A 53,470-nucleotide genomic window follows, 5' to 3' on the forward strand; every position below is an offset into this window, starting at 1 on the left:
CCTCTGCAATCCGCCCTGGCATGCTGTCAATTAACTTCTGGGCCACATCCTGACTGATGTCAGCCCATTCTTGCATAATCAATGCTTGGAGTTTGTCAGAATTTGTGGGTTTTTGTTTGTCCACCCGCCTCTTGAGGATTGACCACAAGTTCTCAATGGGATTAAGGTCTGGGGAGTTTCCTGGCCATGGACACAAAATATCGATGTTTTGTTCCCCGAGCCACTTAGTTATCACTTTTGCCTTATGGCAAGGTGCTCCATCATGCTGGAAAAGGCATTGTTCGTCACCAAACTGTTCCTGGATGGTTGGGAGAAGTTGCTCTCGGAGGATGTGTTGGTACCATTCTTTATTCATGGCTGTGTTCTTAGGCCAAAATGTGAGTGAGCCCACTCCCTTGGCTGAGAAGCAACCCCACACATGAATGGTCTCAGTATGCTTTACTGTTGGCATGACACAGGACTGATGGTAGCGCTCACCTTGTCTTCTCCGGACAAGCTTTTTTCCAGATGTCCCAAACAATTGGAAAGGGGATTCATCAGAGAAAATGACTTTACCCCAGTTCTCAGCAGTCCAATCTCTTTACCTTTTGCAGAATATCAGTCTGTCCCTGATGTTTTTCCTGGAGAGAAGTGGCTTCTTTGCTGCCCTTCTTGACACCAGGCCATCCTCCAAAAGTCTTCACCTCACTGTGTGTGCAGATGCCCTAACACCTGCCTGCTGCCATTCCTGAGCAATCTCTGTACTGGTGTTGCCCTGATCCCGCAGCTGAATCAACTTTAGGAGACGGTCCTGGCGCTTGCTGGACTTTCTTGTGCGCCCTTCTTCACAACAATTGAACCGCTCTCCTTGATCCGATAAATGGTTGATTTAGGTGCAATCTTACTGGCAGCAATATCCTTGCCTGTGAAGCCCTTTTTGTGCAAAGCAATGATGATGGCACGTGTTTCCTTGCAGGTAACCATGGCTGACAGAGGAAGAACAATGATTCCAAGCACCACCCTCCTTTTGAATCTTCCAGTCTGTTATTCGAACTCAATCAGCATGACAGAGTGATCTCCAGCCTTGTCCTCGTCAACACTCACATCTGTGTTAACGAGAGAATCACTGACATGATGTCAGCTGGTCCTTTTGTGGCAGGGCTGAAATGCAGTGGAAATGTTTTTTGGGGATTCAGTTCATTTGCATGGCAAAGAGGGACTTGGGAATTCATTGCAATTCATCTGATCACTCTTCATAACATTCTGGAGTATATGCAAATTGCCATCATACAAACTGAGGCAGCAGACTTTGTGAAAATTATTATTTGTGTCATTCTCAAAACTTTTGGCCACGACTGTACATGTAGGTAGAGTTATTAAAGTGACTATGCATAGATGATAACAACAGAGTAGCAGCGGTGTAAAAGAGAGGAGGGGGGTAACAATGCAAAAGTCTGGGTAGCCATTTGACTAGATGTTCAGAAGTCCTTATGGCTTGGGGGTAGAAGCTGTTTAGAAGCCTCTTGAACCTAGACTTGGTGCTCCCGTACCGCTTGCCGTGCAGTAGCAGAGAAAAGAGTCTATGACTAGGGTGGCTGGAGTCTTTTACAATTTTTAGGGTTTTCCTCTGACACCGCCTGGTATAGAAGTTCTGGATAGCAGGAAGCTTGGCCCCAGTGATGTACTGGGCCGTTCGCACTACCCTCTGTAGTGCCTTGCTGTCGGAGGCCGAGCAGTTGCCATACCAGGCAGTGATGCAACCAGTCAGGATTCTCTCGATGGTGCAGCTGTAGAAACTTTTGAGGATCTGAGGTCCCATGCCAAATCTTTTCAGTCTCCTCAGGGGGAATAGGTTTTGTCGTGCCCTCTTCACGACTGTCTTGGTGTGCTTCGACCATGTTAGCTTGTTGGTGATGTGGACACTAAGGAGCTTGACGCTCTCAACCTGCTCCACTGCAGCCCCGTTGATGAGAATGGGGGCGTGCTCGGTCCTCTTTTTCCTGTAGTCCACAATCATCTCTTTGGTCTTGATCACGTTGAGGGAGAGGCTGTTGTCCTGGCACCACACGGCCAGGTCTCTGACCTCCTCCCTATAGGTTGTTTCATTGTTGTCGGCGAGACAGCCTATAGGTCAGGCCTACCACTGTTGTGTCATTGGCAAACTTAATGATGGTGTTGGAGTCGTGCCTGGCTGTGCAGTCATGAGTGAACAGGGAGTACAGCAGGGGGCTGAGCAAGCACCCCTGAGGGGATCCTGTGTTAAGGATCAGCATGGCGGATGTGTTGTTACCTACCCTTACCACCTGGGGGCGGCCCGTCAGGAAATCCAGAATCTAGTTGCAGAGGGAGGTGTTTAGTCCCATAGTCCTTAGCTTATTGATTAGCTTTGAGGGCACTATGGTGTTGAACGCTGTCTGTAGTCAATTAATAGCATTCTCACATACAGTGGGGAGAACAAGTATTTAATACACTGCCGATTTTGCAGGTTTTCCTACTTACAAAGCATGTAGAGGTCTGTAATTTTTTATCATAGGTACACTTCAACTGTGCGAGATGGAATCTAAAACAAAAATCCAGAAAATCACATTGTATGATTTTTAAGTAATTAATTTGCATTTTATTGCATGACATAAGTATTTGATCACCTACCAACCAGTAAGAATTCCGGCTCTCACAGACCTGTTAGTTTTTCTTTAAGAAGCCCTCCTGTTCTCCACTCATTACCTGTATTAACTGCACCTGTTTGAACTCGTTACCTGTATAAAAGACACCTGTCCACACACTCAATCAAACAGACTCCAACCTCTCCACAATGGCCAAGACCAGAGAGCTGTGTAAGGACATCAGGGATAAAATTGTAGACCTGCCCAAGGCTGGGATGGGCTACAGGACAATAGGCAAGCAGCTTGGTGAGAAGGCAACAACTGTTGGCGCAATTATTAGAAATTGGAAGAAGTTCAAGATGACGGTCAATCACCCTCGGTCTGGGGCTCCATGCAAGATCTCACCTCGTGGGGCATCAATGATCATGAGGAAGGTGAGGGATCAGCCCAGAACTACACGGCAGGACCTGATCAATGACCTGAAGTGAGCTGGGACCACAGTCTCAAAGAAAACCATTAGTAACACACTACGCCGTCATGGATTCAAATCCTGCAGTGCACGCAAGGTCCCCCTGCTCAAGCCAGCGCATGTCCAGGCCCGTCTGAAGTTTGCCAATGACCATCTGGAAATCCAGAGGAGGAATGGGAGAAGGTCATGTGGTCTGATGAGACAAAAATAGAGCTTTTTGGTCTAAACTCCACTCGCCGTGTTTGGAGGAAGAAGAAGGATGAGTACAACTCCATGAACACCATCCCAACCGTGAAGCATGGAGGTGGAATTATCATTCTTTGGGGATGCTTTTCTGCAAAGGGGACAGGACGACTGCACCGTAAGGGGAGGATGGATGGGGCCATGTATCGCGAGATCTTGGCCAACAACCTCCTTCCCTCAGTAAGAGCATTGAAGATGGGTCGTGGCTGTGTCTTCCAGCATGACAACGACCCGAAACACACAGCCAGGGCAACTAAGGAGTGGCTCCGTAAGAAGCATCTCAAGGTCCTGGAGTGGCCTAGCCAGTCTCCAGACCTGAACCCAATAGAAAATCTTTGGAGGGAGCTGAAAGTCCGTATTGCCCAGCGACAGCCCCGAAACCTGAAGGATCTGGAGAAGGTCTGTATGGAGGAGTGGGCCAAAATCCCTGCTGCAGTGTGTGCAACCCTGGTCAAGAACTACAGGAAACATATGATCTCTGTAATTGCAAACAAAGGTTTCTGTACCAAAGTTAAGTTAAGTTCTGCTTTTCTGATGTATCAAATACTTATGTCATGCAATAAAATGCAAATTAATTATTTAAAAATCATACAATGTGATTTTCTGGATTTTTGTTTTAGATTCCGTCTCTCACAGTTGAAGTGTACCTATGATAAAAATTACAGACCTCTACATGCTTTGTAAGTAGGAAAACCTGCAAAATCGGCAGTGTATCAAATACTTGTTCTCCCCACTGTAGGTGCTCCTTTTGTCCAGGTGGGAAAGGGCAGTGTGGAGTGCAATAGAAATTGCATCATCTGTGGATCTGTTAGGGCGGTATGCAAATTCTAGTGGGTCTAGGATTTCTGGTATTATGGTGTTGATGTGAGCCATGACCTGCCTTTCAAAGCACTACGGGTCGGTAGTCATTTAGGCAGGTTACCTTAGTGTTCTTGGGCACAGGCACTATGGTGTTCTGCTTAAAACATGTTGGTGTTACAGACTCAGACAGGGAGAGGTTGAAAATGTCAGTGAAGACACTTGCCAGTTGGTCAGCGCATGCTCGCAGTACAGGTCCTGGTAATCCATCTGGCCCTTGTGAATGTTGACCTGTTTAGAGGTCTTTCTCACATCGGCTGCAGAGAGTGTGATCACACAGTCTTCTGGAACAGCTGGTGCTATCATGCATGTTTCAGTGTTATTTGCCTCGAAGTGAGCTTAGAAGTAGTTTAGCTCGTCTGGTAGACTCGTGTCACTGGGCAGCTCTCGGCTGTGCTTCCCTTTGTAGTCTGTAATGGTTTCCAAGCACTGCCACATCCGACGAGCGTCAGAGCCGGTGTAGTACGATTCTATCTTAGTCCTGTATTGACGCTTTGCTTGTTTGATGGTTCGTCAGAGGGCATAGCGGGATTTCTTATAAGCTTCCTGGTTAGAGTCCCGCTCCTTGAAAGCGGCAGCTCTAGCCTTTAGCTCAGTGCGGATGTTGCCTGTAATCCATGGCTTTATGTTAGTATTGTGGAGTACTGCAACGTTGTTGATACATCCTCATTTATCTCCTATCACAGCCATTAAACACTGTTTTAAAATCACCATTGGCCTCCTGGTGAAATCCCTGAGCGGTTTCCTTCCTCTCCGGCAACTGAGTTAGTAAGGGCGCCTGTATCTTTGTAGTGACTGGGTGTATTGATACACCATCCAAAATGTAATTATTAACTGCAACATGCTCAAGCTGTCATCACGAGTCACATATCCCTGGGAATTTTTTTTTTTAATCTACTGACTGGTCTTTGTGGTTGGATCTGTGCTTGAAATTCACAACTCGACTGAGGGGCCTTACAGATAGTTGTATGTGTGGGGTACAGAGATGGGGCAGTCTTTTAAAAATCATGTGAGTCCATGCAACTTATTATGTGACATGTTAAGCACATTTTTACTCCTGATCTTGCCATAACAAAAGGGTTGAATACTGATTGACTCAAGTCGTTTCAGATTTTCATTTTTTATTAACTTTTAAACATCTATAAAAACATAATTCCACTTTGACATTATGGGGTACCGTGTGTAGATCAGTGACACAAAATCTAAATGTAATACATTTTTAATTCAGGCTGTAACGTAACAAAATGTGTAAATAGTTGAGGGGTGTGAATGCTTTTTGAAGGCACTGTATACAGTGCATTTGTAAAGCATTCAGACCCCTTGACTTTTTCCACATTTTGTTATCTTACAGCCTTATTCTAACATCGATTTAAATCGTTTTTCCCCTCATCAATCTACACACACTACCCCATAATGACAACGCAAAAACAGTTTTTTATAACCTTTTGCAAATGTATACAAAATTAACTGAATAAGGCTGTAACAAAATGTGGAAAAGTGGAAGGGGTCTGAATACTTTCCGAATGCACTGTATGTATGCTTTTGTAATTATTCAGAACCCTTCCCTTTTTCCACATTTTGTTACAATGCAGCCTTATTCTAAAATGGATTAAGTAAATAAAAATTATCAGCAATCTACACAATACCCCATAATGGCAAAGCCAAAAACAGGTTTGTAGAAATTTTAGCAAATTTATAAATAAAAATGAAATACCTTATTTACATAACTATTCAGACCGTTTGCTATGAGTCTCAATTGAGCTCGGGTGCATTCTCTTTCCATTGATCATCCTTGATGTTTCTACAACGTGATTGGAGTCGACCTGTGGTAAAAAAAATTATTGATTGGACATGATTTGGAAAGGCACACACCTGTCTGTGTCAGGTGCCACAGTTGACAGTGCATGTCAGAGCAAAAACCAAGCCATGAGGTCGAAGGAATTGTACGTAGTGCTCTGAGACAGGATTGTGTCGAGGCACAGATCTGGGGAAGGGTACCAAAAACATTCTGCAGCATTGAAGGTCCCCAAGAACACAGTGGCCTCCATCATTCTGAAATGGAAGAAGTTTGGAACCACCAAGACTCATCCTAGAGCTGGCCGAACTGAGCAATCGAGGGAGACAGGCCTTGGTCAGGGAAGTAACCAAGAACCCGATGGTCACTCTGACAGAGCTCTGGAGTTCTTCTGTGGAGATGGGAGAACCTTCCAGAAGGACAACCATCTCTGCAGCGCTCCATCAATTAGTCCTTTATGGTAGAGTGGTCAGACGGAAGCCACTCCTCAGTAAAAGGCACATGGCAGCCTGCTTGGAGTTTGCCAAAAGGCACCTGAAGACTCACAGACCATGAGAAATATGATTCTCTGGTCTGATAAAACCAAGATTGAACTCTTTGACCTGAACGCCAAGCATCACATCTAGAGGAAACCTGGCACCATTCCTACGATGAAGCATGGTGGTGGCAGCAGCATGCTGTGGGGATGTTTTTCAGCGGCAGGGACTTAGAGAATAGTCAGTATCAAGGGAAAGATGAACGGAGCAAAGTACAGAGCGATCCTGAGTGAAAACCTGCTTCAGGACCTCAGACTGGGGCGAAGATTCACCTTCCAACAGGACAATGACCATAGGCACACAGCCCAGACAATGCAGGAGGGGTTGCGGGACAAGTCTCTGAATGTCCTTGAGTGGCCCAGCCAGAGCCCGGACTTGAACCCGATCGAACATCTCTGGAGAGACCTGAAAATAGCTGTGCAGCATCGCTCCTCATCCAACCTGACAGAGCTTGAGAGGATCTGCAGAGAAGAATGGGAGAAACTCCCCAAATATATGTGTGCAAAGCTTGTAGCGTCATACACAAGAAGACACATGCTGTAATTACTGCCAAAGGTGTTTCAACAAAGTACTGAGTAAAGAGTCTGAATAGTTATGTAATTGTGTTTTAAATGTTTTAAATAAATTAGCAGAAATGTCTAAACCTGTTTTTGCTTTGTCATTATGGGGTGTTGTGCGTGTGTGTAGATTTATATATATTTTTTAATATGAATACTTTCCGAAGAGACTTGTGTGTGTGTGTGTGTGTGTGTGTGTGTGTGTGTGTGTGTGTGTGTGTGTGTGTACACCAACACACAGAGACAGTACCAGTCAAAAGTTTGGACTCACCTCCTCATTCAAGTTTTGTTTTAGCATTTTTACTATTTTCTACATTCTAGAATAATAGTGAAGACATCAAAACTATGAAATAACACATGGAATCATGTAAACTCAGCAAAAAAAGAAACTTCCTCTCACTGTCAACTGTGTTTATTTTCAGCAAACTTAACATGTGTAAATATTTGTATGAACATAACAAGATTCAACAACTGAGACATAAACTGAACAAGTTCCACAGACATGTGACTAACAGAAATTGAATAATGTGTCCCTAAACAAAGGGGGGTGGGTCAAAATCAAAAGTAACAGTCAGTATCTGGTGTGGCCACCAGCTGCATTAAGTACTGCAGTGCATCTCCTCCTCATGGACTGCACCAGATTTGCCAGTTCTTGCTGTGAGATGTTACCCCACTCTTCCACCAAGGCACCTGCAAATTCCCAGACATTTCTGGGGGGAATGGCCCTAGCCCTCACCCTCCGATCCAACAGGTCCCAGACGTGCTCAATGGGATTGAGATATGGACTCTTCGCTGGCCATGGCAAAACACTGACATTCCTGTCTTGCAAAAAAAAAAAAAAACACGACTCGTCAGTGAAGAGCACTTTTTGCCAGTCCTGTCTGGTCCAGCGACGGTGGGTTTGTGTCCATAGGCGACGTTGTTGCCGGTGAGGTTTAGTGAGGACCTGCCTTACAACAGGCCTACAAGCCCTCAGTCCAGCCTCTCTCAGTCTATTGCGGACAGTCTGAGCACTGATGGAGGGATTGTGCGTTCCTGGTGTAACTCGGGCAGTCGTTGTTGCCATCCTGTATCTGTCCTGCAGGTGTGATGTTCGGATGTACCGATCCTGTGCAGGTGTTGTTACACGTGGTCTGCCTCTGTGAGGACAATCAGCTGTCCGTCCTGTCTCCCTGTAGCGCTGTCTTAGGCATCTCACAGTACAGACATTGCAATTTATTGCCCTGGCCACATCTGCAGTCCTCATGCCTCCTTGTGGCATGCCTAAGGCACGTTCACGCAGATGAGCAGGGACCCTGGGCATCTTTTTTTTTGTGTTTTTCAGAGTCAGTAGAAAGGCCTCTTTAGTGTCCTAAGTTTTCATAACTGTGACCTTAATTGCCTACCGTCTGTCTTAACGACCGTTCCATAGGTGCATGTTCATGAATTGTTTATGGTTCATTGAACAAGCATGGGAAACAGTGTGTAAACCCTTTACAATGAAGATATGTGAAGTTATTTTGATTTTTACGAATTATCTTTGAAAGACCGGGTCCTGAAAAAGGGACTTTTCCTTTTTTGCTGAGTTTAGTAACCAAAAAAGTGTTCAACAACTCAAAATATATTTTAGATTATTCAAAGTAGCCACCCTTTACCATGACAGCTTTTCACACCCTTGACATTCTCTCAACCAGCTTCACCTGGAATGCTTTTCCAACAGTCTTGAAGGAGTTCCCACATATGCTGAACACTTGTTTGCTGCTTTTCCTTCACTCTGCAGTCCAACTCATCCCAAACCATCTCAATTGGGTTGAGGTTGGGTGATTGTGGAGGCCAGGTCATCTGATGCAGCACTCCATTACTATCCTTATTGGTCAAATAGCCCTTTCACAGTCTGAAGGTGTGTTGGGTCATTGTCCTGTTGAAAACAAATGATCGTCCCACTAAGCACAAACCAAATGGGATGGCGTATCGCTGCAGAATGCTGTGGTAGCCATGCTGGTTAAGTGTGCCTTGAAATCTAAATAAATCACTGACAGTGTCACCAGCAAAGCACCATCACACCTTCTCCATGCTTCACGGTGGGAACCACACATGCGGAGTTCATCCGTTCACCTACTCTGCGTCTGACAAATTTGGACAGATTTCCACCGGTCTAATGTCCATTGCTCGTGTTTCTTGTCCCAAGCAAGTCTCTTCTTCTTATTGGTGTCCTTTAGTAGTGGTTTCTTTGCAGCAATTCGACCATGAAGGCCTGATTTATACAGTCTCTTCTGAACAGTTGCTGTTGATGTGTCTGCTACTTGAACTCTGTGAAACATTTATTTGGGCTGCAATTTCGGAGGCTGGTAACTCTAATGAACTTATCCTCTGTAGCAGAGGTAACTCTGGGTCTTCCTTTCCTGTGGCGGTCCTCATGAGCCAGTTTCATCACTAATAGCCTACTAACCAAGACTTCGGACCAAACCTTTTTCAATACCTTATTTGCATACCCATTTTCCATTTTATTTATTGGTAGATAAGTTTAACCTTCTTTCCTACCAACACTACCGGCTACCGATGTCATTCTTCTGTGAACTGCTCCATGCCACAACCAGTTGAGAGCTGCTCCATGCCACAACCAGTTGAGAGCTGCTCCATGCCACAACCAGTTGAGAGCTGCTCCATGCCACAACCAGTTGAGAGCTGCTCCATGCCACAACCAGTTGAGAGCTGCTCCATGCCACAACCAGTTGAGAGCTGCTCCATGCCACAACCAGTTGAGAGCTGCGTGCTTTTGCTGCCTGCAGATGATATTCTGCTGAAACTAGACTCTGAGTAGCGTGCATTTGAATATATTCCACATGCTTTGTGATTTGTGTCGGCTACTTTACATGATTTTTTTATTATACTGCTTAATTGTTAAGTCGTACACCTCCACTACATTGCTTTGATACGTATAAGTGGGGATTAAGAAGTGAGGATCGACAATGCCCACTGAAAGAAAAGTGGGTATAGGGTTTATACCTGCGTACAGCCTCCACTACACTACTCGCCCTTTTGTGTTTTACAAAAAGTGCACATGTGCCGGTATTACAGTTGCTGTCCTTTCAGCATCAAAAGCCTGTAACACACTGAAGGTCCAATAGGTTCCCCACTGTGCAAACATGTCTACAATATATATATATATATATATATATATAAAGGCTTTTACAATTTCCCATGGTCTCCCCATACTAATAGTGAGCGTGCAACTTTCCAAACATTTCCCCCACTCTTCCCTAGCAGGCAGTCAAGGAAATTCTGACAAATATTTTTCAACGCAAGTAAAAGTTAGTAATGTTACGAGTAAAGTACGAAGCCCAGGTTTCAATAGGCGATGAGATATTAATGTTTCAAGAAAAAAGGAATGTGTATATATTTGGCCTGGCCAAACTGTTTTATATGCTGACTAAATGGAACTGATAATTATGCGTTTTTTTTACTCCACTGGCCAATTGAGACATGGATTTTCTATGTGTGCCATTGAGGTTGAATAGGCGAGACGACAAAAGATTTAAGTGCCTTTACAACGGGGTAGGTCCCAGGCGCACCGGTTTGTGTCAAGAACTGCAACGCTGCTGAGTTTGTTACGCTCAACAGTATCCCCTGTGTATCAAGAATGGTCCACCACCCAAAGGGCATCCAACCAACTTGACACAACTGTGGGAAGCATTGGATTCAACATGGGCCTGCATCCCATTGGAACCATTTCGACAACTTGTAGAGTCCATGCCCCGACGAATTGAGGCTGTTCTGAGGGCAAAAGGGGTGCAACTCAATATTAATGTTTTGTACACTCTGTATATTGACTACCAGACAATGTTCATATGTCATGACTGTCAGTCAGAGGTGGAACCAAGTCATTATTATTCGTGTTGCAAGTCTCAAGTCACAAGGTCCGATTCTCAAGTTGAGTCCCATGTAGAACGGGTTGGGTCCAGTCCAAGTCGTGCGTTCTAAGAGCTAGTCGAGTCGCACGTCAAGATAAAAAAAATCTATGCATGCAATGACTTGTTCAACTACAAGTCTTTGTCTATTTCTTGAGGCTACCAGACAGCCCTGTTCATTATTTTGTCTCTAACATATTTTGATTATGTAATTATTAATTTGAACAACAAATTCCAAATGCAAGTAAATTATTAATTTCAAGCAATTTTGACATACCAAGAGACCAGTAGGCCTATGTTAGTTGCTTGAAGCCCCATTGCTGGTGAGCTTGCAAAGTAAACAGTTAATATTCTTGATCACCAAACATTTTTGGAGCTGCATGTTTGCTCTGCATCCGATCCTATAGCTAGCTGTACAGCATGTGACTCCAGTCCACACCTCTGCATCCGATCCTATAGCTAGCTGTACAGCATGTGACTCCAGTCCACACCTCTGCATCCGATCCTATAGCTAGCTGTACAGCATGTGACTCCAGTCCACACCTCTGCATCCGATCCTATATCTAGCTGTACAGCATGTGACTCCAGTCCACACCTCTGCTATCAATGTCAAGAAGCTTGTATTAATCTTCCATTTGGCATGTCTCTTGATGTAATGACATGACAACTGCGTCTGAGTTCTTTGCAACCCTTCCCCCGTTCTTTGTTTCATGCTGGCTGAAGACCTAGCTAGCCAGCTACTAGCTAACACAAGACACAGAAGAAAGCAGAAACCTCTAAGTATCTTTGCCTTAGATGAATAGGGGAAACCTCTAATTGCACTGTCAGCAAATACAGTATAGTCAAATTTTGGCACCAGTAGAGTAGTTACCTAGCTATGTAAACCACGCCCCTCTGCGAACACCCTTCTGCAATTGTTGGTTACAAGGCGGTACTTATTTAAACGAGGTAAGAGAATATGACAATACCATTGGTGTATTCAAATTTTTGATTTTGTGATGTCACAAATGCCCTTAATATTCCCACCTCTTGAATCCTGGTGTTTGACATTGGGGAGGGGACCAGTAATTTTATGATCAAACTTTTATCAATGAAGAAGCAACAGTCATTCTTAATACTTTAGGTATCCTAGTTTGATCTGGTTTCATCCAAATATCATACATTTCCTGAAAACGTTTTGACTGTGCTGGACCTTTAACCTCCTTCCCCCTCTGCCTTTCAGAAGCAGAGCCTGGAGGTTCAGGCGAACACCGCTGTAGCGTCTGTGACCTCGTCCTTTCCTCCAGCTTCCAGCTCCAGGAGCACATGAACCTGCACACAGGGGCACGCCCCTACTGCTGTGCCGAGTGTGGCAAGCGCTTCTGTCAGCTGGCCAATTACCGCTCCCACCTGCGGACGCACGCCCAGCCCCAGACCTCAGTCCCACCCGTACAGCTCCGCTGCCGTGTTTGCCTGAAGGGCTTCGATTCTGAGCAGGGTTTGAAGGACCATCTAGCCAAGTCCCACTTTGAGAAGGAGTTCTATGAGTGTGACGCATGCAAGCGCATCTTCACCTGCCTGACCAAGTGTGAGGAGCACCTGGAGGAGCACAAGCGCGAGCTGGCGGACCACGTGTGTCTGCAGTGCTGCCGCCGCTTCCGCCTGCGCCGCTCTCTCCGCCGCCACAAGGAGCGGGGCTGTGTCCGCAGCTATCGCTGCACCGACTGCCCCATGAACTTCAGCCGCAAGAATGCCCTCCTCAAGCACAGCTTCTCCCACCTGGGCCTGCTGCCTTACACCTGCATCCAGTGCCGCGCACATTTCCGCCTGGCCAGGCTCTATCGTAAGCACGAGTGTGAGCCGGAGCGGCTCCACTGCGTGGCATGCCTGGGCGTCTTCCAGAGCCACAACGACTTCCAGAGGCACAAGAGGGAGACGGGCTGCTGGGGCCAGCAGGGGACCAAGGGGGATGAGATCCGCTGTATGGAGTGTGGCCAGGCCTTCTCCACGGCTGACGAGCTGAAGAATCACGCCGGGGCCCACCAGAGGGTGATGACCTGCTCCGAGTGCGGCAAGGGCTTCCGCTCGGCCTTGATGCTGATGTCACACATGGGGGGCCACGCAGGGTCGAGGCCCTGTCTGTGTAAGAACTGTGGCCTGGGCTTCCCTCACCAGCAGGGTTACGAGAGCCACCTCAAGGACTGTGGACGCAAACCCCCTCCTGTGGTGAGTATGGGTTACCTCCCTAAGGACTGTTGCAATACACTGATATATGTTTGTCACTATATATGGCTCTTTGGAATAAAAGTATTTTCATATTATTTTAGTTTAAGTTGGATTGGATAGAGAAGGGTACAAGTAGCTCTCTGTTCACTGTTGTAACTCTCTCTTTGTGCAGATGGCTCCAAAGAAACCACGGAAGGACCCCCCTGCTGCTCCTTCCAAACCCCTACCCCACCTCGCTCCAAGGCATCTCCCTGCTCCTGTGAAGAAACCAGAGAGACAAGTGTCAGCACCACTTCCTACTTTGATGAGAATGCCAGGCTCTGCCCCTGCCAGAGTCACTATGGGAGTCCATAACACCACTACTGTCCGCGTGGTGAGCCCTGACCAACCCACCAAGGGCCTGTGGAAGCTCAGCCTGGACAAACAGCCTCCTCCTGGGGTGTCCTTGGTCATGTTTGTCCCTGCCAACACCCCTCTGGCCTCTGGCCTCTCTGGCCCATCCTCCACCCCCCAGCTTCCAGCCCTCTCAGGCACCCAGCCCCAGTGGAAGGTACTCAACCCAGCACCAAATCCAGGGGCCCCTCCTCCGGTGCTGTGCCAGTCCAGGTTCACCTCTGAGCCGGGTCTGAGCCTCATTGCAGGCGCAAACCGGCGCTACTCCTCTGATGCCCCGCTGGATCTGGCTTTAAAGACAGTTGACTACGAACAGGAGCCTGCTAATATACTACCTCTTGATCTGTCTAACAAGTCGACTTGCTCCACTCCTCCTGCTAACCTTGTAGTCAAGACTGAACCGAGAGACCCTGGGTTTGCAGAGGAGACTGAGGAAGAAGTATTCACAAGTTTAACAGGTGATAAAAAGGGGATAGTCTTTCAGAGTAAGAGGGAGCCAGGGGAGGATTCTAAAATGGAGGCTATGGCTCAGAATGGGGGAAATGGAGAAGGGAGTGGAGATGAAGACAGGCAAAATGACAGCAGAGATGATGGAACAGCTCAGTCTCAAATGAAGAAGGCAACAAAGCCGGGAGTCCCGTCAACACCACAGCTCCTGACCGTCAAACAGAAGAACACTGCCAAAGTGGATCCAGTGAATCAGCTGAAAATCGAGTCAGTCAGCTCTTTGCACTCCAAAATGCTTCGGGGCTTAGTCCAGATAAAGCAGGAACCACTGTTTCTAGAGGCTGACAGTGGAACACAGAGCTCAGACTTCTGTTCGTACAGCCCGCTGACAGCATTGAAGAGGAAGATTGAGCCAGATGTGGGGCTGGACTTGAGATGGGATGGGGGCACCCCAGGCTGTGTGCTCGACTTGAGGTTGAATGGAGGGAACCCAGCCAGTTGTGATTTGGCGGAGAAAGCAGATGAGAGGAACATGGAAGGAGACTGTGTAGAGGAGGAGCTAGAGGGTGGCGAGAAGGATGGAGCAACAGAGGAAAGGAAAGCAGATGAGGGTGGATCGGAGGAGAGGAAAGAGCAGAAGGATGGATCGGAGGAGAAGGATGGATCGGAGGAGAAGGATGGAACGGAGGAGAGGAAAGAGGAGAAGGATGGAACGGAGGAGAGGAAAGGGGAGGAGGAGAGGAAGGAGGAGAAGGATGGAATGGAGGAGAGGAAAAAGGAGAAGGCTGGATCGGAGGAGAAGGATGGAACGGAGGAGAGGAAAGAGAAGGATGGAATGGAGGAGAAGGATGGAACGGAGGAGAGGAAAGGGGAGGAGGATGGAACGGAGGAGACGAAAGAGAAGGATGGAACGGAGGAGAGGAAAGGGGAGGAGGATGGAACGGAGGAGACGAAAGAGAAGGATGGAACGGAGGAGAGGAAAGGGGAGGAGGATGGAACGGAGGAGAGGGAAGAGAAGGATGGAACGGAGGAGAGGAAAGGGGAGGAGGATGGAACGGAGAAGTCTGACACACCTGTTGATGAACCCACAGCCCATAACCCAGAGACACAGCTCCCCTCCTCTCCCATCCCCTCTCCTCCCACCTCACCACCATGTAAAAGACGAAGGTCACTAAGGACAAGGGAAAAGCCTAGAGCCCTACACGACTGTTTATTATAAGGGCAGTACTTTACAGAGTGAAAAGTAAGATTGCTGACAACAATGTTAATTAGGCTGCTTTTTAATGGCCCGAGGAACAGAGGACAATATAACCAAGCCTAATGTAAAACAATTCATACTAGGCTTGTTATTAAATCATAATAGCAACACATTTAGTGAATTAGTGGTGATTTTGATAAACCATGCCTCTACATTAATTTGCCCTTGGGATTTGGTTGTTTTCCTGTATTTCAATGATTTTTTTTGTTAGCTATTGAAGACTTGCAATGTCTATGTTTAATGTACCTGCTAGTGCTTACTGAGCGAGCTAACAATCCTTGTTGTTAGCTGCTTACTGTGTGGCAAGAGATTGAGATTAGGGTAAATAGTGGCTATTGTTTTCTATATTACAGTAGTTGCGTATGCTGGCAATAGGATCATGCACTTCTTCCAGTGTTACCGCACACATTTCCAAACACTCCATATCTATTTGACTATACCAATATAACTTATTTGTTTTTTTTGTTATAGGTTGTCTAGTTAGTCTTCAATTGAATGTCCTTGTAATTTTTGTAGTTTCTATTTTATATAAGCTGCTGTATGGGACTTCAGTCGCCAAGGTTTCTTATTCAGGTACTGATGGAGAATGTTTGGGAGCCAGGATTTAATGTACTGTCAACTTTCTGAGAAATGTTTCTCAACAGCTCGGTTTTTGTTTGATTTTAGTTCCATAATGGGTAAAATATGCAAGATGTATGTGCTGTCCAATTTATAATGTTAAATTGACTTGTATATCTTTTTCTATCACGTTGAATGTCTTACCCCAACTTCAACTGAATGGTTACAGTGTTTTGTAGAGTTTCAAACATTCTGTTCTGAAATTATGATCTTAAAGGATACAAATAAAGATCAACGTATCGGAATGGTATGGAGGGGTTTTCTTGGAAAGCCTTCCTTCATTGACCTATACAGAACACTCTTACTTGAGTGCTGGAGAGGAAGTGGGGAAGGCACTATGGTAAGTGTATCTAATTGTAAACACTGATATAAATCTTAATATAACATAACCTAACATTTAACCAAAGCGTTGTAATTCCAGTGTTGCATTTTGAAATGTTAATAAATTATTAACTCTGCTAGGTAGGTCTATAATTATATAGGCCTACCTCCTCGAGACAGTTGGATAGTGCTAATGCGCGCAGTACAGAGCTCGGTTGAAGAAAAGACTACAAATATTGTCACATGGTAAGAAAGCCCGGAAATAATTTGTCAAATCCGGCGCAGATAACACAAGTAGGGAAATGTGGCGGGCGTAAGAACACACAACAGCTTGCAATAGATATCCCTTTCAGTGTCGATCGGAAGACGGTTGGGTTACGTAGCTCAAATTCCTTTCTCTTGCTTCGAGGAATGTAGGCTGATGAAACGGAACAGACGGCAAAAACTTCGTATAACTACACATTATTCTACATGGACAAAGACAAGTTCGCTGTGAGCGTAAGTATATAGGCCTGTCAATAAAATGCACATTTTGAAGAAGTGAGAATATGATTGTGTAGCCTATTTGTATCCATAATAAAAAAAATACCAAAAAGCAGTCTTGGATTTAAAAAAAAAAAATATATATATAATACAGTTTAAATATTTGTAAAACTGATAATTGTTGCTAATGTATATGTAAGTCACAAATTAAATATGTTGTAGTATAAGCAATCTCATTGCTATTTACAATTGACACCTATCCTCCCTCTTCATTTCCCCCCACCCAGCATGACCCAGGCTCCTGGTTGGAGATGCACCAGTTCATTGGAGACCTGATGGTCTCTGGGGGGGCTCTGGGGCTAAAAGACGCCCCACCAGCAGCCCCAGGCTCAGCCCAGCCCAGACAGGCCCAGGCAGAGAGCATTAGAGAGGCCAGAGACGGAGACGTCAGTGGACAAGGTCAGTGGAGAACATAATAAGAAAGGACAGGGAATACTAAGGAAACGTAGGTAACGGCTTGTCTGGCATTATAATACATGTATTTTCTTGCTTTTGTCTTTTCCCCCACTTGTACACAGCTCAGCACCATACCTGCACTTGCCCTGGCTGCCCCTACTCTTCCTCCTTCCAGACCATAAAGCCCAGAGGCACTGTGTCCTCACAGCCCGAGCCCAGCAGCACCTACAGCCCAGAGCTCAGTCAGCCCCAGAGTCAGGACAAGGAGACCAGCACCCAGAGCCCCAGCCCAGCCCCTACCACTCCCACTAACCAGGGTACTTCTTCACCAAGCCCCCTGCCCCAAATCCCCACCTTCCCTTGTTTCTGCTGCCGCCGGGGCTTCCAGACCTGCACCCAGCTACTGCACCACCATCAGGGGGCAGCAGACTTTCCATTCTCCCAGACGCACACCCACTACCACCACCACTGCCCACTTACCACCTGCCTGCCCCTCCACCACTCCCACCCTGGCCTGGCCCCTGGCACCTTCCCCTGCCTGTCCTGCCAGCATTCCTTCCCCTCCTGCTCCCATCTCCTCCGCCACCAGCAGGTACACAAACCCCCCCAGAACCATGTTGGAGGGGTGACCACAGTGTCCCCCACCCTACACCCATGCATGCACTGTACAGCCTCCTTCCCCCGACCCTCTCAGCTGCTACAGCACCAGCGCACCCAGCATGCTCACAAGGCTGGTGGCTTCCTGTGCACTGAGTGCGGGCGCGCCTTCAACTCCCACTCCAACCTCCGCATCCACCTCAATGTACACACCGGCGCCCGGCCCTACTCATGCCCTGACTGCGGCAAGAGCTTCAGCCAGTCAGGAGCGTTAAAGATCCACCGGCGCATTCACACTGGGGAGAGACCCTATGCCTGCGCCTACTGTGGGAGGGGCTTCCCCCACCTGGCCGGGGTCCGGGCCCACCAAAGGACCCACACAGGTGAGAAGCCCTACCGCTGCACCCAGTGTGGGAAGTGCTTCACTCAGTCGGGGGCACTGAAGATCCACACAAGGATCCACACCGGGGAACGGCCGTTTGTGTGCAGCCTCTGTGGGAAGGGCTTCTCCAATCGCTCCGGCATCCGCTTCCACCAGCGCACTGTCCATGGGATGGTGTCAGATATGGGAGGGGGTGGAGGAGCCGGTGGGTCCCATAGGGGGAGACAGAGTCTAGACAGCTCAGCTGCTGTGGGACGCCCCAGTGCCAATCCAAACAGGTTACGCAACAACCCCCATACTGACGTGAGCTCCAGCATTACTCCTGCCCCGACCAAAATCCTTTCCCCTGGGTCTCTCCGTGCTCCTCCAGGGTCAGGTCTGACTGTAACCTCAGACAAAGAGTTCCAGTCTAGCGGTGTGAAGATCCCCTCCGGAAGAGCAGAACCAGACAGTAGCAGGGAAGGGAGGGCTCAGCTGTACACCTGTGAGGACTGTGGGCTGCGTTTTGGGGACGCTCCCTGCAGAAACAGACACCAAACTCTGGTGCACTACTCTACAGAAGGGGTAGAGGAGGATGACCTGTGGGACACTGAGGGGGAGGGGTGAGAGGGAGAGATGGAAGCTTGATGCAGTAGATTGTTGGATCAAAGGCTAAGGGAGAGGTGGGAACATGGAGAGGTGAGAAGAGGCTGAAAGCTTGAGACTCATCGAGGAGGAAAATGTGTAAAGGCATGTTGGTGAAGGGAGGTGAGAAGACAAAGTGAAAAATTAAGTGTCTATCAATGGGATCTATGACATATTTCAGATTGAATTTCCACTTTAAAAGATGCACTCCAGGCCTAAGGAAGTCTTTTGCGATAGTGTTCACATTTTGCGAGTCCAATTTTCTCTTTGTCAAAAGCCAAATACCATGATTAGACTACTAAAGATGATATTTGAGAGCTTTGGATTATTTTTTATTTATTTTACTGGTTTGGCAAAATCCACAGATAACATCATCTCAAATGTATGACACTGTAAGACATTGTCCCATAGAGCGGCGCACAATTGGCCCAGCGTCGTCCGGGTTAGGGGAGGGTTTGGGCGGGGTAGGCCGTAAATTAGAATTTGTTCTTAATTGACTTGCCTAGTTAAATAAAGGTTAAATAATACATAAAAAGTAAGTTCAGAAGTGAGGATATGTTGTATTTAGCATCATTATGTAATATATATTTTGTAATGATAGAAACTGATATTGTATGTCTATAGGCCCGTATATACTTGTGTATATCAGTTTATCTATTTTGCTCATTGTGCCTTTGATCTCAGATTAGATCATTCTAGTACATAAAAAAATTATATTTTTGCATAAACCACACTGTACTAAACTTCATGACAACTGATATGTTAGTGGTTTAGTGATTTTATTGAGGATCAATATCTTCACTGTTGGAAGATGAGCTCTTATACAAAGTATTTTTTAATCAGGATCATTTCTCAGAGACACATGGTTTGTTGACCTGTTTTCTATTGCTTCAGATCTCCACCTAGTGGTCATTTAGAAGCATAGCAGCAGAAACACAGGCTCTGAAACTAGTCTGTCTCGGCTACAGGTGTCAATCATTCCATGGGGGTCCGAGTGTCTTCAGGTTTTAGCTGCTCCCTTGTCCTTGATTTATGAATTGCTGTCACTAATTATTAAGGAACTCCCCACACATGGTTGTCTTGGGCTTAATTGAAAGGAAAAAACAAAAACCTGTAGACACTAGGCCCTCCATGGAATGAGTTTGACACCCCTTCTCTAGATCAGTGGTTCCCAACCAGTGGTACTAGGACCCCTGGGGGTACTTGAGAAGACTCATGAGACCATAGGCCTACTGGTAAAATGCACATGAGGGGGGTACTTCAGCCGTGGAGGCTGCTGAGGGGAGGACGGCTCATAATAATGGCCGGAATGGAGTAAATGGAATGGAATCAAACGCATGAAAACCATTTGTTTGATGTATTTGATACCATTCCACCGATTCCACTCCAGCCATTATGAGCGTATCCTACCAAATGAAGGTACCACCAACCTCCTGTGCTTCAGGAGTAGTCCGGACCGAGCACAATTCAGTTGGTGGTCCAGTTACTGAAAAAGGTTAAGAACCATTGATCTAGATATCTGTGTTGCCTCCCACTATTTTCAAATGCTACTGTTGCCTAGGGTCTTTTTTTTCAGACACTGAAACTATTGAAACTTCTGTTTGGCCAACTTCCCTTCTTTGGTATTCTGTAGCCTCTAGGGCAGTTCAAAAGGCCGATTGAGGAGCTTTTTGCCGAAGATTGTGTTGGTTTTCTATGATTGTGTGTTGATGTGAATATTTGTGTATATTGATGTATATAGTGTGTAGGTATACAGACATGGCTCATCTGTAAAAGAGATGTCTCCCTGTCAAAATACATTTTATATATCCATCTGTTTTTCCACATAGACCAGTTTTCAGTAAATGATTGCCCTCAGTCATTCAGGGTTGTTTAAAAACATCATCTATAGGGCCTTTTGTAATGATCATTTCACTCCAGCCTCTTTGACCCAAGATGTGCTTCTAAGTGTCTCAGATGTTTACTAACTGGTATAAAATGATACTAAAACCACGGTCAGCTGGGATTCCCAACAACAGGCAAGGCTTGTACAATTATCTGGGAGATCTTATATCAGACATATAGCATGACAAGCCACTAGTGATGACACTACAGAAATTGAAGAATTGGTTTGCCAGAAACAGAAAAAATGAAAAACGTATGAGACGGGCGTTCTTGGGACTTTGACTAATCAAAATGTGTCCATGAAAAGGCTCTGTTTCAAGTGTGTTAACGGTTCCTCGAAACTCAACAGCATTTCACAGTACCTTTTGGAAAGAGATGATTTTGTTATAGGTTTTGCAAGTGTTTATTTGGTCGCGCTAAAACGATCTCAAGTGCTGCGTAAAATCAGGCGACGCAGAACAGTCCACATGGGTAAAAAACGGCACCCCATGCGTAAAGAGCGTCCTTCCACTTGTCATGATATGTAATTAAGTGTAAACGGAACCATTTTCGGACCCACCTGAAGTCGGGACAGGTTTGGTTACTGATAGGTAATTGACCTATAGATGGCAAAAGCTCTTGTGTGTGACAAAAGAGCGCTTTATGATAGCAGTACGTCTCTCCAACCATGGTCCTGGTGAGCTACCGTTCTGAGCGAAAAACTACAGGAGGGTAGCTCTCCAGGAACCGGGTTGGAGAGCCATGCATGACACGGTCAGTGCTATCTGGGATCTTTGGGACATCCCTACCCCATTAAAGTAGAATTTTAAAAATTTAGGTAAGTGCTATGGTTGTGGTTAGGGACTTTCCAATGATCTCGTATAGCGCTGACCTGCGTGAAACTGTACATCAACCTCCTGAGCGCACGGAGACAAGTGACGCACTAACGAGTGATTGGTAATTGGAGCGTATACTCCCATTGTTATCAATATACACACGTCTTGTTTTTACTTAATATCTACAACAGTGGAGAACAGTTATTTAAAACCAAACAGAAAAAAACACTTTAATAAAAACATTCGGCACGTGGAAAGAAAGAGGTGTGTGTGTGTATATATATATATGTATATATGTGTGTGTGTAAAGCTTGTTTCCTAACTTTGAAAGAAAGACAACCCTGGAAGCCACGCCTCCCCCAGTATCAATAAGTACAGTGCCAGACGTTCCTTTCGACAGTCAGACGGATTTGCAGTATTTGGATACAGACAGTGAAGCAGAGTGGGAATACTCATCAATACCCAGAATCCAATAACAAACATGAGAGGTTTTATACTCTTTGCGATTTTAGTAATTGCACATGCTCACAGCAGTATTGGTAAATATAATTTTATTTACTTTAACTGAATGAATTTCATTTTATTCTACTCTCTCTTTACACTTACATGTTATGTAGGCTTATTCGTTTTAATTCAACTGCAAATGTGAACTCTGTTCAGCATTGCCCTTCAAGTTAGTTTACTTGACAACAGTCGTGTAAAGTACTTAAGTAAAAATACTTGAAACTACTACTTAAGTAGTTTTTTGAGGGTATCTGTACATTACGATTTATATAACTTTTATAAAACTTTTTTCTTCACTACTTTCCTAAAGAAAATAATGTACTTTTTACTCCATACATTTTCCCTGACACCCAAAAGTACATTTTGAATGCTTAGCAGGACAGAAAAATTGTCCAATTCACTTATCAAGAGAACATGCCTGGTAATCCCTACTGCCTCTGATCTGTGACTCACTAAACACAAATGCATCTTTTGTAAATAATGTTGGAGTGTGCCCCTGGCTATCTGTACATAATGTCTGAGTGATGGAGTGTGCCCCTGGCTATCTGTACATAATGTCTGAGTGTTGGAGTGTGACCCTGGCTATCTGTAGTAATGTCTGAGTGTTGGAGTGTGCCCCTGGCTATCTGTACATAATGTCTGAGTGTTGGAGTGTGCCCCTGGCTATCTGTACATGATGTCTGAGTGTTGGAGTGTGCCCCTGGCTATCTGTACATAATGTCTGAGTGTTGGAGTGTGCCCCTGGCTATCTGTACATGATGTCTGAGTGATGGAGTGTGCCCCTGGCTATCTGTACATGATGTCTGAGTGTTGGAGTGTGCCCCTGGCTATCTGTACATAATGTCAGAGTGATGGAGTGTGCCCCTGGCTATCCATACATTTTAAAAACAAGAAAATGGTGCCGTCTGCTTTGCTTAATATAAGGAATTTGAAGTGATTTATACTTTTACTTTTGATACTTCAGTATATTTAGAACCAAATACTTTTAGACTTTTACTCAAGTAGTATTTTACTGTGTGACTTTTACTTGAGTAACTTTTTATTAAGGTATCTATACTTTTACTCAAGTATGACAATTGGGTACTTTTTCCACCACTGCTTGACAAGATATTGTAGGTCAGCTGTGTTGGCATCACATAAGGGCTTATACTCAGATTTAACTTGCACTCATTATCTCATTACCTGCACATGGTGTGTTATCATGGTTGGTATATTATGGGAAAGAGATTATTTTGTTCTCGGTTTTGCAAGTGTTTATTTGGTCGCGCTGAAACGATCTCAAGTGCTGCGTAAAATCAGGTGACGCAGATGTGTATGTAAACTCAGCAAAAAAGAAACTTCCTCTCACTGTCAACTGCATTTATTTTCAGCAAACTTAACATGTGTAAATATTTGTATGAACAAAACAAGATTCAAAAACTGAGACATAAACTGAACAAGTTCCACAAACATGTGACTAACAGAATTGGAATAATGTGTCCCTGAACAAAGAGGGGGTCAAAATCAAAAGTAACAGTCAGTATCTGGTGTGGCCACCAGCTGCATTAAGTACTTAAGTGCATCTCCTCCTCATGGACTGCACCAGATTTGCCAGTTCTTGCTGTGAGATGTTACCCCACTCTTCCACCAAGGCACCTGCAAATTCCCAGACATTTCTGTGGGGAATGGCCCTAGCCCTCACCCTCCGATCCAACAGGTCCCAGACGTGCTCAATGGGATTGAGATCCGGGCTCTTCGCTGGCCATGGCAGAACACTGACATTCCTGTCTTGCAGGAAATCACACACAAAACGAGCAGTATGGCTGGTGGCATTGTCATGCAGGAGGGTCATGTCAGGATGAGCCTGCAGGAAGGGTACCACATGAGGGAGGAGGGTGTCTTCCCTGTAACGCACAGCGTTGAGATTGCCTGCAATGACAACAAGCTCAGTCTGATGATGCTGTGACACACCGCCCCAGACCTTGACGGACCCTCCACCTCCAAATCGATCCTGCTCCAGAGTACAGACCTCGGTGTAACGCTCATTCCTTCGACGATAAACGCGAATCCGACCATCACCCCTGGTGAGACAAAACCGCGACTCGTCAGTGAAAATAACTTTTTGCCAGTCCTGTCTGGTCCAGTGACGGTGAGTTTGTGTCCATAGGCGACATTGTTGCCGGTGATGTATGGTGAGGACCTGCCTTACAACAGGCCTACAAGCCCTCAGTCCAGCCTCTCTCAGCCTATTGCGGACAGTCTGAGCACTGATGGAGGGATTGTGCGTTCCTGGTGTAACTCGGGCAGTTGTTGTTGCCATCCTGTACTTGTCCTTCAGGTGTGATGTTCGGATGTACCGATCCTGTGCAGGTGTTGTTACACGTGTTCTGCCACTGCGAGGATGATCAGCTGTCCGTCCTGTCTCCCTGTAGCGCTGTCTTAGGCGTCTCACAGTACAGACATTGCAATATATTTCCCTGGCCACATCTGCAGTCCTCATGCCTGCTTGCAGCATGCCTAAGGCACGTTCACGCAGATGAGCAGGGACCCAGGGCATCTTTATTTTGGTGTTATTCAGAGTCAGTACAAAGGCCTCTTTAGTGTCCTAAGTTTTCATAACTGTGACCTTAATTACCTACCGTCTGTAAGCTGTTAGTGTCTTAACGACCGTTCCACAGGTGCATGTTCATTAATTGTTTATGGTTTATTGAACAAGCATGGGAAACAGTGTTTAAACCCTTTACAATGGAGATCTGTGAAGTTATTTGGATTTTTACGAATGATCTTTGAAGACAGTGTCCTGAAAAAGGGACGTTTCTTGTTTTTGGTGAGTTTATATATATTTTTTTATATTGTCTCTGTTTGTGCCTGGGTAATCGATTCAATTATTAATTGAGAGCGGAACTCCCCTGAAAAGCCAATTATTTGAATATGAATTGAAAGTGTGACAAATCACATGAATCTCTGCACCTCTATCCAATTCCATGGGATTTGATTTACCTTGGAGACTCAACGCCTGTAGAGAAAAACAATTTAAGTCACTGTTTAGATTTGTCACTGTTTAGATTTTTGTCACTATCTAAAAACATGTTTCCAATTGCTTTTCTTCAGCATTGTCCATGGTGTGGATCGATAATGCCACAGTCATCCCCATGAAATGGTGTGCTTTCAACGTGTTGTTCAGCTCCTCTGACAAGTAATGCAAGTGTGTGGATGGTCTGTGTTTTTGCACTAAAACGCTTTGTCCAGCAGGGGACCTCCTACCAACCTTTTATTACCAGCATCTCCTCGTCAAGTAGACAAACCTGTTGTTCATCTGGCTGTGTTTGGCTAATTGCCAGTCTGGTTTGAACCAGTCAACAAGAAGGAAAAGGAAGCACTTGTATAAATATTAAACACTGTATTTGTCACTCAAACAGTAAGCTGCTGCAACAGCCCAGTCTAATGCCCTATATGTGGCCTAATTGTTAGGCACACCAGCCCATCCACTGAAGTGTATCAAAATACTTCTCAACAAAGAAACCCCACTGGAATGACTATAGCAATAGGTGGGCTAAACAATAATCTTGTCTACTACCAGCCATGGGACGAGATTAACTAAACAATAAACTAGCATCGACAACTGAAGTGTATGATGATGGTGTTGATTTGGTCCCTGTTGTCTTCTTCTGTGCTGTCTAGCGGCCCTGGTCATAAAGGGACCAGACAAGCCTGTTCTGGAGAATGATGAAGTCACCCTGGAATGTCTGCTTTCTGACTCGGAGCTCAACACCAGCCAAGTCCACTTTGAGAAGTTTTCCAAGGTCAGGACACAGGCTACTTCTACCTCTGACTTTACTTATAATTGCGTTATATGATTGCCAATTCTGTTGCTGAACTATGTGAAGTAAAGCGTGTTGAGGTGCTGCACTTATCGAAACATGACTTGAACTCGACTTCAGTTAGTGCAGTATGTTTATGTCAACAGGGCTCAGCTTTATCATTTTTATTGTATATAAAATGACCAATGTGTGCAGACCAAGAAGGTAATCATTCTCACTACTACTACTCATATCACTGAGCCAGTCCTGCATATGACTGCTGTTTGCAGATTAGGTAAATGTTTCTCTCTCTCTCACTGTTCCTCTCTCTCCTACTCTCCATCAGTACATGAATAAGTGGTATCGGCTGGAGGAGGAGCCCATGTACCGCCAATGTATCCCTGGTGTTATCTTGAGGCGTGAGGCGAGCCAACTGCTTCTGTCCATCCGCAGCATCCACAGCTACTTCCACCAGGGACTCTACCGCTGTGTCGCAGACAATGCCACGGCAACCGACAACTCCTCCCAGCCCCTGGCTATCACCATCAACTGTGAGTATGGGGTGGGCTATATAGTCACATGCATGTCTGTAACAGCCGTTTAAAAAAAATGGTGCGATGGCCAATAAGTCGGCACAGCAGGAAAGACCAAACCTCCTGGAGAGCTGCTCGGTATGCAGGCTTTTAGTACAACCCTGCTTTAATACACCTGATTTGTATCAGCTGCTCCCCAGAACCTTGATTAGCTGAATCTGGAGGGTAAGTGTAGTGCTGGAACAAACCCCTGCACACCCAGTAGTAGCTCTCCAGGAGGAGCGCCTGCTGTCCACTCCACCGTACAGTATATCCATTCTCCTCATTGTTTTCAAAAACAATGTTCCAGAAACGGAAATTCACAGGGGATAGATGGAAATACAAAGCAACCAGAAGAAGAGACATATTGTACAAGGCTCATGAAAGGGTGGTCATAGCGTGAGGCCTATTTTCCCTTCCGCTACAGGGGCGATCAAATTGTCCGTCATGTCTTTTGATAGGCTTCTTTGCCTGTGGAGCAATCGATAATGGGGAATTATTTGTGTGGACAGAAGGAGAGAGCCCAAGGCACATGGAGATGGTTCCGTTGACGTAGAGAGGGAGAAAATGAACCGTCACACTCCACAGTGCACCATTGTGAGGACTTAGGAAGATGAAGGCAATTACCATTATCTGATTGTTCCCTCATGGGCAATTTGTAGAGGATTTGAGGCACGATACTGCAGTATACTCAAGGATATGACTCTGTTGACTGATGTCTATGCATGCTTGTACACTGTGCGCACAGCTGCACACACACTCAAACCTCTTAAAACCATCACACATGCATTCTTCTTGATTTCTGCCTGAACCTGCTGTGTTTCTGATCCCCTGTTCAGACATGCGTGAGCTGTCTGTGTACGATGTGTCCACCTCCAGCCGGAAGTTCATCAAGGAAAACCTGCTTGTGACACTAGGCGACGACGTGGAGGTGGAGTGCTCCACCACAGCCTCTGAGGCACCACAATACTTCTGGCAGAAATATGTGAGTTTGGGTCTGTCAGGATCTGGCCTTCTATCGCTCGATCTCTCACCCTCTATCCCGCTCCTCTTTCTCTCTCAGCACCATAAGAGGTGCTCAGTATTCATTGTTATTTCCTGGTTTGGGCCCTCCTCATTCTGGAGAGCAGCTTGCCCACTTACAGAGGATTAATAGTTTAATGAGGTCTAGACAAGTGGCATTCAACCTGAAAGCCATTCTGTGGATAGATTTCTAATGATTTTTCAATGTTCAGTTAACCATTGTTGAATTATTCAACTTGCTGTTACCAAAGCCACAAACCAAATGCCCAGGGGAATTAAGACCTCTCAATGCTAAATGTCAAACTCCGAATGGCCATGCAGGCAACAATAAGACCTTGGTGAATTGATTTGCTGCTCCCTAGTGGTAAAATAAGGTATCACTACTTCAGGACATTGTGGGTCCACTATTTCAGACCTGATACAATTTCACACCTTTAAAATCAAGTTAGTCATCATTTTAATACATTTTTCTGAATTTGAATACCCCTCCACCCTCCAATATCCGTCACTGTGAATATCCTCCATCTACCTTTTGAACTGGTCCGTCCACACATTCATAACTATTTGCATAACTGTTACTACATCTCTGTCTCCTCTTTCTCTCTCAGCACCATAAGAGGAGCTCAGTATTCATTGGTATTCCCTGGTTTGGGCCCTCCTCTTTCTGTAGAGCAGCTTGCCCACTTAGAGGATTACTAGTTTAATGAGGTCTAGACAAGTGGTAGAAAGTATTCAAGGATGGGGATGGGAGGAATTATGGGGGCAGAGAAACAAACAGTATGGGCCATTTGATGGACAGCAGCTGACTGACTGCACAGTCCTGGTCTCTAGTAATGTCAATGGGAGGTAGGCAGGAGGCTAGATGCATCTGAGCCAGTGGATTTGCATACAGAATGCTGTTTTGGCCAAACCTGGCCTTTCCTGGAAATCCTCTTAATTCAGCCCCTCATTCAAATTGAAATGTACTTTCTTGGCAGGAAAATGTGAGATCCCAGGAGCCAAATCATTTGCAAGGTGTAATGTATTTTTTTTGTTTGTTTCTATTCTGTTTCTCCTATTATTCCTCCCCTACTGTGTCTAACTCTCCCTCTTAATAATAGCGCAGCAGCTAGTTCTGTGTCCACAGTGCCTCCCGTTTTCTCATTATGTGTTGTGTTAACAGTGTTGCTGTGCTATTCTTTGCTGATTTCCCCATCTAGGTCAGTGAATGGGGTTTATGTGGAATTTATTCAGTGGGATTACTGTTCAGGTAAATACACCTTGTCCGGGAGTTTATCGTTTCTCTCAAAGGGACAAGCATACTGTAACTCCACTGAGAAACGTTTTCTTGACTCGTTTGCTCGCTTTCTCCTCCATTCGCACCCCCCTCTCTCTCTCCTCTCTCTCTCACCCACCATCCTTCCCTCTAACAGGGAGAGGACTGGATCGTGCCCTCCTCCAAGCTGAGGCTGAAGAAGGTGAGGATGGAGGATGGTGGAGACTACACCTGCATGGCTGAGCACCCCACCCTGTCCAGCCTGAAGAAGAGCAGCACCATCTCCATCACTGTGCTGCCAGGTAGGTAGGGGTCAGGGGTTAGGAAGGGGGGGACTACGGGGGTCAGGGGTTATGAAGAGGGACATTATGTGTAGGGGTTAGAATGCAGGAAGGAGAAGAGGGAGGGCGAGAGGTACAGATGTTAGGGCCAATGCACATATGTAGAGGAGGGGTACAGGGGAGTGTCTAGCGAGAGGCTCCCATGAAGGCGAGGGTCTTACGGCTATGTGATGGAGGAGGGAATTGGCCACTGCAGAGGGCGTCTCTTAGAACACTAAATATGTCACTGAAGAAGAGGACTCATTATGTTACAGCTAATCCAATTTATCATACTGATCATTGTTCATTTTTATCAGCGACCTGCGAGATGATTACGCTGCATTAATGGTCACGGGTTTTTCCACACGATCATATCGCCAATATAGAGTCAATTTTAATCCTTGCGATTACAATCGTTTCAATTATCTAGCCTCCAAGTCAGTTACGCCAATCAAACTGGATGCATGTCAATTATAACAGTAAAGACACTGCTTCAGTATGAAGTGGAAGTGAATAATCGAATTGAACAATCAATTGCTTTTCATTTTACACTATTTTCAATCAATCAAATGTATTTAATACAGCCCTTTTTACATCAGCAGTTGTCACAGTGCTTTACAGATGCCCAGCCTAAAACCCCAGAGAGCAAGCTATGCAGATGAAGCAGCACAGAGGCTAGGAAAAACTCCCTAAAAAGTAGGAACCTAGTAAGAAACCTAGAGAGGAATCAGGCTCTTCTGGCTGTACCGGGTGGAGATGCATGTGGCCATTAAGGCCAGATCGTTTTTCAAGACATTCAAACGTTCATAGATGACCAGCAGGCTCAGATTATAACCACCTTATCCAGAAGAGTTGGATACACTACAACATGGACAGTATGGAGCTAGGCTAACAAAATAAACTGTCTGTGAATCATCCGCTATTAAAGCCTGTAGTGTGTCTGACTCTCCGGTCTGCAGCCACCAACGGCCGTCTCAACCAAGCCTGGTACGACTCCACCAACCTGGTGTTGATGACCTCCGTGGCGGGGGCAGTTCTCCTGGTGCTCATCCTGTCTATCACCGTCTTCCTGGTCCGCAGGGCCAAGCAGGCCAAGAGCACCAAGGGACCCATGTGAGTGCTGAGCTCTGTGGCACAGTGCCCTTCTCACCTCTCTCTCTCTCTCTCTCTCTCTCTCTCTCTCTCTGTGTGTGTGTGTGGTGCCCCCTCCTTTCTCTTATCTCCTTCCCCTCCCCTCTTCCATTTATCCCAGATTATAGCCAGGCCAATATATTATATCTATTGCCTTATATTTCACTCTGACTCTTACGATAGTACCAAGGCTAAGGTGGATTTACTGTGTGTGTTAGTGTTCTTGTAGACCGCTGCGTCCCAGTGGCGGTGACCAGCTCGACCCAGTCGCTGACTTCCTCCCTGATCTCTTCCCTGCCCACATGAAAAAATACTACAGTTTATTATAAAATACTACAGTACTTACTATAGAATGATGTGGTATACTGTAGAATACTATACTACACACTGTAGTATCCCTCAATCATGTGTAGTATGTTGTAGAATACTATAGTAAATACTACAGTAATGTCCGCAAAAACACAACACTTTTTTAAACTAAAGTAAATACTACAGTATTTAATTTGCACATTCCCTACCCATTCCCCTATCCCAATTTGTGCCACCTATAAGTAAGACATCTACATGCCAAGTATAGACCATATATTGTGTTCCATACAGGTTAGAGAAAAGAGCTGACGTTCAGACCCCAGTCCTACCTACTTACAGGTTAGAGAAAAGAGCTGACGTTCAGACCCCAGTCCTACCTACATACAGGTTAGAGAAAAGAGCTGACGTTCAGACCCCAGTCCTACCTACATACAGGTTAGAGAAAAGAGCTGACGTTCAGACCCCAGTCCTACCTACTTACAGGTTAGAGAAAAGAGCTGACGTTCAGACCCCAGTCCTACCTACTTACAGGTTAGAGAAAAGAGCTGACGTTCAGACCCCAGTCCTACCTACTTACAGGTTATGGAAAATGTGCTCTTAGAATTTCTCTAGTAGGTTTCTTCTAAGTGAAAGCCTCCACTTCTATGTAAAAGATAAAACAAAACACTATAGTGGACACTACAGTAATGTCTGCAAAAACACTACAATAAATACTACAGTCCACAAAAACACTACATTAATTACTGTAGTATATATTACATGTTTTGCCTCCCGGGTGGCGCAGTGGTCTAGGGCACTGCATCGCAGCGCTAGCTGCGCCACCAGAGTCTCTGGGTTCGCGCCCAGGCTCTGTCGCAGCCGGCCGCGACCGGGAGGTCCGTGGGGCGACGCACAATTGGCCTAGCGTCGTCCGGGTTAGGGAGGGTTTGGCCGGTAGGGATATCCTTGTCTCATCGCGCTCCAGCGACTCCTGTGGCGGGCCGGGCGCAGTGCGCGCTAACCGAGGGGGCCAGGTGCACGGTGTTTCCTCCGACACATTGGTGCGGCTGGGTTCCGGGTTGGAGGCGCGCTGTGTTAAGCAGTGCGGCTTGGTTGGGTTGTGTTTCGGAGAACGCATGGCTTTCGACCTTCGTCTCTCCCGAGCCCGTACGGGAGTTGTAGCGATGAGACAAGATAGTAATTACTAGCGATTGGATACCACGAAAATTGGGGAGAAAAGGGGGTAAAATTAAAATAAAATAAATAATATATTACATGTTTTCTTTAACGACTGTATTTATACTGTAGATAGTTAACTGTAGATACTACAGTATACTACACTAAGTACTACAGTATTCACTGTAGTGTTTTGCAGACTGTAGTCCTCAAAATCACTGCAATGCATACTATAGTATTTATACTATAGTATTTTTTTCATGTGGATGTGTTTTCAGCAGACTTTTGCAAAACATGTAAGGATACTGTGGTCATATAGTATGTACTGTTAAAATCATAATAAATACACAGTAATCAGACACATTGTGACCCACAACTTATGTTGGTCAACCTCATATCAGGGTGATTACAACATGAGTACAGTACATGCTTTCTGTAATAGGTATTCTGTCTTATATAATATATGAAAGCTATTGAGGTTAGGTTGGTCTTTACATCTCTGTGTGTGTTTGACCTACAGTATATTCTGTAGATCACTGGTTGGCAGTCTATTTGTTCTCTTTTAAATGTATTTCTCTCCTCTGTAGTTCTCTGGGCAGTCCATATACAAATAATGGTGCAACTCACTCTTTCTCTCCTCTGTAGTTCTCTGGGCAGTCCATATACAAATAATGGTGCAACTCTCTATCTTTCTCTCCTCTGTAGTTCTCTGGGCAGTCCATATACAAATAATGGTGCAACTCACTCTTTCTCTCCTCTGTAGTTCTCTGGGCAGTCCATATACAAATAATGGTGCAACTCTCTATCTTTCTCTCCTCTGTAGTTCTCTGGGCAGTCCATATACAAATAATGGTGCAACTCACTCTTTCTCTCCTCTGTAGTTCTCTGGGCAGTCCATTTACAAATAATGGTGCAACTCTCTATCTTTCTCTCCTCTGTAGTTCTCTGGGCAGTCCATTTACAAATAATGGTGCAACTCTATCTTTCTCTCCTCTGTAGTTCTCTGGGCAGTCCATTTACAAATAATGGTGCAACTCTCTATCTTTCTCTCCTCTGTAGTTCTCTGGGCAGTCCATTTACAAATAATGGTGCAACTCTCTATCTTTCTCTCCTCTGTAGTTCTCTGGGCAGTCCATTTACAAATAATGGTGCAACTCTCTATCTTTCTCTCCTCTGTAGTTCTCTGGGCAGTCCATATACAAATAATGGTGCAACTCTCTATCTTTCTCTCCTCTGTAGTTCTCTGGGCAGTCCATATACAAATAATGGTGCAACTCTCTATCTTTCTCTCCTCTGTAGTTCTCTGGGCAGTCCATTTACAAATAATGGTGCAACTCTCTATCTTTCTCTCCTCTGTAGTTCTCTGGGCAGTCCATATACAAATAATGGTGCAACTCTCTATCTTTCTCTCCTCTGTAGTTCTCTGGGCAGTCCATTTACAAATAATGGTGCAACTCTCTATCTTTCTCTCCTCTGTAGTTCTCTGGGCAGTCCATTTACAAATAATGGTGCAACTCTCTATCTTTCTCTCCTCTGTAGTTCTCTGGGCAGTCCATTTACAAATAATGGTGCAACTCTCTATCTTTCTCTCCTCTGTAGTTCTCTGGGCAGTCCATTTACAAATAATGGTGCAACTCTCTATCTTTCTCTCCTCTGTAGTTCTCTGGGCAGTCCATTTACAAATAATGGTGCAACTCTCTATCTTTCTCTCCTCTGTAGTTCTCTGGGCAGTCCATATACAAATAATGGTGCAACTCACTCTTTCTCTCCTCTGTAGTTCTCTGGGCAGTCCATATACAAATAATGGTGCAACTCACTCTTTCTCTCCTCTGTAGTTCTCTGGGCAGTCCATTTACAAATAATGGTGCAACTCACTCTTTCTCTCCTCCCCCTCTCTCTACCTCCAGTGATGACCACTCTCAGAAGAAGCCCATCTACACAGCCAGTGTGGAGTCTCTGGCCTCTACCAGTGGAGACAAACAACCACTGGTGTGACTGTGCCAAGAGATGGAGAGAAGAAGTAGTAGAACAAATGGAGAAAGATGGTAAAGGGGGCAAGGGAGTGAGGAATAGGAAGGAGGGAAGATGTCAAGGTGGGAGGAGAGGTGCCTGGGTTATGGATGCAGAGTTGCAGTGAGCCAGGATGCAGAGTAAAATCGAAGCTATTATCAAAGGCTGGCTGCGTGTAAGAGGAGGGAGACAAATGATTGTTTTACTGGGGTGGTTTGCTTCCAGCGGGGCTGGCTGAAGTGTTCTTGAACAAAAGGTGTGCAATTTTCTCTTTATTGATCTCGCAACCTGCAAAATTGACATTCACTTTCTTATCTGAGGCAAGGCGAGGGGGAGGAGTCTTATATACTGTGTGAACCCTGAGCAGCTGCAGACAGGTTTCAGGAGGTTACCTTGAGTTAAACTGCTCACCACCACCACTTTTGCAGCCTTGGGCTCACAAAAAGGAATGCCTCTTACGTTGCAAATATAATGTGACTGCTGTATCACAAATGTGCCTTTTCCCCTCAATACTTTTACGTGGTGTAGAATTTTGGTGTGGATTTTTTTTTTCAAGGAAATGTATAACCTTATGTAGCATAGTAGTGGTGATGCACTTCAAAGTATACAGACAAGATGTACACTTGAAGATTATTTTCTATCTCTATATTCCAATGACAACTGAAGCACTTTGAAACATTACCCTCATAGTTATCTATTTGCTGTATTTCCTGTACTTTTAATATTCATGATATAAAGTTTCTTTGAGACATTCTAATAGTAATTCCCCAGTGTATTTTATCATTGATTTAAATGTAGGACATATCGAGAGGGGGAGGAGTACTGACAATGCTGTGAAAGCTGGATGCTGGTACAAGCTTGGACACATACAGTAAATCCAATGGCCTCTTGACCTCCTATCCTCTCTATAACCTCAGTTCCCTCCACTTCCTATCCATTCTGCAAGGCCTTCCTCTACAGCTAACCTTTACTGCACCTCACTCACACCATCTAACCACGGAGAGAGAGCCTACATATGATATGCCCAGTCAATAACAGAAGACAGACAGACAACCTTGAGGCATCTACCCATTGTTTTAAGTGAGGCTATGTATGTACTGCATTCCCCACTGCATCCTACAGCACCATTAATAACTCTCCCTCTCCCAGCCAGGCTACAACTTCATTCTTTCATTTTCTCCTCTGTTGCCTTGTAACCTTAACGTATTTGTTTCACCGCTCATCACTATAACCGCTCTTCTCATAACTATTTAATTAAGCCTGGACTGTCTGTTGATGTTTTATTATGTGTGTGTGGTTGAAGGTAGGCTGCCGTTAATAACGGGAAGGAGATGCTGTGGTTTAACAATGACACTCCATTAAAGGGTACCGTCCACGTGCTACAGAGTACAGCCAGGATAATGTTATTAAACTGATTATTCAAGTCTTCACTGCAGCTCGTTCTCCAGCCACCGTCTGGCTTTTTACAGGCTATTTGTGTGTCCTAGCTGCTAGGTGTAAAGGCTGAGGTCAAAACGGTGTAGCCAAAAGTCCATAAAACAGTCATGCTTCATCAAAATACCAGTTGGAAATTTGAAGTGCTCTTCATTTGAAATGCCAGCGAACAGCGTTTTATTTTGGCCTTTGAGGCATTTATGGGTAAAAAGCATACGCCTTCACGGATGTTGCTGGTTCAACAGGATGGCCCAAGGACTACTAGACTACAGTGAGGACTGTTGCATGAGGGCTTTCTGCCTCCATGGTTGTGCTTGGATAGCTCTGGCCCCTAGGCACTGGCCTAGAATCAGCTTTCCCTTCTAAGGTCACCAGGTAAAGTTGAGGGCTGCCCTTAGACACTGGCATAGAGTCTGGCTTCTGACCTCATGTCAGTAGCTAAAGGTCGTAGGATTGGAGTAGGCTTACAAAAAGATGACCAGCTACACTTTTACCTCACATATCATATAGGAATAATTGTTAGGAATCATTGTTATTATCCTGCACCAAGTATTTATCATTGTTGATTCTGTTTCCTAAGAATATCCATTCACAATATAGTGATAAGTATACCCATAACCACTACCACATAACCATTACATTAGCCTATAGTTGGGTGACTAGCTGATGCTACTAGACCTGCAGTCAAGGATAAACCCTGCTGTGAACTGGAGTGCAACATGTTTCAGCAAGACGGACAGCAGCAATATACCGGTCTATGGAAGCCTGTCTCAGTGGACATCTCCATTGGAATGAGAATGACTAGAGCATGTATAGTTCTCTTGAATAATATAGCAACTAGGGCCCGCTCAAATCATTTTTTTTAGAACACGTGGTCTCACGTGTTGCTATAAACTGGCACATTCGTGCACGTCACTTGGTTTTGTATGTTTCCTTGCATATACATTTATGGGCTGAAATAAAAGTTAGGTTTTCTCTGGAGAGGCAGGTGTTCCCCCATCATTACTCTCCAACAATGCCCCATCTGATGCGGGGGAGCCGCAGCTGACACCCGCCAACCCGGGAACAAACACTCGGAGAGAAAGTGACAGGGGAAAATGAAACGGGACGCGAAATGCGGGGGGCGGAAATTGTCCTAGCCAAAACAACATGATGAAAGAGAACATATCTCGGCGTGGGACAAGTAGAAATCAAAAGACAGAAGGAACGGAAGTGAGGTTGAGTGTGAGAAGTACAGAAGGATAAATCAGTAGCCTACAATCATGTCAGGCTACCCACGGGGCAGGAGAATTTATACAGATGGGCCTGTTATGGAGACTGAGACAGGCCACTTTTCATGTAGCAATTTTAGAGGAACATTCAGGCTTAGGGCTACAGCATTTCCATCGAGCAATTTTCAAAGCTGAAAATGAGAATGTGCCCTGCTTCAAATATATTATAATTTTCAGGCTGAATTAATTAATTAACAAACACATGTTAATTACAGGCTCGTGTTACGAGCTGATCTGACATGCTATGCACTTTACCCATCTAAAGGTGTCGCCAAACACTTACTTTGAAACATTCATTCACGTATAATAAAATATTCACTGAGGTATATTCAAAAGAAAATACAATTTTCATAATAGGCCCGTTTGGTGCCACGCTCTGACTGGAAAACTCAATTTGGGGTGCAGTGCAACCACAGCATGACGGTAAGCTGAGTCTCCGGTGCTTCTTATTCAGTCGTTATGTGCGCCCCCGAGCTCTGTCAAGAACAAGGGTTTGGAACCGCTGGAGAGTTTTGTTGGTTTCATTCCATTACCGCTATTCCAAGCGGTAATTTGATTAAATATAGCGTTATTTAGGCTAGTGCTCTGCTCTACACTCCACTGGTGATTTCACTTTACATTTAGAACACAAACAAACACAAGTTTTTTGTTTACTCCTAGGCTACTCCAATATCAAACTAGGTCTAATAAATTCCTTTGATGACAATAAGTTCTATAGCCTCCATGTATATGGCCATAATAGCACATTTTAATATTCAGCCTATTATGTTTTGAATGTTACAATAACATACTGTATATAGACTACCGTTCAAAAGTTTGGGGTCACTTAGAAATGTCCTTGTTTTTCAAATCAAATCACATACACATCACATGTCACATACACATGGTTAGCAAATGCCAATGCGAGTGTAGCGAAATGCTTGTGCTTCTAGTTCCGACCATGCAGTAAAATCTAACAAGTAATCTAACCTAACAATTTCACAACAACTACCTTATACACACAAGTGTAAAGGAATGAATAAGAATATGTACATAAAAATATATGAATGAGCGATGGCCGAATGGCATTGGCAAGATGCAGTAGATGGTATAGAGTACAGTATATACATATGAGATGAGTAATGTAGGGTATGTAAACATTATATAAAGTGGCATTGTTTAAAGTGGCTAGTGATACATTTATTACATCAATTTTTCATTATTAAAGTGGCTAGAGATTTGAGTCAGTATGTTGGCAGTAGCCACTCAATGTTGATGATGGCTGTTTAACAGTCTGATGGCCTTGAGATAGAAGCTGTTTTTCAGTCTCTCGGTCCCTGCTTTGATGCACCTGTACTGACCTCGCCTTCTGGATGATAGCGGTGTGAACAGGCAGTGGCTTGGGTGGTTGTTGTCCTTGATGATCTTTATGGCCTTCCTGTGACATCGGGTGGTGTAGGTGTCCTGGGGGGCAGGTAGTTTGCCCCTGGTGATGCGTTGTGCAGACCTCACTACCCTCTGGAGAGCCTTACGGTTGTGGGCAGAGCAGTTGCCGTACCAGGCGGTGATACAGCCCGACAGGATGCTCTCGATTGTGCATCTGTAGAAGTTTGTGAGTGCTTTTGGTGACAAGCCAAATTTGTTCAGCCTCCTGAGGTTGAAGAGGCGTTGCTGCGCATTCTTCACCACGCTGTCTGTGTGGGTGGACCATTTCAGTTTGTCCGTGATGTGTACGCCGAGGAACTTAAAACTTTCCACCTTCTCCACTACTGTCCCGTCGATGTGGATAGGGGGTTGCTCCCTCTGCTGTTTCCTGAAGTTCACGATCATCTCCTTTGTTTTGTTGACGTTGAGTGTGAGGTTATTTTCCTGACACCACACTCCAAGGGCCCTCACCTCCTCCATGTAGGCCGTCTCGTCGTTGTTGGTAATCAAGCCTACCACTGTAGTGTCGTCTGCAAACTTGATGATTGAGTTGGAGGCGTGCATGGCCACGCAGTCATGGGTGAACAGGGAGTACAGGAGAGGGCTGAGAACGCACCCTTGTGGGGCCCCAGTGTTGAGGATCAGCGGGGTGGAGATGTTGTTACCTACCCTCACCACCTGGGGGCGGCCCGTCAGGAAGTCCAGGACCCAGTTGCACAGGGTGGGGTCGAGACCCAGGGTCTCGAGCTTAATGACGAGTTTGGAGGGTACTATGGTGTTAAATGCTGAGCTGGAGTCGATGAACAGCATTCTTACATAGGTATTCCTCTTGTCCAGATGGGTTAGGGCAGTGTGCAGTGTGATTGCAATGGCGTCGTCTGTGGACCTATTGGGGCGGTAAGCAAATTGGACTGGGTCTAGGGTGTCAGGTAGGGTGGAGGTGATATGGTACTTGACTAGTCACTCAAAGCACTTTATGATGACGGAAGTGAGTGCTACGGGGCGATTGTCATTTAGCTCAGTTACCTTCGCTTTCTTGGGAACAGGAACAATGGTGGCCCTCTTGAAGCATGTGGGAACAGCAGACTGGGATAAGGATTGATTGAATATGTCCGTAAAACACACCAGCCAACTGGTCTGCGCATGCTCTGAGGACGCGGCTGGGGATTCCATCTGTGCCGGCAGCCTTGCGAGGGTTAACGCGTTTAAATGTTTTACTCACGTTGGCTGCAGTGAAGGAGAGCCCGCAGGTTTTGGTAGCAGGCCGTATCAGTGGCACTGTGTTGTTCTCAAAGCGAGCAAAGAAGTTGTTTAGTTTGTCTGGGAGCAAGACATCGTGGTCTGCGACGGGGCTGGTTTTCCTTTTGTAGTCTGTGATTGACTGTAGTCCCTGCCACATACCTCTCGTGTCTGAGCCGTTGAATTGCGACTCTACTTTGTCTCTATACTGACGCTTAGCTTGTTTGATTGCCTTGCGGAGGGAATAGCTACACTGTTTGTATTCGGTCATGTTTCCGGTCACCTTGCCCTGATTAAAAGCAGTGGTTCGTGCTTTCAGATTTGCGCGAATGCTGTCATCAATCCACGGTTTCTGGTTGGGGGAATGTTTTAATAGACGCTGTGGGAGTCCTCAACTGGCAGCTTCATTAAATAGTACCCGTAAAACACCAGTCTCAACGTCAACAGTGAAGAGGCAACTCCGGGATGCTGGCCTCCTAAGTAGAGTTGCAAAGAAAAAGCCATATCTCAGACTGGCCAATAAAGAGAAAAGATTAAGATGGGCAAAAGAACACAGACACTGGACAGAGGAACTCTGCCTAGAAGGACAGCACCCCGGAGTCACCTCTTCACTGTTGACGTTGAGACTGGTGTTTTATGGGTACTATTTAATGAAGTTGCCAGTTGAGGACTTGTGAGGCGTCTGTTTCTCAAACTAGACACTCGAATGTACTTGTCCTCTTGCTCAGTTGTGCACCGGGGCCTCCCACTCCTCTTTCTATTCTGGTTAGAGCCCGTTTGTGCTGTTCTGTGAAGGGAGTAGTACACAGCGTTGTACGAGATCTTCAGTTTCTTGGCAATTTCTCACATGGAATAGCCTTAATTTCTCAGTACAAGAATAGACTGATGAGTTTCAGAAGAAAGTTCTTTGTTTCTGGCCATTTTGAGCCTGTAATCGAACCCACAAATGCTGATGCTCCAGATACTCAACTAGTCTAAAGAAGGCCAGTTTTATTCCTTCTTTAATCATAACAACAGTTTTCAGCTGTGCTAACATAATTGCGAAAGGGTTTTCTAATGATCAATTAGCCGTTTAAAATGATGAACTTGAATTAGCGAACACAACGTGCCATTGGAACACAGGAATGATGGTTGCTGATAATGGGCCACTGTACACCTATGTAGATATTCCATAAAAAAATCAGCCATTTCCAGCTACAATAGTCATTTACAACATTAACAATGTCTACACTGTATTTCTGATCCATTTTATGTTATTTTAATGCACAAAAAAAGTATTTATTTCAAAAACAAGGACATTTCTAAGTGACCTCAAACGGTAGTGTATATATTTTTTAATGCATCTCATTGAATATGAATAATACATGTTGGCCTAACTATGCATGTTTTGTAAATACCTTTTATTTGGTAGGCTGTTAATGTTTGTTATCAATTAGGTTTATAGTAGCCTACCTACATTGATTGATCGATCGATCGATATTGTAGTATGTTTCCTCCCTCTCCCCTTGTTTTCTGAACCCACCCTCATCTTTATATACAATCCTCCACTTGCTCCTTGCTTCTTATTGGTCAGAGAACAGTTCCGAGTCCCGCCCTCTCTGCTTGCTTTTAAATATATTTAAGTAACCAAGAAAAACTGTCCGAACCACGGTCGTTTATTCACGTCAACGAGAAAAAAATGGGTGTATGTGTCTAGTAGTAAGCAGGTTTTTTTTGTATGTAAAAAGACCCCAGTGAATGTTGTTAAACAGAACCAAACACACTCCAGGCTTTATTCGCGGGTGAACCTGCGGGTTCACGTCACTTTGATATCTCCAAGGAAGAGGAATATCAAAAAAGAGATCAGCGGGACTATCAACGATGGCATTTACGGCGGTGTGGAACTACTGCGTTCCCTTGTCCGTCATCACTTTGCTCTCTCTTGTGGGGACAGGTAAGAACATTTTATATTTGGGAATGATATAAAGAATGGGCTATCCGCTGGTTAAGAAAGACTCAGAAACGAGAGATTCATACTTTCTGTAGGGACTTGCCCTGATCTTTGTTGACTATTCAAGTGGAAAGGAGTGCGTGACAATAACCTAAACGCTAAATATGCACCGCAGGCTATTTCGTTATGGATATTATATATTTTGTCAGTGGATAGGACTGCGCGCTGCCTGCCTGGGACAGTGGTGATTGTGCATATGCGATTACGCGCCTCATGTGGTCTGTGAAGCGTTTTAAGACCGATGTGGTCTGTATCTCATTGAACACACATCGTTGATGTTTCACCTACACATCGATATATTGATGCTACATGGTAGCATAGTTTATTTTCTGTGTTTGGACAGGTAGTATTATATGCAAACATGCGTTGTTACGACCCCATATTGAAAACAAAAGTAAAAGCTATTGCCACCATTGTACCTTTTGGCCAGTGTTCAGATCTTATATGATATTTAATTGTACATTGCATCGCCATCATACGCCGTAACCTATACGTCTTCCACTTCATCATTTGTATCGACAGAACATAGTTGGGATACACATAACGGGGTGTATAGCTAGATATACGATTGTGCGCGCCATGCGCATAGGCTATGTAACCGCACAGTGTGAATATCGATTCAGCCACATGCCTGCTCATAACAAATACCGCAGCAGAGCAGAGAATCCCACTACTACCACACATTCTCTGTCCAGTCAGTCACTGCTGACAGCGTCCTCAGCAGAGTAATTTTGCTTGCCTGGGTTCTAGGGACAGATAGTCGCAGTGTGCTAGCCCAGTATCCTTAGCATCATATGTTCGTCAGAAAATGAGTAGTAATCTATCAGACATTCTCCACATTATGTGTTCTGGGAGCTTTGAGTTCTCAACACCTTATCAGCTGGTCTGATATCTATAAATGTTGTATTGCAGAATGATCGTTAAAGCCAGGCACCCTGGAGGCTACTATTGTCCTCTCTCCCTTGTATATCTGTGTGCCTAGGGATAGTCCCAACCTGTTCCCATAGGGACAGCCTGTTTCATGCTCACCATCCCATGAGAAGTGCATGTGCTGCACACTGGAGATATGGATTAATGTCATCTCCAAGACAACTTGCTCTTTTTACTGCATGGCTTTGGTTTCGCCATCTGTTTGTATCCGAGAGGAATTGCTTTAGCTCAGCTTGCGTCAATGTTTATTAGAATGAGTTACAATTCTCATGATTCTAACACAGGAATTAGAAGTGGGTTGTGTGGATAGTCTTGTTTTATAGGTTCCCATATAGTACCCATTAGCTATTACTAAGTTATATTACTGTAGTGTAGGCAGATGTCTTTATATTCAGTAATATTGATTATGCTTCTAGCAAGGCAGTGAATGGGTTAAGATCTTGCTTCCATAGTGTAGTGTATTGTCACAGAGCGGTGCTGTGCCTGCCGATGACGTCTACTGTTGGAGAAACGTTAGTCTTTCCTCCATACCCCTATGTGTGTATTCCACAGCTGCTGCTCTATAGCCAAGAGAGGGAGAGAGAGAATGATGTTATATGCATGAGTGTGTTATTGTATGTGCATGTATCCTTTACTGGAGTAAGAGAGAAAGGTGTGTGTTTGTGCTGCTTACAGTGCAGGGTTTTGTCAGAGCTGCAGGCTGCCTTGGCTGGGGCCTGGTTGGTGATCACTGTCATTAATCAAGCTAGTGACAGGGCTGGGGGGGTGGGGAGTCAGCCGAGGGGAGTAAGGAATCATGACATGTAACGTGGTCGAGTTTATGGGGCGCTGGAATGGGGTAGGGAGAGGGAGGAGAGCAATAGAAAGAGGGGGTTGGGGAAAGGAGGAGAGGCAGAGCGACAGTGAGGAGATGGAGCTGGAGAGATGGCTGGTTTTCAACACCCCTTCATCATGCAAATCAGGATGGAAATCAAGAAAACTAATTTAGAGGGGAGGTGGAGGAGGGAGACGAGGGGAAGGGAGAAAAAGAGAGGCCCTCTGACAATGGCAGAGAGAGAGATGGATGGATGGATTGGATGGATGAATAGACAGAGTGATGTAAAGACAGGGAGGCAGCCAGAGATGGCTGCCTAAGAGGAAGAGAAGGAGAAAGAGGGACAGAAAGTGATGGTGAGTGGGAGAGAGATGAAGAAGAAAAGCAGAGGCAAGGAGGACTTCACAGCGCGTGTCTGCTGGGCAAGCCTGAGGGACACACACACACACACACACACACACACACACACACACACACACTGAGAGCTCTGTATCGGGGTTCTGGTGTGTGTGTGTGTGGGTGATCCGCTACAGCTGCAGGCCAAACTGCCAGAGCATCCCCAGAGCAAATCAAATCAAATGTTATTTGTCACATGTGCCAAATACAACAGGTGTAGACCTTACAGTGAAATGCTTACTTACAAGCCCTTAACCAACAATGCAGCTTTAAGAAAAATACAACCAAAAAAATAAGAAATACAAGTAACAAATAATTAAAGAGCAACAGTAAAATAACAATAGCTTGGCTATATACAGGGGGTACCGGTACAGAGTCAATGTGCGGGGGCATTGGTTAGTCGAGGTAATTGAGGTAATATATACATGTGGGTAGATTTATTAAAGTGACTTATGCATAGATAATAACAGAGATTGGCAGCAGTGTAAAAGGGGGGGGGGGGTGCAATGCAAATAGTCCAGTTAGCCATTTGATTAGATGTTCAGGAGCCTTTTGGACCTAGACTTGGCGCTCCGGTACCGCTTGCTGTGCGGTAGCAGAGAGAACACTATATGACTAGGGTGGCTGGAGTCTTTGACAATTTTTAGGGACTTCCTCTGACACCGCCTGGTATAGTGGTCCTGGATGGCAGGAAGCTTGGCCCCAGTGATGTACTGAGCCATACGCACTACCCTCTGTAGTGGCTTGCGGTCGGAGGCCGAGCAATTGCCATACTGCTAACTACCACCACACTGCACCCCAGCCAGTCTGCTCTTACTGCTGCTCCTATCACCTCTGGGCATTGAATCACCTCCATTTGTTTATGTGACTGCGTGCAATGAGAGCCATCCGTTTGAGCCCCTTGTCATCATGCATCTGGGCCATGGATCTGCTAAAGACACTGGCGTTGAAAAACGGTAGCAATTGGATGGACTTGGGGGAGAAGATTTGAATATCAATTATTGTCGGTGTGCACACGTACACATCCACATGCGCCGAGTATAAATCAATGTCGGTGTGAGTCACCATCTTATTCTGCCTTAAACACACTAACATATAGGGAAGCAGGCATATACACACACACACTGGGACTTCAGAGGACAGCTGACACAGTTTGATCAGGTTACTGTCTAATGCAAGAAGATGAGTGATTACGCAAGACGCTCTGTCAGCCTGAGTCGTTTTTTTATGCTTGTCAGGCATAGTTTGCATCATGTCAGAGTAGGATTCACTTGTGCTTTCTTCTAGATTACGCCGGAATCACTAGTTCAGCTCACCACTTTGTTCTTTAATGCATCGAAGAAGTCTTCAGCGTAAGCCAAGATTTTATCCTTTGATCCAAACCTTTGATAATTCTACTCCAAATAAAATAAGGTTGTCGACACTTTCATTAAAATAGTGGGACGTCCTCCTCTTCTCGCACTCGTGCCATAATAAAGTTCTTGAGCGATGCCAATGTTGGAATTTCTCTGTAGTACATCCTTACTTCATGATTCCTCTCTAGTGGGACTACACGATGGGAAAATCAAACGTTGTCATACGGTGCTGGCGTGCCCATCAAGTCAACATGATTGGGGCAATACTCAGGTTTGTTTGTATTCAGCCTGGCACGGCAGTATCACAGCAGTTTGATCAGCTGATTTAGTTTAAAGGCTATCTGCTGTCAAAACAGAAGCTCTGTCTTCTGCACTACGGGACACTGAAGGGATCAACTCATAAACAAATTTGAGTGTGTCGCTTTTCACAAAGTCACAACGGTGAACGAGAGAAAGAGAGCGAGAGTGAGTTACGGAGCGTAATGTGGGCGAGTTTTATTCTTCCCCCTTCGGTTTTATGGTTCCATTACTCATGGATTTAAAATTTCCTAGCTGACTGTTTAGTGCAGGTGATGCATTTAACTGTAATGATTTTCTCATTTCCAACTAGCCCACCGTCTCATCCATAACAATGGAACTATGGAAATATGGGCAATATCTCAAGTCTTAAGTATATTCCTCTTTTAGTCTTTTCTCCCTTCCTCTACACACTGATCAGAAAACACAGGATATGTGAAAGCAACATGGTAGAAGCCCATCAGGAATGTCTAGCTCATCAATGTCAGTGCAGACTGCAGAGGGAGGGAAGGAGAGGAAGAGAGGAAGCCACTTTGAGATTATTGAGATGACTTGGCCTCTATCAGACTTGGCCGTCAGTCACATGCCATAGTTCACTTCCTGTTTACTACTTACAGTAGCTGATCTGTCCGCAGTGAGAAGTTGACAGGATATAAATAGATTGTGGAGACTGGCAATGGAAAGGCAGAAGGCAACCATGTTGATGATTTTAGTCAGATATCTCATTTGTTTCTTTTCAGTCCAATAAAAAGAAATTCAGGACTTGTGAGGGATTATTTAAAAAAAAAAATATTGACTTATATTGACTTTAAAGCGGAATTTAATTAAGAATAATTGACCTCTCCTCAGAGAGTGCTAAACATGCTAATAATAACGGTGATTTACCTAAGCTGTCCTTATGACATGTCTGAGTAATTGGCTTTCCACCAACTTCTCTGGGAAGATGTTATGATGAAGAGGAGATGTCAAGGACATCCTTATTTTCTGGCTCTCTCAGCCTGTCAATCAATCTGTTGTTTAATCTCCCGTTGAGTGTCTGCTCCTCTCTCCTCCCCAGCTTCTTGGTCAGTAAACTGCGACAGCCTTTTCTCATGTCCCTTTGTATGCTCTGACCTTCTGTCTCTTGGGCCGGTGCTCTTTATGTTCCTTACCGCTGTCTGTGTGTCTGTTTTGCTGTTGAGACTGTGAAATCAGAGCATCGATTCCCACTTCACCATCGCTTGACACTTTGTGTAGTATATGTCCTACTGCTGTGTGTTCTTTGTGCGCCACACTCTTATGTGAAGGACCTCGGAATTGAATTCAACAATAGCAAGAAACAGGGACAATGAGAGAACTAGGGAGAGTGAGTGGGAAAGAGAGAGAGGAAGAGAGAGAGAAACAGGGCTAAAGAGAAAACAGGATATAGAGCTTGAAGAAGGGGAAGTCACAGAGGTGAACATTCCTTCCTATTGAGGACTCTGTTGCCATGACTCTGGGTAAACACCGCCCCCCTCCCCTTTGCTCCCCGTGCTTGTTTAACACCCTGCTCCACCCTACTGACACCTGTCTCCCTGACTCCCGGATGGCCTGGCACTAACACAGCGGGATGGAGGGCCCCCGGTAACACTGTAACCACAGTGATTATACCCACTCAGACGGCGTTAGAGCCCTCGCCAGCCTTGATTGGATGATAGGAGCTGATTGAACTGAAAGGCCACCCGTCTCAAATTGGAGTGTTGAAACCTGGGCGCTGCTTGAGCAACGGAGCTAATACATGCCTCCCATTGGTTGATGAGGATGAAGAGAGAAGCAGACAGAAGCACGCCCACTCACACACACACACAGACACATGCACACACTTCAAATCACCTGTGATGAGTGGCTAGCCATCTTACATTGGAGTGTAAGGCACAACAGTGTAATGGGGCTAATACTGTCCCATCGTTAGCTCATGAGTACAGTCTGAGTACAGATTCTGAATGGGCTATATTAGGGGCTCCTCCAGGGTCAGGGGGATGAGAGACACAGAGATTAGTCCAGGTGAAGCTTCCTCAGCAGGGCATGACACGCAGACCAGTCCCCTTGGAGTCTGGCTCTGTTGGAGGTGGTTTATGCTGAGCAGAGAGGGTGATCGGAGAAGAGAGGATAGAGAGGAGAAAGAGGAGGGTGTATATTGCTGCTTGTTGGGCCTGGGAAAGATGGAAGCTGGGAAAGGAGGGAAGGAGCCCTGAGCGTACGTCACAGACCAGTGGAGCGGACCGGCTGAGAGCCGGGGTGAGAGACGGAGAGAGGAGTCCAACAAACGAGTGAATGATTGCAGGATTTGGAGTTGAAAATGGAAGGGTGGAGAAAGACAAGGAAGATGAATCTGCCCGTGCAGAGCCTTTTTATTTTTATTTTTATTGAACTTTTGTTTAACCAGGCAAGTCAGTTAAGAACATATTTTTATTTACAATGACAGCCTACCAAAAGGCAAAAAGCCTCCTGCGGGGGCTGGGATTCAAAATAATAATAAAAAAAATATAGGACAAAACACACATCACGACAAGAGAGACAACACAACACCACAACACATGAAGAGAGACCTAAGACAACAACATAGCATTGCAGCAACACATGACAACAGCATGGTAGCGACACAACATGACAACAACATGGTAGCAACACATGGCAGCAGCACAACATGGTAGTAGCACAAAACAGGGTACAAACATTATTGGGCACAGACAGCAGCACAAAGGGCAAGAAGATAGAGACAACAATACATCACGCAAAGCAGTCACAACTGTCAGTAAGAGTGTCCATGATTGAGTCTTTGAATGAAGAGATTGAGATAAAACTGTCCAGTTTGAGTGTTTGTTGCAGCTCGTTCCAGTCGCTAGCTGCAGTGAACTGAAAAGAGGAGCGACCCAAGGATGTGTGTGCTTTGGGGACCTTTAACAGAATGTGACTGGCAGAACGGGTGTTGTATGTGGAGGTTGACGGCTGCAGTAGATATCTCAGCTAGGGGGGAGTGAGACCTAAGAGGGTTTTATAAATAAGCATCAACCAGTGGGTCTTGCGACGCGTATACAGAGATGACCAGTTTACAAAAGAGTGTAGAGTGCAGTGATGTGTCCTATAAGGAGCATTGGTGGCAAATCTGATGGTCGAATGGTAAAGAACATCTAGCCACTCGAGAGCTGGAAAGCTGGCGGAAGAGAAGAAGAAAGAGGTGGATAGATTAAGAACGGAGGTGTGACCACAGGCAATGTACAGAGATCCAAGGCGGCAGAGTGGAAAGAGGAGTGGGAGAGAGACTCGATGGCCATGTAGAGAGGAGTGGGTGCTGTGTAGGTGAACACAACAGACTACTCAGAGAAAAGAGGCCATGATCGATAAGCTCATTCTATATACACACACACACACACACACACACACACACACACACACACACACACACACACACACACACACACACACACACACACACACACACACACACACACACACACACACACACACACACACACACACACAATGATATACACTGTCTGTCATTCTCTCAGGTCGCTATGCTCCCACTTACATAGTGTGTAGAACAGCACAGTAGTACTTAGCGTTCAGTATTAACCCCCCCCCCCCACCCCCCTCTTCAAATTACTAAGATTTCCTCTTGAAATGACCTTCTCAGAACCCTCCCTGAACCCCACACACAGACACACACACACAGACACACACACAGCCATTCAGCAGCTTGCCATTTACCAGGAGTTCTAATTTTTAATAATGGGACATATTGATGAGCTCTGGAAATGTCCAGTCTTTCTCTCTTTCTCTCTTAAAGAGTGACTGCCTTTCAAAGATATTTGTTGCTTTTTAAAACGGAGTATGGGGCACCGATTCGAGTCATAAAGTCAGTCTTGTCTAAATCAAAGTTTGGAACATCGGTGCGTCACAACGGATAAATGAAGGTTGGGTTTTGGTTTGACACTAACATAGTGTGAACAGCTGTGGTGATCGCTCTCGATCCAATAGCATAGACAGTGAGACAGACCTGCCCAGCAGCTCTGACTTTGTTTACATAAGACAACCCGTCTCACATGTTTTTACTTGAGAAATACTGCACAGAACACCTTAGTTAGATGTAAAATTGTGCAACGAAAACATCAAAATTAAGATCTCTTGAGTTGTCTTACATTCATTCTTGGGATTTTGAGGGAAGTGAAATAGGCTTCCGTGTCTACAGTGTCTCATGGGGGACAAACATCCTTAACCAAAAGCGGAATCGGACAGGAAACACAACTCCAAGACTGAAATCTCATTTTTCTAATGAGCAACAGAAAAACACGTGCCGATCGGCTTGTTCAGTCATTCTCGAAGGGAAATCAGACTAACGTTTTTAAAGGTCACCACAACACTTTTGAAAAGGTCTGCGATGAGGTCACCATCTTAGAATGTCTCCCAATGCCCCCGTCTCAGTGCAGACTCATATCTACTGTGAATATGCCTGTTGGCTGAGGTTGTTTTTTGTCTTGAAGGAAGGAGTTTTTTAGGACGTGGATGAAACATTGATATTCCAGACTGATTATGTTCCTTATTCAGGCCAGCTAATTACGATAATGGCGATAATGAGTTATTTGGCTCCTAATGTGTGTTTGAAGTGGGAGAGTTGCAGAAGAAGGTTTCTCAGTGGGCTTGTCATTATTAGCTGTTACCAACAGTGATATAATGCTTTGTTTATCTGAGCCGTCCCATATGCTCTTTCAAGAACAAGCATGTCTGTTGATTGCTAGATTCAGTGAAAAGGATAACTGCTGCCACTAGATCAAATACACAAGATTGAGCAATATGGTTCTGGAGGGAGGCCAGATAATTGTTGACTAGTGCTGAGCCGAATAATCAAAATTTCAGTTATTTTTTTGTTTATTAACAGCTAATTGATAATAATATTTTAGTAAAGTAATTTGAATAAATTATGGTTAATAGGTGATAATCAGTAATGGGCAGTCACTACCATCATGGGACTTCTATTAATTGTTAGATCCTGTGTTATAGCATTCAACCCAAATAATCAAAATCGAAACCAAACCGACCTCAAAAAGCACTAATCGCTCAGCACTATTGTTGACACACACCACTGGAATCGCTCTACAGTAGCATCGCTTTTAATCGCATGAGCCACACCCAACTCTCTCTCTCTCAGCCTGAGACAACAGCTTCAGTGTCAGGAGTGAGCTTTGATCCGCTTCATTAGTAAACCGTAAACCACCATTAATTAGGGGCAATTAATTACCAGGACATGAAAACAATCCTCGAAAAGTTCGCCACACTTAAAGACCCCCAAGCGTTCCAGAAGAAAGAGAGGGGAGAGGGGCCGGAGAGGGAGAAAGACTCCAGTGAGGTGCTAAATGTTGCTGCAGGGAGATTTACCAAGATGATTTGCAGGGCTTTTTAGAGATTCATAAGATCATCAATTGATGCAGTCCTTTCGATGAGAAACAAAGCGGTGCGGGCCACCTGCGCAGAGGGAAGAAAGGATCTCTGGCTCCGATGGGAAGAGATGATCTCACCTCAAAGTGGAACTCTCCTTTTTTTAAAGGGAGAGATTGTTACGCTCTGAGAAGCGCGGCCGGCGCTAAGAAAACGGCCAAGCACCAGCGACCTTGAAGACGGGTTAGTGCTTGTTGAGTTTATAGCGCTGTCTCTAAGTAGTCGTTTTGTTAGGATGGTTAGTAGGTGATAAGCAGGTAGAGCTGGATTCACCTCATTTCAGTGAGTGTGGTGTGCTGTTCTCTGGGCTCTCTGTAGTTTACAGCGGTGCATGGAGCGATAGATGTACAGCTGCCTGACTCTGTGGCTGGATGCAGCCTTTCGGAGACGGTTCAGTGTAGCTGCAGATGCTGATATCTCCATGTTCATCTGAGAGGGTATAATGGGAAAGGTGTAAGGGGGATACCTAGTCAGTTGTACAACTGAATGCCTTCAACTGAAATGTGTCTTCCGCATTTAACCCAACCCCTCTGAATCAGAGAGGTGTAATTATAGGCTGCAGACGGGCCTGGGCTCTCTCCTCTCCCTAGCCTCTCTCTCTCTCTCTCTCTCTCTCTCTCTGTCTGACAGAACAGGACAGTCACACAGCCTAACAGACAGGCCTGGGCCCTCTCCTCTCCCTAGCCTCTCTCTCGCTCTGTCTGGCAGAACAGAACAGGACAGTCACACAGCCTAACAGACGGGCCTGGGCCCCTCTCCTCTCCCTAGCCTCTCTCTCTCTCTGTCTGGCAGGACAGAACAGGACAGTCACACAGCCTAACAGACGGGCCTGGGCCCCTCTCCTCTCCCTAGCCCCTCTCTCTCTCTGTCTGGCAGAACAGGACAGTCACACAGCCTAACAGACGGGCCTGAGCCCTCTCCTCTCCCTAACCTCTCTCTCTCTCTGTCTGGCAGGACAGGACAGTCACACAGCCTAACAGACGGGCCTGAGCCCTCTCCTCTCCCTAACCTCTCTCTCTCTCTGTCTGGCAGGACAGGACAGTCACACAGCCTAACAGTGAGCCAGCCATTGATATTGAGGTGATTCGACAGAGAGGACCCAGATATGGACATTAGTCAGCACAGCCAGAACCACAGGCAGAACATTGGAACGGTTGCCTACTCTGCCTTGTTGGGGAAATGGAAATGAAAATGAACAGACTTGTTGTGGCCAATGGATTTCGATGGAAAGAGTCCACAAAGGGACTGGTATTCTAGTTGTTATTCATGTCTGTTCCATGGATACGTCTTGTTATAGGCCTGTTATGTGTACTGGTCTCCTCTCTCCACAATAGCTTAGCACTCAGTTTGAAACAATACTATGCCCTTGTATTTAGTGTCAAAGATCCATGATGGCAGATAGTGTCGCCCCCAAAATGTCCTCCTGTGACCTTTCTGTTGATCAGATCATGTAAAAGTCCCTCTACTACGTCTGACCTACTTTTATATGCAATTCCATGGCTTGGGGAGATGGATTTGAGTGGTGTTGAGGGGAAAGTGATTAATGGGCTTACACAGAAAATTAAAAACAAACATAAAACATTGGTAATTAAAAACCAGGTTGATCCCCAAAGATGGGTGATGGATAAATCATTTAGCCGTGTGGCAGGCACTGTGGAGGACACACACACACACACACACTCTCTCTCCCGGAGAGACCTTGGATTTTGCAGAGGAATTTACTTGAATGCGTTTGGGCTAACATTTTCTCTGCACAGTTCAAATGTCAGGCCACATACTGGCCTTTTCTGATGAGCTTCTAAGGATGATGTATCAGACGGGAGGAACACACCTGGTGCAGCTCGTCAATGTACTTAAACCCATCGTCTTTCTCTTTGTTTTCCTTGTAGCTTGGCATATGTTCCTCTTCCCTTTGTCCCCGCTCAGAACCTGTTTCTCTCTTTTCAGGTCTTTTCTTTTTTTCATTTACATTAATCCCTCTCTCATTCTTTCAATGTCCCCATCTTTATCTCTCTCTCTCTCACACACACACCCCTACCCCAGAGTGGTGAAGGCCCAGAAGTGATTAAGTGGTATTGTGTGTACTCACCACAGACCGTCAATAGCTTTCATTGCCATCTCTCTATCCCCTTCCCTTGTCAGTCCATCTCCATCCCAGCAGTGCACTTCTGTGACAATAGTCACGCACACACACACACACACACACACACACACACACACACACACACACACACACACACACACACACACACACACACCTCAATCATCAGGCAGTGGTGTGTGTATTTAGCAGCTGCACAATGGTTGAATCAGAGCCGATCAGCAGGATACAGGCTCCCCAGTTAAAAGGGAATGAGGAAGGGAAGGAGGGACAGACAGATTTCTGCAGGAGGGTACGTTTGCTACCTCGGCAGCCCCACTGTTTGGTGATTGATCTCTTGGCCGTCATCCTCCATCGTCTCCCTCCTCTCTGATTCTGACCCCGGGATACAGGGATGTGATGGCCAGGTGTGTTGGGAAGGTTTGACTGGGCCCAGGTGGCCAGCATCAACGCCTGTGGTGTAGCTTTCCCACCTCATTTGCATAGAGAAAATGTGTTTTGCAGCCCTCTTGTCTTTTCCCTGTCTATGTTATTGTTTTATTTTGGAACTCTCTCTCTCTCTCTGTTTCTCTCTCTGTTTCTCTCTCTCTCTCTTTCTCTCTCTCTGTTTCTCTCCCTCTCTCTCTGTGTTTCTCTCTCTCTGTGTTTCTCTCTCTGTCTCTGTTTCTCTCTCTCTGTTTCTTTCTTTCTCTCTCTCTTTCTCTCTCTGTTTCTCTCTCTCTGTTTCTCTCTTTCTCTCTCTGTTTCTCTGTTTCTCTCTCTCTGTTTCTCTGTTTCTCTCTCTGTTTCTCTGTTTCTCTCTCTCTCTCTGTTTCTCTCTCTGTTTCTCTCTGTTTCTCTCTCTGTTTCTCTCTGTGTTTCTCTCTTTCTCTCTGTTTCTCTCTCTGTTTCTCTCTCTGTTTCTCTCTGTGTTTCTCTCTCTGTGTTTCTCTCTCTCTGTGTTTCTCTCTCTCTCTGTGTTTCTCTCTCTCTGTGTTTCTCTCTCTCTGTGTTTCTCTCTCTGTGTTTCTCTCTCTCTGTGTTTCTCTCTCTGTGTTTCTCTCTCTGTGTTTCTCTCTCTGTGTTTCTCTCTCTGTGTTTCTCTCTCTGTGTTTCTCTCTTTCTCTCTCTGTTTCTCTCTCTCTCTCTCTCTCTGTTTCTCTCTCTCTCTCTCTGTTTCTCTCTCTCTCTCTCTGTTTCTCTCTCTCTCTCTGTTTCTCTCTTTCTCTCTCTCTGTTTCTCTCTTTCTCTCTCTCTCTGTTTCTCTCTCTCTCTCTCTCTGTTTCTCTCTCTCTCTCTCTCTCTGTTTCTCTCTCTCTCTCTCTCTCTGTTTCTCTC

At 45.2% G+C, this 53,470-nt stretch overlaps 3 protein-coding genes across 3 annotated transcripts in view; all 3 read left to right on the forward strand.

Annotated features, from left to right (window-relative positions):
• Positions 1-16,458: 16,458 nt before the first annotated feature.
• On the forward strand, positions 16,459-19,870 carry LOC120047696 (zinc finger protein 227-like). Its single transcript, XM_038993250.1, has 3 exons — positions 16,459-16,667; positions 16,940-17,111; positions 17,231-19,870. Exons 1-3 carry the CDS (start codon positions 16,641-16,643, stop codon positions 18,691-18,693), a joined length of 1,662 nt encoding a protein of 553 aa, XP_038849178.1. The 5' UTR covers positions 16,459-16,640; the 3' UTR covers positions 18,694-19,870.
• Positions 19,871-21,828: 1,958 nt separating this feature from the next.
• LOC120047697 (carcinoembryonic antigen-related cell adhesion molecule 18-like) lies at positions 21,829-34,222 on the forward strand. The gene is made up of 7 exons (XM_038993251.1): positions 21,829-21,949; positions 25,575-25,696; positions 26,040-26,244; positions 27,105-27,250; positions 28,701-28,845; positions 29,823-29,976; positions 33,366-34,222. The coding sequence occupies exons 1-7, from the start codon at positions 21,892-21,894 to the stop codon at positions 33,451-33,453; spliced, it is 918 nt and encodes a 305-aa protein (XP_038849179.1). The 5' UTR covers positions 21,829-21,891; the 3' UTR covers positions 33,454-34,222.
• A 6,250-nt stretch (positions 34,223-40,472) lies between these two features.
• Positions 40,473-53,470, forward strand: part of LOC120048605 (cell adhesion molecule 4-like) — a 752,359-nt gene continuing 739,361 nt past the window's right edge. The window contains exon 1 of the mRNA XM_038994703.1: positions 40,473-40,749. Within this exon, the coding sequence (XP_038850631.1) occupies positions 40,677-40,749 (73 nt within the window). The 5' untranslated portion in view covers positions 40,473-40,676. The remainder of the gene's footprint in view (positions 40,750-53,470) is intronic.

Source organism: Salvelinus namaycush, chromosome 5 (genome assembly GCF_016432855.1).
Source record: "Salvelinus namaycush isolate Seneca chromosome 5, SaNama_1.0, whole genome shotgun sequence".
NCBI lineage: Eukaryota > Metazoa > Chordata > Actinopteri > Salmoniformes > Salmonidae > Salvelinus > Salvelinus namaycush.

What these genes read in the sequence shown, in the direction of transcription:
- LOC120047697 (XM_038993251.1), top strand. Translation starts at nt 21,892, where the DNA reads ATGAGAGGTTTTATACTCTTTGCGATTTTAGTAATTGCACATGCTCAC. An exon ending in AATACTTCTGGCAGAAATAT is followed by an intron (nt 27,251 to 28,700) that starts GTGAGTTTGGGT and finishes TCCCTCTAACAG; the next exon opens with GGAGAGGACTGGATCGTGCC. An exon ending in AAGAGCACCAAGGGACCCAT is followed by an intron (nt 29,977 to 33,365) that starts GTGAGTGCTGAG and finishes CTCTACCTCCAG; the next exon opens with TGATGACCACTCTCAGAAGA.
- LOC120047696 (XM_038993250.1), top strand. Translation starts at nt 16,641, where the DNA reads ATGGACAAAGACAAGTTCGCTGTGAGC. An exon ending in AAGACAAGTTCGCTGTGAGC is followed by an intron (nt 16,668 to 16,939) that starts GTAAGTATATAG and finishes CCCCCCACCCAG; the next exon opens with CATGACCCAGGCTCCTGGTT. An exon ending in CGGAGACGTCAGTGGACAAG is followed by an intron (nt 17,112 to 17,230) that starts GTCAGTGGAGAA and finishes ACTTGTACACAG; the next exon opens with CTCAGCACCATACCTGCACT.